Source organism: Salminus brasiliensis, chromosome 15, assembly GCF_030463535.1.
Source record: "Salminus brasiliensis chromosome 15, fSalBra1.hap2, whole genome shotgun sequence".
Taxonomy (NCBI): Eukaryota; Metazoa; Chordata; class Actinopteri; order Characiformes; family Bryconidae; genus Salminus; species Salminus brasiliensis.
Genome location: NC_132892.1, coordinates 27,067,763 through 27,139,851, shown reverse-complemented (window position 1 = coordinate 27,139,851; position 72,089 = coordinate 27,067,763). Strand labels below are relative to the sequence as shown.

General features: G+C 41.3%; 2 protein-coding genes across 3 annotated transcripts in view; one reads left to right on the top strand and one right to left on the bottom strand.

Annotated features, from left to right (window-relative positions):
- The window catches only part of klf5a (Kruppel like factor 5a), a 13,290-nt gene extending 12,711 nt beyond the window's left edge, over positions 1-579 (top strand). The window contains exon 4 of the mRNA XM_072657018.1: positions 1-579. This exon is cut by the window's left edge and continues 2,980 nt beyond it. The gene's annotated coding sequence lies outside the window, so the exon portion shown is untranslated.
- Positions 580-34,077: 33,498 nt separating this feature from the next.
- Positions 34,078-66,294, bottom strand: klf12a (Kruppel like factor 12a). Of its 2 annotated transcripts, none has more exons than XM_072657303.1 (6): positions 66,074-66,294; positions 49,417-49,486; positions 47,162-47,729; positions 41,817-41,955; positions 36,354-36,511; positions 34,078-35,435 (listed from the first exon to the last, which is right to left on the bottom strand). In XM_072657303.1, the coding sequence occupies exons 2-6, from the start codon at positions 49,480-49,482 to the stop codon at positions 35,254-35,256; spliced, it is 1,113 nt and encodes a 370-aa protein (XP_072513404.1). In that variant the 5' UTR covers positions 49,483-49,486; positions 66,074-66,294; the 3' UTR covers positions 34,078-35,253. The 2 variants fall into 2 exon arrangements, with proteins under 2 accessions (XP_072513404.1, XP_072513403.1); XM_072657302.1 differs by having other exon boundaries at positions 49,417-49,483.
- Between the last annotated feature and the right edge of the window lie 5,795 nt (positions 66,295-72,089).

Here is a 72,089-nt window from a genome sequence, read left to right as displayed (position 1 = left end):
CAACACCGTTGGAACACATTTCATCTTTAAGTGCCTTCTGGGGTTTTCTTCCTATTAACAGTGCTACGTACTAAAGATGCACTAAAGACGTCTTTAGTCGGAAAAAGAAGAACAAACTGAACTAAAATACAAAAAAATAAAAATAAACTAACTAAAAACAGCCCTACAATGTTTACTCTTAAGCAACAGGTACTGATTGGTTCGCTATTACTGTAATTTGACCAATCACAGTCTTTAAAATTGAGCTAAAGTATCATCTGGTTCTTCCTGTAAAATTAACTTATTTATTGCAAAAAAAAAAAAAAAAAGCTTCATGAAGTGAAATTTGACAAATGGGACTTTTACTGTATAACTGAACTGCCTTAATGTAAATACCAGTTATTGTAAATATTATTTGATTTATTTTTGTTGCTTTTTTTATGAAATGGAGGGGCACCAACATATTACTCTGCATCTTTGCAGCGTGTCTATATTTTTGTTGTTTCAAATATTTTTATTTTGTACTTATTTTGTAGATTCCCGAATGATATTTCTAAATCGGTTGTTTTCGTGACAAAAGTTGTTTTTTGCCAACTGAATGAAAACCTAATAAAATTGACTTTGACATTTTTTTCCAGCCACTTTTCTTCTCAGTTGCCTTTTTTTTTGTTGTCTCCTCACTGCCCTTAAGCTCATCCACACAATGGCGGAACCACGCCTAGACAGGAACAGCGCAAGGCTGCATTCTGTCTGTTAAAACGGTTGAATATGGTATGTAAGGGGAGGCGTTTCTCAAGTTTTAAACTCTACACCAATCATCCATATCATTAACACCATCTCCACTGACATTATATAAGAGCACTATAGGAGCACTTTGCAGTTCTATAATTCTAAACCTTCTGTTTCCCTGTGTACTTTCTCATGTTAGCCTATTTTCACCCTGCTCCTCAATAATACCCCACAGAACCACCACAGAGCATGCAGTATTTGGGTGGTGAGCAATTCTCAGTACTGCAGTGATGCTAAGATGGAGGTGGTGTGTTAGTGTTTGTTGCACTGGTACTAGTGGATCAGATACAGCAGTGCTGCTGGAGTTCTTAAACACCAGAGAAACAGATGGTCTAGAGTCTGTAATAATAGAACTACATGGCAAGTGGAGCTGATATAATGGGCAATGAGTGCAGAAACAAGAACAGGTGGTATTAATGTTATGGCTAATGGATGTGTGTGTACTGATTAGGCTTTACACTAGATGTTGCAACATCACTGTGAGAATTTAATTGTATGCAAACCACAGTGGTGGCATTTAGTGGTGCTTCATCACTCCACAGAACAGCTCCACAGCTCAGTGCTGGGGCCCCTCCAGCTGATGCGTAACACTGGACACGGTGACCATGTGCAGTTGCTCCAGTTGCTTAAAGTAGCTAAACTGCTGCCTAGATACTTTCATTCTGTGTATGAGTCCGATGTCAGCTCACAACCTCACTAAACGCCTCCCCAGCAGTCCTGCTCATTACTGAGCAACAGCGTTTGTTGCTCTGCCTGTTGCTTAGGCCCGAGGACAGAAAAACTGCTTTCTGCTTTTGAACATCAAAAAGGTTTGGCATAAATCGTTGTGCTTCATGAATCGTGTAACTCTGGCTCTCCATGCAGTCCACACTTATCTGATGGCTATCGGACGGCTGTCACAAATCAAAAGTCAGACCGTTCCCACGAACAAAGAAACTGGAATATCTCTTAATGTCACACCCACAGTCAAACGTGATTCGCCACAATGAAAGTGAATGCTCAGTTTGCAAAGGAAAAGTTATTTAAATAATGGCATTTATACGCTGGAACAACCTGTAGGGTGGCATTCTCATTCAAAGCGTTGCCTTCATGTTACCAGTTAACCCTTGTTTAAACCCTTCTTCAAATTTTGTTCTGAAGACATGAACAGCAAAACTGCCCCACTGCTCCAGTCCACAAACATAGACTGGAGAATGTTGACGTGGCTGTAGATGTTCTTCTAAGTGCCCAGTTCTTCACACTACCCAAATCAAACTGCCATCATGATTGTCTGGAGCTTTGAGGAAACTCAAAAGTCTGTAGACACCTGCTCACTCAACATTCTTTCTCAATAGAGGTTGTTTACTTCTCTGCAAGGTTCTCTACTCTTCTTTAGTCAGAAGGCTGTACCCAATACTTTAGAACATTACTGAGAGGGTCAACCACAAGAGCATTGGTGAGGTCAGGTACTGATCTTGGATGATCAGTTCTGGATCACAGATGCCACTCCAACTCATCCCAAATGTGCCAGGAGCTGGTTGGAGCTCCGTAATTCCAGTGAACGCTGTTCCACTGCTCCACAGCTCAGTGCTAAAGCGCACTGCAAAGCCATCTTATTCCTCTACATATTGCTGACACCAGGCATTGGATATGGTGACTCTGGGCTGGTGTGCATCTGTTCCAGAGCGTTAAATTAAACTGTTACAAAGTGACCTGACATGGTGAAGAAGTACTTCAGCAGAAGCTGCCAATTTCCATATAATCTATTTAAAGATTGTGCTTCAGACAACACCAGCGCATGAAAACCAATAACACAAAATGACTCAATGGTTAATGTGTGGACTAGACATTAGCAGCACTTCCACAAAGACATGAATAGCGTCTGGCTGCGTCTGATCTGATCTGAATAGAGTTTATTTGTTTACAGTACTCGTGCACACAGGCCTCTCCAAGCTTGGCATTAATGCATTTCAAAAGCAATGTTGACTTTATCAGTTATGCTCAGCGCAAATCTGACTGCCAGAACAGAGATTCTATTTGCGGAGCTTTGACCACTTAGGCTTAGTACATTTATGTTTTATAAAAGAGAAGGGTGCTTTGGTTCTAAAAGCTGATTGGCTGAGCCACATTTGATTTCCTGTCCTTTTATTTGCAGTCTTTACAGTGGTAAAATAGATGAAACGACATTCCGAGGTGCTGTTTTACCTTCCAACATGTTCCTCTCCACTATAAATATGTTAAAGGTGCCACAGTGTTCTTTGACGTATAAATAGTAAGTATGTGGCTTTAAAAGGAGTCAAAAATGCTTCGATCTGGCTTCACAAGCCTATTTACAACCCTGTTATGTTGCCTCAAGATACATTTTGCTGTTTGGTGGGCTTGTGAATAAGAAAGATTAGCTTTGCTTTTATTAAATGGTTTACGGCACAGCATAGAAAAGCCTGTCTAGCCTAGCCTAGCCTAGTTTAGCAGCAAACTTGTAACAAAGTTACTCTTGTCATTTTTGCTGAATCTTAACGGATAGTATTGCTGTCTTCTCCTCTGGATTCCCTCTAGGTCCTAAAGAGATTGTAGCCAGTTTGCTGGTTTAGCTTTTAGCCTAGCACTGGTCTGGGCACCTGTCTAACGACCAAGCTCTTATTATTCAACTATGCTAAGGTAAATTGAGTTTTCTATTTTAGGGCACCCAATGTGTTTTGAAATGAAAGTAAAACAATGTGTTCATAACTCTTTTATCTAGTAATCACATTATACAAGGTGAGTTTCTTTTGATTTAATAATTTCAAACCACTTTTTACATCTTAAACATTTAATTATGCACAATTTCTTTGACAAAAATGGGGGAATTCCTTTAACAGACATTTCGTTAGCTGTATTTTTACTGTTGTAGTTTCACAGTGACTGCTATTCTAATAGGCCTGTAGAAATAGATAAATAGTTTAAACAACATGAATAGCAGCTGCTCATGGGCCTGTGGAAAGGTATTAATCAACAAATCTGATTCGCTCTGAAGTGGGAATAAATCCAGAATAATGATTCTAAACTTGATCATTTCACACATTTGATTTGTAATAGCAACCATAACGTCTTCATTACTCACAGTTTTAACTGCTTAAAGGCAAAGTTCAGCCAAAAATCTACACTGACATGTTCATCCCTGCCCACAGACACACTTGATCACCCAGGACATGTTTGCTAACTGATGTGTGCTTCTTTAGTTTACGATGGTGGATGCTAGGCTACCATTGCTAACAAACACTGGACTTAGACTATCACCAATTTCATCTCTGTCACTACATGCAACACATGCAACATCTCTCGACCTGCTCAAAAGTCATAATGCAGATCTTTATTTGGTTCACACAGACACTGATACCTGTTTAATGACCATGTTAAAACCTAAATGGACTCGTAACTATCTGCCTCTATTAATATCACCACTATTAACTATCTGTTGTATCTGGTTTGGTAATTTTTATCAATAATGTTTAAATAGTTATAATCAGAGGAGGATGGGTCAGGTTCCCCTCGTGAGTCTTGGTTCCTCCCAAGGTTTCCTTCTCCAGCTCTGAGGGAGTTTTTCCTTGCCACTGTCGCCGTTGGCTTGCCCACTGGGAGTCTTTCATGTCTTCTTACGTTATTTTTTTTTTGTCTCTTTCTTTTACTAATTAATAATTATGTAAAGCTGCTTTGTGACGACAACAGTTGGAAAAAGTGCTATACAAATAAATCTGACTTGACTTGACACAGTACTCTAGCCTGTAAACACAAAAATACTACAAATCAGGACACTATGGGAATGATAATGTACTTCCTGTTTTAGCTTGAATGTTTAAATAAGGTCTATCTCTGTTGTTTTATTAAACTCCTCTTTAAACATGTAATACGTACATACATTCTTGAAATTGCACTTAACCGTCCTTCAAGATGCATGGAAGCCAAGCTAAATGGTGGAACAAACTTCCCCTGGGTGTCTTCCCCTGGGCTATCATCAAACGCCAACTGAAGACCCCTCTTTTCCAGAGTCCTTAAATCAACACTTATTAATCTTGCGCTTATCAAGGCTATAATTGTACTCATGTCTTACTTGATTTTGCATTTAGACAGAGTGTAGTGTATGATGATTGTATGTTGTAGTGTGTGATGATTGTGTATCTACGTATCCATACTGACTTTCGTATTTGCAGTGTATTTGGTCGCATCTAAGCTTAAAGTAAGCGATAAATCATGGTAATCCGATTCATTGCGCTGACATCTTGTAATTGGTTGCTGTTTTATAAAAGTAATGTCACTCGAGACCACCGTTAAAGGCGTGATCCACATCAGGCCTAACAACGCCTCTTAATGGTGGTAAAATCACAGTACTGCAGACCCCTCGTGGATTATAGCTTAATTCGCTCTCATCCCAAAGCTGTTCAAAGCTGTTCTTCCATCAGCCTCATTTATCCCGAACTGGACCTTGTCGTTATGTTCCACTGTCGGAATGCTAATTTTCCCACCATGTTCCATCTAGTTCCACCGAGGGGCTTGTTTTCATCTGTCTCGTGTGGATGGACCTTGTTTGCTGATTGCACTATTCGCTTTATGAGGCTTCGGTGCGCTCACTCTCTCTCTCTCTCAGGGTGCAACTGAATTACAAGCTGCCAAAACGTTGGGGACCCCTGTGAGCAGAGAAACAATACTCCTTTTGATATGAGATCAGGAAACGCCATGAAGGAAAATAAATGCTTTCATCGCTCTGAAAGAAGCGGGGAATTTCTCCCTCTCTGCTACATATGTTCTTGGTTTGATTCTCAGGACTAACCTCAGCCCCTGTCCCTAATAGACTTCAGATGTCAAAGGCAGGCAAACAATGGAGGCTCCATCGGAACCTATCAGGAGGTTCTTCCAAGGTTCCTCCTGGGCATTCCTCCTACAGGTCTTCTGCTCTCTTCCCTCCCTCTTCTTTTTATTCCCTTCTTCTTCCTCCCCCTTTCTGTACACGGGGGTTTTAGACCCCCAGGGAGAACATTATTGCTCTAATGTTGAGGGCCCCTACCTCTTCTCCCCACTCCCCTGGATTTAGAACGAGACTTGTTGCACTTTCTCATAACCTGGCCCAGTCGGATCAATACAGAGGAGCACCGCTTTGCCGCGGCAGAACAAAAGCCCGTCCCGGAGCGTTGTGTGAGGGGAAGGAGTTTATTTGTTTGAGGAATTTGTGTGTTATGGAATGGCTTGTGAACTGTAGAACGGGAAAATAAAGAGTGTAAAGAGCAAACTTACCTTACACACATTTAATTTACAGTGAGCCATACAGGCCTTGCTCTTATCCAGTCATCTCTATAGTCTTTCTGAATGACCAGTTGCCCCGTTTTCTCAGTTAAATGATTTAATAACAAAGACATAAACAGCATATTAACATTACTGTTAGTGTTAGATGTGCTCGCCCTAGCTAGCAAGTTTTGTTATTTTTCAACAAACTGAAATTTCTCAAATAACTTTTTGGGAACATTTTTGGGAACTTCTGATCTTGAACTTGAGACTTGATGTGCTACTTTACTGAAGAATTAAAGGGGTATTTTACCGATTTAAAATCTCTGCAGAATTTATTGGTTAATATGTTAACAAGGTCATTCAGAGTGATCTGATGTAAAATGGTTCATAGCTCATTTCAAGTCAAGTCAAGTCGAGAGGCTTTTATTGTCATTCCTTCTGAGTATGAGTACACAGTGGAGCGAATTTACGTTCCTCCAGGACAGTTTTATTTTCCATTGGGTGCTGATAGCAGCCAGGGGTCACAACATCTACTAATTTAGGCATTTTAATTACTTTTCAAAACAACCTAGGTACCCACACGTCTTCCGAGATCTTATGTGGAATGATAATAATTGTATGTCACTATATTTTTCTACAATTAACCATTTTACATTAAATCCCCCTAAATGACAGCTGAGTCGCTTCCAGTCTTCTAACGTCGTCTAAAGCCCTATTTCCTCCAAGAGTATTTAATCAGCACTGATTAATTTTGTGCTTATTAAGGCTATGATTGTACTCATGTCTGTGTTTGTTTTGTGTATCTAGGTCTCCATACTGACTTTTGTATTTGACAGCATCTAAGCTTGAGGTATCTTTTAGATACTGGCCTCTTCAATCTATATTTTCTGAGTAAACAGTGAAGCATGATTGGAAGTTACTCTGGAAAGGAATGTCTTCTAAATGCTGTAAATGTAAAATAGCAAGAAATACCAAAAAATACATTTTCATTGTGGAATAGTTTGCCTTACAACATAACACGTGTACCCGTCCACCATGAACGATTTATTTATTTATTTATTTATTCATTAATTTATTAATACTTTTATTTTTTGTCAAAACCTTCTTTCAAAACTATCAGACATGAGGCATAATATTCATAGTCATTTAATCTTTCAGACATCTGGTGCCATTCACCAAACATCCTGTAAGTTTCTCTAAAGAGAGAGAGAGAGAGTATTTCACATTAAACCACTCTCAATGACTGTATTAACATGCTCAGAAAAAACGCTGAATCATAAAAGGTTTTTTCATTCTGTGGTCACCAAAGCTGACCAACCAACACCAGTCTGGAAGCCTCTGGAGAGAAAGTGCCAACGGGTGAGTGTACAGCTTCTCCCTCTAGCATTAACCCACAATTACCACACTTCCTCCTTTACCTACCTCTTTCTGCTCAGGAATCATACAAACCCAAAACAGGAACACCAGCCTTTTTTAATTGACTGAACAAACAGTTCTGTAGCAACTGCATGGATCTATTAGCTTTTCCTCTCTGAGGTTCCTTGTTTGTTAGCCAGACTGCTCTGTTCCTGTAAAAGTCCAATTCTACTCTCCGTTTTGCATTAGATAGCAAGACACTCACGCTCCAGGGTTGCCTGCTTACCTGTCTACTTGAAGTTTGGCTTTGCTCACTGGAGAAAGGAGTGTGAAGACTGTGGAAAGTGAGAAGAAAGTCTGACCCAAACTTAGTTTGTGCTCATTAACTCATTAACTTTTCAGATATAATCACTAGAGGTGATACAGGGTGTTGGTATCAGGTCAATATAAGCAAATGAAACCTTAATCGAATGTTTAATATTTCTTGCCTTTACATTGAATATTCTAGAATATTCTAAAATTACTGCACTATTTACCAATTTAGTTTTACTTTGTTTCAAGTGATTGTATCTGCTGAACATGTCGTGTTTATTCCAGATAAGATAACTGTGCTTGTTTCAAGCATTATTTTTTAACAAAAGCTAAATTATATGTTATATGTTATATTTTTTTAATTAAACAAATGTATCTGCAAGAGAAGAAGACACTTTTAATAGATCAAATCACTTAAAAATACTTTACATTTATTTTAAAGTAATATATATTTTTAATAAATTTAAGTAAATTGGAAATTCACCTATATTATCACTACAAATATCTTATAATGAGAAACATTGGACAGATTCTACCACATTCAAGAGACTTTCGCTTCTTTTTTTTCAGTGTAGAATCATTTTCTTTTACAAAAATGATTCTTTATGAAACCAAAAAAAGTTCATATATAGCACGGCACAAGGAAATCCTTTTTGCATCTTTATTTTATAGATGTTTTCAGTAGTTTGAGTACTATGCTTAGATTTTCATTCTAAGTGAAGTTAAAACTTCTAATTTGAAAACTTTCAATATGTTAAAAAGAAATATTGGATCTGTACCAGTCAATACTTCCAATTTCATTTTTGGCATTTGTATCGGAAAAGAAGAGAAGGTGTCAGACTATATAAAAATATTATTCAATTATATAATTAATTAATGAGCTACATTTATCCTCAATTTGTATTCTGTAACAGCTTCAGGTCGACACTTCCCCAGAAATACTTAACATCCAATTACACTGTTCTTCTGTTATCACTGGCAGCAATAGCCACTTCTTCTTACTGACCTCATATACAGTACTACACCTCATTCCCTACCAGTCACTTTTAGCAAGGAAGCCACTGGGTTACACGATTAAGTTACTCTACTCATTCCTTCTCTCTAAACGTGTTTAAGGTGCCGTTAAGGTGTTGTCTGCTTCAGGTTTGGCCTTGTATCCTCTCTGAGTAATTTAGTGAAGGAGCTACTGGCTTATGGAGCAGATTAATAACAATTACTGTCACATCTGGGCTTCTGGCCCTGGGCCGATACTCCATGCTGCTTTCAGTGCGATTTTTCCAGGGTAGCTTTACAGACCACCCACGTACTAGCACAACATGGGCCGTTTGTGGAGGAGGGAGCTGCTCTCCGCACGCTGTGGAAACACAACAGGTCGTGAGTGAACACTCCATGGCCCGAGCTTATGGTTCCAATCACGGCCTTAGTGCCTTAATGGACAAATTTCAAACAGGGACTTTCCCCTCTTAAACATCAGCTGCATTTGCTTCTGTAGGGGGAGTTGGAGAGGAAGCTAAATGTATGTAGGAGAAAATGTATTAATGATGATCTGAGATCAGCTTTCGGACTCCTCTTTTACTCTTAAAAAATAAACATGCTCAAAAGGTTTTGGAGCAATACCATAGAAGAATGACTTTTTACAACCTTTCAATGGCTTTAAAGGAGTGTTATGTAGCATTTTTTCATTTATTGTGATGTTCTACTGACCTGTAAAAGGGAGAATAGCCTTTCTGTTGTTGTTACTTTGGGCTTGGCACACTGCTTACTGCACTATGTAACTGCAGGTAAAGCCAGTCACTTCCAGTGGCGGTTCTGTATCTCTCAGCTTGTCCAGAAATGCATGTGTAAAGCGTGTCCTTTATTAATGGCTCCCAGCGCAAAACATACTTCGCACATGGAGCCCAGGAGCAAGAAATGGCTCTATGTCAATATTCTGACATAATGCTGCTTTAAAGAAGAGTCCCAAAGCTCCATTTATTATAAATAACCCTTTAATGATGAACATCACTGACACTCATTCTCTACAAATTCCACCTTAAAGTGTCCAACTACTGTGTATGTTGTATGTGTCTACTGATTGTCCCTGTGAAATCCCAAGCCTGATTTTCACTGCATCTACACCTGTTTTGCCTTCCCATTAGATTTCAGTGCATGAACCTACACCTCAACCCAAACCTAAACTACCTTTACCTGCTACACCTTAAACGTAATATAACCTACTACACCACAACCTAAACCTAAACCTTACCTACTACACCTCAAACTAAACGTAGCCTACTTCACCTCAACACAATTCTGACCTGTTATCTGTAATGTAGGCTAAATTTAACCTAACCTTAACCTTATCCAAAACCTAAACTTAACATAACCCCTACCCTAAATTTACCTGTATTTTCAGGAGTTTTCATCCATTCATTCCTTTTGTAACTCCATAACGGAGAAAATCACTCACATCTTCGAATACAAGAAGACTAGGTTGTGTGTATTTAGCAAAACAGCACCACCACTGGATTGGAGGTCGTTCTGAATGGTAAAATATGCATTAAATGTCAGATAAGAGCTTGTGCAAATGTTACAAATTGCTTGGGGTGCACTTTAGTGGTACATATATGAATTGTGATCTTGTTGCTTCAGCATGATAACAGTTTTCCAACTTCTGAAACACCCTGACACATTTCTAACATTTAAAAAGTTGTTTTCCACCAAAAATGTCAAATACATGATCTCTAATTATCTACTAATTATCACTAATATATTTGTGGTATTGATAAGTTTGTGCTGAATTGGATTCACACCTGTAAATGGCACACTGTATGACAATTCTACAGTGAAAATGAGAAGTAAATGTCCTGAAATCCACTACTAGGCCTATCCCTTGAATTGGTTAATATGAAATAACTGGCATCTACTAATATGACATTAGCTGGCAACATATTCCATTGGAATAGGATGGCACTTGTTTGGCAGGGCTGACAACGTACCTAAAGCCCCCCAAAGGCAGTTAGGACTTTGGGAGGCTACACGTGTACGTGTTATATTCAGGGTGAATCATTTGTGATTCATTCAGAGCAGGACTCCGTGATTCAGCCTCTTCACCCTTTCACACCAGAGTGTTAGGAAAACAAAATGGCTGACAGGTCACAATGAGCTAGTCCTGCAAGCTTGCTCCATGACTGTGACAATGGGAGGCTTAATGTGTGCGTTAGATGGACTTAAAGAGAAAGTTCAGTTTTTTACTTTTGATTACTTAATCCATGAGTAATTAATGGATCAGTGTAAAAACATTCCCGGAGATTACTTTTAGGCTGCTAATGTATTGGAGGGGTATATGGGTAAAATGCAGCCTAAATCTTGCCCTAGTTCACTTCCATTAAAAGACCAATGTGTTGAATTATGTTGTAATGACCCTGGTTCCAGCCCAACAGGGAAGTAAAGCCTTCTTTTGAATTTGAGAATTATCTGCATTTGCAAAGTTACAAATTGCTTAGGTTAGCATATTTGGCTGAACAATGCCTGAAGGTAAGCTAAGAAGTGAAGCTACGAAAAAATCCAGATGGGACTGAGTAAAGTTCTGGATAAATTTAATAAAGACCTGTCGAGTCCAAGGCAAGACCAAGACCAAGATATTTCAGAATATGACAAAAAAGAAACTAATAAAATTAAAGAACTAAAAAATTAATTCTAGTTCATTTTACAGTCATTGACTAGTTCAGTCTACAACCATCAACCATTTGAAAGCAAATGACTGTAAGCCTATTCAGTAAGATACACTTCATGCTCAAAAGTATTGGGACACCTGCTTATTCATTGTTTGTCTTTTGTTGGAGTAACTGTCTCTACTGTCCAGGGAAGAAGGCGTTCAGAGACAAGAGGGTTATTGAGGTTGCATGTTGGATGATCATCACCCCAACCCATCCCCAACACCACAACTCTTCCCAGGAGCGCCATCATTCTGGAGTGGGCTAGAAGGGTATAAAACCCCCCAGCACTGAGCTGTGGAGCTTTATACCCCTCTAGCCCACGCTGGCATTAGGCATGGTGCCTATAGGTTCATGTTTATCTACTCCAGGGAGTCCTATTCTATTGGCAATACTCTACAGAGACCAGACAAGCTGTGTGTGTGCATTTGCACATATGTCTCAGCAATGAGTACAGTACCACAAACTGAGTTCTGTGGAGGAACCTCTTAAGGGTGCTTTGAGGAACCTTCATGAAAAGGTTTTTAGAAGAAAAGCTTCCTAAAGGCACCTTATAAGGAACAGGGACAGTGTTCCTCAAGGAACAGTGCAGAGGGTACAAGCTGAGAGTACAAGAACACTACCACTGCTGTTACATTATTCTTACAGTTACAGTTTCTGCAAACATGAACAACCAATATAAACCTCCGGTACTCCATCGCTCACAAATTCAGCTAAACAATGCCTCAGCAGACTGATTTTGAAGTTTGGTATGTACAAAGCAGGACATTCCTTACTTTGGTCATGTTCCACAATCTTATCAAAAAACTATAGTTCAAGAGTGACAAGTGTACATTACACCCTACACAGAGAACACCCCGCCACCCCCCCTCCCCACAGTGAGGCTTGCTCAATTTTTGCACACACTATAGATAACCACATCACAAGTCTGTGGTAATGTGTTGAGCGGTTTGTTGAAGTTGGTGGCGGTCACTTCACTCCTGCTCCTCCAATAACCCATTAATAACCATTAAACGATAGTTCTGTATTGATTTCAGCGGTACTTTGCTCAAAGTACAAACTAATGAGTTACCACCTTATCAGTGTTTCTGTAAATACAATTCTCAACCAGGGACCCTCTCAAGTGTTCACAATACCACCCATTTAAGGCTCCTTAACTTTAAGCTACTTAACCTTTGTTTCTTTAAAAGAGACTCAATTTTTGGAAAATTCTGAAGTTCAGGATCCAAATATTCAAATGATTATTTGCCAGAAATTTGCCAATATTTTCTTTGCTTTTTGCTTTTCCAGAAAGCTTAAATTATTGCAGTAAAATGTTACTATTTCTTAAAAGTAAAATAAGATAAGTCTGTAGTAAAACTTTGTTAAAAACCTTCAGTATCATTTGTTTGCTTGTTGTTGTTGTTAAAACTTTGTAGTAAACTAATTTAGGGTCATTCTCATGTATGTATCTGTCCAATTCAACGTGTGTAGAACTATATAGTTACACTGTCCTCCTCCCTCTGCAAATAGCCAACTTACTAGTCTGCACTTGTCCCTGGCCTAGCTTTATGATTTATGACTGTGATTTAGATACTAGCCTGTTTGGAGTGAAAGAGTCGTTTTTGCCTAATCACCTTGGGGTTTAGAGCTGATGGCCGCTTTTGATAAGACGCAACTGGACACAAGCTGTGGTGCTCACCTTTAAAGCAATAATTTCATTAAAACAATTCCTCTTAGCAATCCACCAGCCAGGGCAGGTTTGATGTCTGAAGTTAACAAAAAAGCAAAATAAATAGAATTGATAAAAAAAGCAGATGAAACATGAATTCAAACCAAGGGTTTCATAACAACCTCTGCCCTGTTGCACCTTTTCATTGTTGTCTACAATATACTGGTATTTCTATAGGATTAGTGGATTTCTCAAAATTGCACAAATATTTAATAGTAACCTTCAGTCAAGCATTTATCATAAGTGCTGAGCTTTTGTATGCTAGCCGGTGCAATAACACAGGCAGCTGCAGAGGATTATCTAAAGATTAGAACAATTGAATGAGGATATTACATCTGCTTGAAAGAGAGATATATACTCTTTTGAGCAAAATGACAGTTTGCATGGCATGATCTCTCACAATAGGCCCAAAATGTCAACAGAGTGTGAATGATCTTGTGGAGGTGTCGGTGTGGAGAATGGAGTGTTTGTGTGTGATCCGGGTGAAGCAGTTCATAATGACGACCCCTATCCAAAAGCAAAAAATAAAATTAGATCCATTGTCAGACCCTGGCTGAATGCTATTGACGCATAATATTCAGCTGTGTGCTAAATGGTGACTGGCCGCGGCCCAAACCGCAGTTAAAATGGTATCATTAATGCTAATGGGGAAATGGCTTCCTATGGCTTAGGCATTGTTCTGTTTTTGTGAGAAGAGCACCAGAGCTGTCTTTTAATACACATCTGTCACACACAAGACACACACATATACACATGCACGCAACTGGAGAGCTGGGAGGCATTGGGCTTGCACTGAATGTACTTACAGAATACAGCCTCGTGTTTTTTCTGCTGAATTCAGACATTTCATTGTTTATATTTTAGCCCTCAGGGATGCTGGTGAAGAGAGATTTATGAATTATTCGCAAATAAATGCAACTGAAAAGACTTAAGGCTTTTATGAAATACAGTCATTGCTTTTATACCTTTTCTTTTCAAATGGGGGAGCTTTTTTACTCCTAATGCATGTTGTCACTGTGTGAGAGCTAAATTAGTAACATGCTTTCACTTAGATTTCATTTAAGACATTTTATAGATCTATCTTGTCTATAAGTTTTCACTCAGAGATTGCTAAAAAGGTAGCTAGCATGTTTTTAGTCAGATGTATCGAAATGAATAGCAAATATTTGAATGTTTCCACTCACAGATTTAAAGAGCTAACTTTCTTCTACATACTTTCATTCAGAGATGCATGTTTTTTTTTTATCTTAATATCTCAATATCTAAATAGATGTCCGGGGTTAGACATTTTAAACATCCAGGGAACATAATATTACATAATATTAACAAAATGTTATAATGTAAGTTTGCTTAGCGTAGTATCAGCACAGTAACTTGGCTACCTTTAACTAACTTATCATCAAAATCTTTTCGCTAAGGGCGGGGTTTTATTCATAACCAGCAAGCTTATTGGCTCGTTTTGTTGAAGGGCAGGACTTTGTCTGTCAACCGGCGTCACGCTGGGGTTACTAGAATATACATATATTAACCAGTGTCCTAATTTATAATGATTAGGGAGATGATTTTGCTAGTCCAGTCAGAGATAGTGAGGGGAAATCACACAAAAAACATTTAAAACTTTATTTTCTGAAAATGATTCAGGGCTTTCAAGAAAACATCAGGGGCTTGAGCCCCATAACCAACCCCCTACTATAACCAACATCTACCTACTATCTTTTCTACGTTTGAACTCAGAGATGGTTAACCACTATCCTTTCTGCGTTTTTCCTCAGAGAGTAGTGTTTTCTTTCAGAGATAGCTACCCACTACCTTTTCTATGTTATCCCTCAGAGATAGCTAACCACTAGGTTTTCTAAATTTTTTCTCAGATAAAGCTGACTACTGTCTTTTCTATGTTTTAACTCAAAGATGGTTAACCACTATCTTTTCTACGTTATCCCTCATGTATAGCTAACCACTATCTTTTCTACGTTATCCCTCATGTATAGCTAACCACTATCTTTTCTATGTTATCCCTCAGAGACAGCTAACCACTATCATTTCTACATTTTCCCTTAAAGATGGCTAACCCCTATCTTTTCTACATGTTTTCTTTCAGAGATAGCTACCCACTACCTTTTTTTTCCTTTTTAACTCAGAGAACACTAACTATCTTTTCTACTTTATCCCTCAGATAGCTGACTACTGTCTTTTCTACATGTTTTCCCTTTAGAGACAGCTAACCACTATCTTTTCTACGTTATCCCTCAGAGATGGCTAACCACTATATTTTCTACATGTTTTCTTTACACATATCTAAACAGTAAGCTAACTATCTCTTTTAGCTCTTTTCACTCTGATCACTCTGATCAGGCTACTGCTACTACATGTTTTCTCATAAAGGCAACGTTCCACAGACTTGTAACACCTACGCCAAGATGCTCTAAACCTGTTCTGCTGCTAATACTCTTTGTGCTGGCTTTTCTTTTGTCACCTGTTTGTAGCTATCTAGCTAATTATCTCTGCTACGCGGTTTGCTCAGAGTGAGAGAGATGAATAGATGGCTCTTGAAATGAAAACATATAGGGGCTGTTTACACTTGGCATGAACATGCATTTCCACAGTTTGGATTATGACTGGATGACTCAGGCCACGTTCAGAGGTGGTCATGGGCAGATCCTCTGTCTTCAGCACAACGTGGTGTTACTGCTGTGCGTGTACAGTGTGTAGAGCATGGGTGAAGGAGATGCAGCCCCGTGGCCATCCGCTGCTGAGTGTGAGGGAGGGAGAGGTGTGGTTGCCCATCCCAAAAGACCGAGGTCTGCTGGAGAGGAAGTCCATAAGCTAGTTGCAGAGCGAGTGACTGATTAAGACTGAGTGCTAAGTTTGGAGACCAGTCTGGAGGGATAATGGTATTACAGGCCTAGCTGAAGTTGTAAACCTGCAGCTACAAGGACACGTGTTTTGTATATTCACATAAACTACATAAACACCAAACTTTACCCCAAAAACTAGTTAAATTCTAGCATCTCCACTTTTTGACAAAATATGAATGTTGTTGTTGGGTTTTTTTTTTACATTGTTTTAAAATGTAATGATGAACTTTCCAACTAAAATGCTCCAAAATTAAAGTTAAGAAAGTTAAAAAGGTTATGTTTTTTCTCCTCCTGTAAAGATGGCATGTTGGAGATACAAGATTTTTGCGTGACAGTGATGATTTGGTAAAACAACACCAATAACTTAGACTTCACAGGGTTACAGAACAATGAGGACATGACTGTAAGAGAGATAGAGAGATAGAGAGAGAGAGAGAGAGAGAGAGAGAGAGAGAGAGAGAGAGAGAGAGACAGAGAGAGTGCTGCAAAGTGTCCCCTGGAGGCTCTTCACACCTTTCACTCTGTCCTCAGGTGACAGCAAGACTTAGCGTGTGTTTGTGTGTGTGTGTGTGTGTGTGTGTGTGTGTGGGTGGGTGGGTGCATAGTCTGAAAGCAAGTTTGGTAACAAAAAAGCCTAAAGATAATTATATGCCGGTGCATAGTTGTAGAACAGAGTAGAAGAGTAAAGCAGGTATGCGTTTGTGTGTCTGGTGGTGCAGGTATGTCAGATGTTGTTGACAAACAGTTAAGAGCATAAGAGCAAATGCATGTGACTCTGCACAGAGAAAGTGAGCTGATATGTAGGGGTTATGCAGAAAAGCCTGAACTGGCTGGAATACAGTGTAGATGTAAATGCACTGGTACATTAATGCATTACAATGTGTGAAACAGGGGCACACAGAATTTAGAGGGGCACAGCTGTTTGGGCACCCCTCGGCTTGCCTAATAATATTAGTAATTAATATTATTACAATTGTAGTGAACAATATATTATTAATAATAATAATGTTAGTAATAGCTGATTATTATTACAGAGTGTTTATTTGAACTAAGTGAAAATAGCACTACCTACTAACCCTGCCAAGTAAATCATGTGACAATAGAACCCCAATAGAAACTCAGATTTCTACATACAACATTTGGTGCCAGAATCTACCAGAGCAGGCTATGGCTATGGTTGAAGCTATCTTACTTTTAGGTGGCTAATTAGCTAGCAGCTAGCTAGCTAGTATGTATAATGGTATAATGTTGATATATTAATTATAGCCTATTATTATTATGATTATTATTTTTTATATTATTATTATTTCTAAACTGTGATTATTTTTGCGTCATCAGAAAACGTTTAGAAAACCCAGTGTTCAAGGTGGTTAAAAGCTGGTCATCCTGAACAAAACATAAACTATATTGGTAACTCAACCTAAGTTGAGTAATGTAGCATTTGATTTTGGTCATCCTTGGTCACGCTGGTTGACCCATATGTTCTTTCTGGTCAATCTGAGCTATAAGCTTAGCTCTTGAACTGCATAGGGCATGTTTGTTTTTGATGGTTTAAAGGTCTATGGACCAGAGCGGCATGACCAGGCTTTTTGACCAGTGTGACCAGTATCATCAAGCTGGTTGAGCAGCATGACCAGCAAGACCAAGCTGGTCAACCAGCATGATCAGCATTATCAGACTGATTGACTAGCATGACCAACATCATCAAGTAGTATGACCAGAAAGACCACACGAGTCAACCAGCGTGACCAAGCATGGCCAAAATCAAATGCTTGATCAGCTTGAGCTGGCCATTCTGGATTTTTCAGCAGGGCTACATTGTACGTTTAGGAAGAACACTTCTGAAGATACTGAAGTTTTTTTGTACTGCTTCTGCCAGATAAACTGCTAGAAAGCACAACCCAGAATATAGTTTTTGAGCTTGAAGCTCTGCAGCTTGTGTCACACATTTGGTGAAATAGGCTAACTATTTGAAACCTGAGAAGTAGCGGTGCAGCTAAAAGCCATAGCAGCAGCCATCTTCATGTGTGAATTTTGTCTGTACTTTTGTTCATTACTGTTTTTTTAATAGTGTCAGAAACCACCAGCAAGTCTATTAGAGATTACTGAATCATGCTACATGGTGTGAGGCAAGTGTGTGATGGATTACTCGTAACTTACGTATCGGCTACAAATGTATCGGCTACACTTGGCTTAAGGAGAAAGTGGTCAATGTATAGCCTTCATTAACCAGATTTAGGTGTGTTTGAGCAGGAAATCACTGTACTGGACCCTTCAGGACAACAGCTGGCCAGGCATGGTGTGTGTGTGTGTGTGCAACCTAATTGAATTCCTTTCTCGAGGCCGCAAGGGACAAGTAGCCAGGCTGTAACACTAAACCAGCCAGGTTAGAAGGTGCATGTGCTGGAAGGCTAGAAACCATCTCTCCATGCCTGATGCAACTGGGACAGACTGCTCCGGTTCTGCAGCGCTCCCCCCAGCGGGCCCAGGACAGTGTGTGGACCCGGACTTGTGTAGGAGGATGTTGGAATGGCTGTTGTTTGAGTTTTCAAAGCCCCTCGACTCTGCTTTATTCTTTATGGTATGCATGTCTATATGTGCATGTGAGGGCGGACAACCGTTCCGGAACTTTTCAAGTAAAGTCCATTTGCTCGGCCCCCTCACTGTTGCCCCCTGAGACGTCCTAATGCGAGCTGACCACTCTTATTTTCCCAGGCTCTTGCGAGGCCCCTGTTTTTAATACACACACGCAAGCACACGATACACACGTGGACACACACACACACACACACTCCCACACACATACGCAAAGGTAGTCCAGAGGTCCAAAAGGACGGATCAGACCCCCCTATACATCTGTCTCTCTCTCTCTCTCTCTTATTCACATTCTGCTGGTCTCTCTCGCTCCTTTCTTTTTCTTATTTTGCATTCATCTCTTTTTATCTATTTTATCTACTTCTTTGCTTTTTTCTTCTTTCCTTCTTTTCTATCTTTCCTTCTTTTTTTCTTTATTTATTTCCTACTTTCTTTCAGTCGCTCTTCCTTCTCTATTTTCACTTGCACATTTCTTTGTTTATTTCTGTCTGTCTCCATCTTTTCTGGTTTTATAAAAACAATTCTTTCTTTTTTTTTCTCTCTTTCTTCTTTCTTTATTTCTTTATCTCTCCCTCTCTCTCTCGTTCACATTCTGCTGGTCTCTCTCTCTCTCCATTTATCTCTTTTTATCTCTTTTTTTTGTTTTTCTCTCTTTCTTTTTTAATCTGTTTTCCTTTCTCATTTTTCTTTCTTTCTTTCTTTTCTTTCTTCTTTTCTTTCTTTACTTCCATTTTTTCTTTTCTTTTTTTTGTTTATCTCTAGTCATATTATTCCTTCTGTCTCTCTTTATTTCTTTATCTGGCTTCCTCTCTCTCCTTCCACTCTCGTTGTTACGTTCTCGTTGTCTCTCTCTCTCTCTCTCTCTCTCTCTCTCTCTCTCTCACACACACACACACACATTCCCTGGCCTTCTTTTACATTCTTTCTCTGTTTTTTTGTTCTATCTCTCTTACTCTTTCTCTGTTTCTCTCTCCATCTCTCTTTTTTACTCTTTCACCCCCCCCTTCTCACACAGCTGTGAATCTTTTAGTTTTTTCTTCTTTTTGTCATGTTGATGATGGAACACAGCATTGATAACTCCCTTTTCTAATGATGCTTTGGAGACCCTGGACACAATAGCGTTACAAAAACACTCCAACAGCATTATTCTATTGACCTCTTACCCTCCACCTCCGTCTTACACACACACACACACACACACACTGGTGTGAGTGGGCTGATGTTCTACAAAGGCTACAGATGTTCCTCAATTACTTCCATCAGCATGTATGTATCATACTGCCCCTGCAGGAATTTTCTTAGTTTCTGTAACTGTTTGGTTGGTTCATCTGGAAAGTTAACATTCGTTAGACAAAGGCCTTCAGACCTTCACATACAGAATGATGAAAACCTACAGAAACACTTCACATCACATTTACAGCTCACTACTGTACGGCCTTGATTACAACAACTACAGCTCACTATGTATTAGCACTCCATTTACATGACTGTGAAGAACCTTTTTAAAATTTGTAGAATTTCCACTTAATGTAAAGGGAGTATATCAACACCAGGTGTTTTCTAAAAACATAAATCCAAGAGCAATTTAGTGACCTTTATTGTAGGCCATTGTAAAAAAATGGTGAGCTTTGAGCCGTAAAGCAAAGCTCTTGATTTACCAATTGACTTATGTCCCCACTCCTGCCTGTGGTGAGGAAGTCCTGAAAATTACCAGAAGAACAAGACTGCAGATGCAATTGGGTGAAATTATATATATTTTTTACAATGGATGGCTGGCCTCATTTTTCATGACAAGATCCTAGAAAGTCTTGAATTAGAGCTGCTGATCAGGTGGTGTTGGTGCAGTGGGGTTCTGGCTTCTGTTGTTGCCTCCGTTCTGACAATCCAGGAAGATTCCAAGACATTTGGAAGATCCAGGGGCCGCTGGACAGATGATATCTCCCAGCTGGTGTGGGAGTACCTGGGGATTTAAGGGGATGTAAGTAAGAAGAACTTCAAAGGTGTAAAGTTCTTCACACCCAGATTTTTTCTTTACAAAAATGGCTGTTCTATGACATTGTTTAAAGAACCCATTGTAGCACTTATATTGCCACTATGATCCCGACTTGGACTAAGCAGATCGTAGTGGACTAAGGTGATAAGGTATTACTTTACTTGGATGGTCCATTGTAGGTGCCTCATAGATGCTCAACTGACATTGAACTAGCATTCAACTGAATACCTATTAAATGCAACTGAACTCTAAGCTAAATGTAAATTATAATTTATTAAATGTAACCCTACAACTTTTTAGGGTTAGGTTTAGGGTTAGATATAAGGTGTAAGTTAAGTTTAGAGTTCAGTGGAATGTCAGTTAAATGTCAGGTGAGCATCTACGAGGCATCTATAACGAACCATGACAAGTAAAGGCATACAAATGAGTGCAAATCCATCTAAATTGTACTTGAGTAACTGGGTAAAGCTTAGTTTAAAGGACATAAAGTGCGCTTTGAATGTCTTCAAACAGACATTTTCATGCTAAACTTTAAAATAACCTTGTTAACCAGGGTATAAATAAGGTGTACTGCATACCTGGGCTCTTGACAGGAATGCAGGTTGTAGCCCAGTTGTGCATTTAATGTAGTCTGCTTTTACAATATAGTAACTATGTGTTAATTGTAGTCAACGCCCCCAGTTGTTATGAGTTCTGTGGTAATGGATTTTCATATTTCACTGTGCAAATATTTTGCCAGCAACAAAATGTGGTAACAAGCGGTCGAACTGGTTTTTATTCATGTCAAACAAATGTTTTGATTCATTTCTGCTGAACATGTATCCCCCCCAGTTTATCTTATTGTTAGTTCTCCCAGCCCACTCGTTACTTCTCTCCCCCTATCACATGTAATGCTCTTGACACTGGGAGGGTAAGGACTGACACATGCCCAACCAGTCACCACCTCTTTTCGAACTACTGCCAATGAAACGTCACTGGGCAACCAATGGGCTCAGAGGGAAGCGCGGGGTACCCAGCTTTAATCATTAGCTAGCAGATTCCTGTGTCGGACAGCATCACACTAAAGTGATGTGGGGAGAGACAGAGAGCCATCTACCCACCCAGCTAGCCAATTGTGCTGTTTTGGGCTCCGGCTACTGATGGCAGGCGGCATGACTGGGAACCAGCGAGTTTTGGGACATAGGCAGTGACTTACTCCACTGAACCATTGATGTAGTTATTTTACTGTAGTGTGTACTGTATAGTTTTGCAGAAAAAAGAAAAATCATCAAAAAAAAAAAATACAACCAAAAAAATCCAGGCCTAATCCATTTGTTACTTTTTAAAATGTGAAAGCAAATTAGAACACTGACTTCAGTTGTTGGCATAACTTAAGATCACCAAGACATTAGCAGCAGATCCTTTAAGTCCTGTAAGGTGGGGCCTCCATGGATTGCATCAATTAGGTGCCCATGACCCTGTCGTCGGTTCACCAGTTTTTTTTCCTGGACCACTGCATACAGTACTGTTGTTCTGGTGATGTTCTGACCCAGTCGTCTAGCTATCATAATTTGACCCTTTGTCAAAGTGTTGCAGATCCTCACGCTTGTCCATTTTGGTTTAGAGGCACCCACTGTTATGCAAATGACTTGAGAGAAGCACCAATGCGACTGAGAAAAACATTTACATTTACATTTACATTTAAGGCATTTAGCAGACGCTCTTATCCAGAGCGACTTACAAAGTGCTTTGCTATTTACCCAAGACAGCACAATGGGTAACAGCAAAACCTCCCTGTGGCAGATTGTGGTTCAGTTCTCTGGTCAGGCAAGTTCACCACACCACAGTCTATGGGTAGGACTCCTTACACTACATTTGCACTCCACCCTACAGGTAGCAGCACCATCTATCTATTCATCTATCTATCTATCTATCTATCTATCTATCTATCTATCTATCCATTCATCCATCCATCCATCCATCCATCCACGTCTATCAATCCATCCATCCATCTATCCATCCATCCATCCATCCATCCATCCATCTATCTATCTATCCATCCATCCATCTGTCATCCATCCATCCATCCATCCATCCATCCATCCATCCATCTGCCCATCCATCCATCCATCCATCCATCCATCCATCCATCTATATTTCTAGCTATTCATCTCTAGCTATTCATTTCTAGCTATTCATCAGCTATTCATATTCATATAGCTATTTCTAGCTATTCAAACTGTAGGAGTGAAGGCCATTTACCCACCCAGAGAGCACTGCTAATTGTGCTCTCTCCGACTCTGACTGCTGGTGGCAAAGCAGCATGCATAGAGTCAGTGCGCTGAGCCACTTGGAGCCCAGCACCTTTCATTATAAAAGTGTAGAATCAGCCACTAACTTAAAAGAAAGCTTGGCGTGGCACCCAGGGTGACCTACCTAGACTTCAGAGATAGCGAGTGCCACCCCAACCACTCCTCCCACTTTACCAACGAAATGCAGTTCATTAGGGAATCTAATAATCCATGTAATCAATTTTTTTTTTTATTAATTTAACTTAAAAAAAGTTCTTCTTGTGGTAAAACTCAGCTAAGGCTGCTTCAATTCAAGTCAAGTAAACTTACTGATTAGAAAGTAAAACAAAAGTTCTGGTAAACAAAAGCAAAGTTCCTTATCTCAAAAACACCTTTCCTGTGGATTGCAATTCTGACCCGACGCATCCATTAAAAAAGCGCATTGCGCTGGGAGGGACTGAAATCTCAGACACCATTCTTCTCAAATTCTTCTGACTATGTCAGCTTATTACTGACCGGTTGCTGGTTCACCTTCCAGACGAAAATGCTTAATTGGCTATGTGACACGTCTGTCTGGAACGTCTGGAATGACACCTGAGTCTGCGTGGTTCTGTGATGGAAAAAAAGAAAAAGTTTTTCTCTGGAAGTTCACTCTCGTTCCTTGCAGCTATTTCACTCAGAAATGCAAACACTGTCTGTAAGAGACAATATGCAAATTGCATTATGCTAACCTATCCAACTCCCACTAGCGTTCAGTTGCGGTTAGCATTGTTGGCTGAAATGTTCCTTGAAAGAGAATGTCTGCTTTCACCTGTTAGCACTTTCAGTAACCACAGCAATGAGCGAATCAAAAATCCACACTGCTTGTGTACACTTTTAAATGAAAGGGTGCTTTTTATGCAATAGCATAAGAGAAAGGAAATTTTTGTTCCTTATGGAACAAAAATGGGTGCTTCTGTGGCATCGCTCAAAGAACCCTATGTAGCACCATTATTTTCTATTTTTCAAATTTTCTATTTTTAACTATTTCTGTGTTACTACTTTGCTGGTTTGTGTCTCCTGTAGACCCATTTTTAACATCTGCATTTAACTGTTTGCTCTTTAGAATACCCCTGCTGTACCACTGATACCCCGAGTCATTTGCATTATACAGCATGTTGCTATTGGTACTTCCATGTAGCTGCCCACCTTACACATATCCTTGCTGTCACGCAACAAACTTGTTGTGAGCTTTTTGTCATAATATGGCAATGGCCCTGTTCTGTCCAAAACAGAAACGACTCGTGAGTGCAAACCTGGACCTGCTGATACAGATTATAAACTGTGTGTATTTGTAGATTCAGAATGTAACTAACTGCATTAACAAACACAGGCCTATATCTGTGAAATTACATGTAAACTCTATCACTGGTTTTTACTGACAGTACTGACTCTCGACTTTTGAGCAGAGCTGCCTGTGTGTGTGGGAAGACTGCGGCTGAATGGAATAACGTGCTGCTCTGGAAAATTCACAGCACTTGGTGGAGCAGGATGAGTCAGCTGTGACAGTGCCTGCACACACACGATGGCACGGGTGTGTAAGATCCCTGCCGTGTTTACCTAGGGGATACCATCACCGTCACGGGACTCTGCAAAAGACTTCCCTCCCAGTCTGTGTGAGTGTTTGCATTTATGTATTGTTTGTCTGTGTTTGTGTGTGTGTGTGTGTGTGTGTGTGTGTGTGTGTGTGTGTAAGAGAGAGAGAGAGAGAGAGTGAGGAGTGAGAGAACGAGAAAGAGGTGTAAGAGAAAGATAGATAGACAGACAGACAGACAGACAGATAGATAGATAGATAGATAAACAGATATATAGATAGTTAGATAGACAGATAGATAGACAGATGGATAGATAGATAGATAGACAGACAGACAGACAGACAGACAGACAGATAGATAGACAGACAGACAGACAGACAGACAGACAGATAGATAGATAGATAGATAGATAGATAGATAGATAGCTCTTCTTCACAGAGCTTCAGTTCCTCCTTAAATTAGTTTATTCTTCATTTATTCCTATTATTCCTGTTATTTTCATTTCTTCTTAAAAATGGTACCGTACTATCAGGGGGAAAAATTAGTACTGATAAATTCAGCCACAGGTTCAGCTTCTCCACCTGATGATCTGTGTCCAACAGCTCCTCCTCCTCAGGTGATTTATTTCTTGTGGTTGTGAAGAAACTTTCTGGCACATGTTCTGCACTGGATTTCCTTTATTTTCTTTTTATCCTGACGGGATGCCTCTGGGAATGCAGGCAGGATGGGTTCTTTTAGGTATATTAAATTAGCTAGCTAATACACTCCCTCTATCAGTGTATTAAAAAAGAAGCACCAATGGCTACCAGGGGGGCCCAACTGTCTTTCTTGTTTTCTGTGCTCTCTGTAAACACACCTGATTCAGTTCCAGCACTAACGATCAAGAGTCAAGATTTTTCAATACCACGTCAGTAAAACTGACAGGAATGTGTTGCAGCACATCTCAGGAAAACCTGTGGAACATGAAACATACCACACAAACACACACAATACAGGAAACTATACAATTACCCAACCCACTCGTTAGTTCTCTCTCCCATCACATTTAATGCTCTCGACACGGGAAGGGTGAGGACTGATACATGCTTCCTCCAACACATCTTTTTTTTTAGCTGCCGATGCAACATCACCGGTCAACCAACGCACTCTGAACGCTGGGTACCCAGCTCTGAAGCATCGACTAGTGATGTAGAGAGAGAGGGAGAGCCATCTACCCACCTGCACAGAGCAAGGCCAATTGTGCGTTATTTGGGCATAATGTGTCACAACCCGGGACCCCCAGAAACACACCCCTTTCACCTTTAGGAATTATCATACATGGAATTCAAAGGCCCTCCCACCTTTAGGATACATGACAAGAAAGTGGTTTTCCTACTTTGGCTAGAGTGCCAGCTTCCTGCCAGCTTGTAAACAACCAGATCAGACAGAGGTTGCACTGCCACACATCTGATATTATTAGAATCACACATGAAAGCCTTTCAAACTGAATCTGAAACTGAATTGTTTTCTGCTGTTCACACTGTCATTGCAAACACTGAACTAGGCCTCAACTGCACTGTGAACCCATAACCTTTTAGGAATCTCATAGAGGGGTGGGTTTCAAGTTTTAGGAGTCAATGATGTGTCTCTTGATCCAGTCTGACTCACTGTTCATCTGAATCTGGACTCTTTCCAAACATTGAGATCGGTATTATGCTGTTTCCAGATCCCTGCGTGAATAAGAAAGGCAATTATGAACTCTGTCACTCATCCCTTCATTAACCTGGCTTGCTAACTTCCTAAAAGGTTATGTGTGGGCCTAGTTCAGTGTTTTAAGGACAGTGTGAACAGCAGAAAATAATTCAGTTTCAGTTGCGCTTAAGCCACTTTTACATGTGGTTCTAAAATTCTCTACATACCAGATATGTGGCAGTTTAACCTGGCTGATCTGCCTGTTCAGGCCGAGGTCTTACTGAAAAATATGAATCTAATATGTCTACGATTTTAGAACCAGACCTGAAAGCCTCCCAAACGGGAACTGAAACTGAATTTTTTCTGCTGTTCACACTGTCCTTACAAACACTGAACTAGGCCTACCGTTCGACACATAACCTTTTAGGAATCTCTTAGAGGGGTGAGTTTCCAGGATTATGAGTCAATGCCATGCCTGTTGATTGAGCCTGACTCACTCTCCATGTGAATCTTGATTCACACTGGACACTTTCCAAACTTGGACATCCGTATCAAGGTATTTCCGGATCGCTGCACGAACAAGAATGGCAATTATTTACTCCAACTCTGCCTCCTCCCTTCATTCACCTGGCTTATTAACTAATGCAATCTCTGGGCCAGCTGCTGGGCTGGGTGATGAAAGTGTTAGGTTGGTGTGTGAGCACAGTTATGGCTGAGATGATGGCATAATTTTATCACCAGCTTGTGTGATGTATGAAGACCATTTGTCTCTGGGTTACTGATAGTGATTATGTAGCTCTGGATGGACTCTCACACTTGAGCTGGCCTTTACAATTCGCACCACTCACCTTGTGTGTGTGTGTGTGTGTGTGTGTGTGTGTGTGTGTGTGTGTGTGTGTGTGTGTTCTTGCCTTTTTACAAGCCTTTGATGCAGAGGACAGAACATTATGTATGACATAACGAAGACTTCAAAAACATTCTTTGGAGGCTCCATGTTCTTTCAAACAAAAACCTACCTAGCCAAACATTTACCTCTCTCTCTCTCTCGTGCGCACGCTCTCTCGCTCTCTCTTGCTCTCTCTTGCTCTCTCTCTCTCTCTCTCTCTCTCTCTCTCTCTCTCTCTCTCTCTCTCGCTCTTTCTCTCTTTTCAAGTCCATTCTTGCAACAACACCACTTGCTAACCCAACAAGTCAGTGTGACTCACTTCAGAGTTATAAAAAGCACACCTCCGCAATTATCAACACAGCCTTTGAACCACTGGGCGTAATGTGGCAGTAATGGCCCCAGTATAATTGTGACTAAAGCACAGCGGAGACTTTCTGGAGTCTGCCTGTAACCTAGGCCAAGTGAAGCTCGTCTACTTTGCACAACTGGAGCATCTCCAAATACTCCTGGTTCTGGCACACCAGTTGTGACATCAGAGATCGAAGATCTCCTACAGGTTCCTCTGCGCTTCTTTGCAAAGATATTCAGTTTCAGAAAACTTACTGTACAGGAAATGTCCATGTATATGGACAGAGGTATTGGGACACCTGCTCATTTGTTGTTTCTTCTGAAATAAAGGGTATTAAAAAGTTTTTAAAGAGATTTTGTTGGAGTTACTGTCTCTACTGTCCAGGGAAAAGGCTTTCTGTGAGGATTCGACTGCATTCAGCCACAAGAGCATTAGTGAGGTCAGGATGTTGGATGATCACCACCATACCTCATCCCCAACTCCCTAATTACCCAACTCATCCCAAAAGTATTGGATGGAGCACCATCCATCATTCCAGAGAACACAGTCCCACTGCTCCACAGCTCTATACTGGGGGGCTTTATACCCCTCTAGCTGACGCCTGACATTAGGGACATTAGGTGCCAATAGGTTTATATTCAGCTGCTCCAGAGAGTCCTATTCTATTGGCAAAATGTCCCTACAATGACTGCACAAGCTGTGTGTCCACAAACATTTGGACATATAGTGTACCTCAGAGTAGGTGCACTATACTGATACTGGTATACAGACTGACAAATAGGCTGAATCCCTTCACTAGAATGCTGCCATTGTCTCTGAACCGAGCTGTATCACACTCCTCACTCCACACTCTAAGCAAAAAGGGTTCTATATACAGTAGAACTGAAAGGGGAACCCCTTGAGCTGCCATGGTTCTAAATACAGTAAACCACTTACTAAAGAACCCTTGAGGAACCCTTGAGGAACATTCTTTTACAGAATGGAGCTAAACGCTGAATTATGAGTTCAACTTAGAGATGCACCAACATTTTGGCCACTGCAACACCTTGTGTAAGAGTGTAAACTGGCCACTCCCCTCTTCTCCTCTCTCCCCGCTCTCTCTCTCTCTCTCTCTCTCTCTCTCTCTCTCTCTCTCCCCTCTCCCTATCTTTTTCCCCTATCTTTTCCCCAGCCTCTCTCACTCTCTTGCCCTCTTTCTTCTGTCTTTTTCTCTCTCCCTCCTCCTTTTCATTTTAAAGTCTCTTTCCCTTCTCTCCCTCTTCTCTCTCTACTCTCTATTTCCTTTCCCTTCTCTCTCTCTCTCTCTCTCTCTCTCTCTCTCTCTCTCTCTCTCTCTCTCTCTCTCTCTACTCTCTATTTCCTTTCCCTTCTCTCTCTCTCTCTCTCTCTCTCTCTCTCTCTCTCTCTCTCTCTCTCTCTCTCTTCTCTCTATTTCCTTTCCCTTCTCTCTCTCTCTCTCTCTCTCTCTCTCTCTCCCCCTCCCTATCTCTCACAGTATCTTCCCCATCTCTCGCTCCTCTCTCTTGATTTCTGACTTCTATCCCCTCTCTCTCTCTCTCTCTCTCTCTCTCTCTCTTCTCTCTATTTCCTTTCCCTTCTCTCTCTCTCTCTCTCTCTCTCTCTCTCTCTCTCTCTTCTCTCTATTTCCTTTCCCTTCTCTCTCTCTCTCTCTACTCTCTATTTCCTTTCCTTTCCCTTCTCTCTCTCTCTCTCTCTCTCTCTCTCTCTCTCTCTCTCTCTCTCTTCTCTCTATTTCCTTTGCCTTCTCTCTCTCTCTCTCTCTCTCTCTCTCTCTCTCTCTCTCTCTCTCTCTCTCTCTCTCTCTCTCTCTCTCTCTCTCTCTCACAGTATCTTCCCCATCTCTCGCTCCTCTCTCTTGATTTCTGACTTCTATCCCCCTCTCTCTCTTTTTCTCTGACTCTCTCCTTCTCTTCTCTGACTCGTTCTTACTTTTCTCACTTGCTCTCTCTCTCTCTCTCTTGTTCTCTTTCCCCTGCCTCTCTCACCCTTACTCTCTCTCTTCTTTTTCTCTGTCCGCTCTCCTCTATTTCTGTCTCTTTTTGTCCCTCATGCTGTCTGTTTCTCTGTCCACTATTTTTTCTCTCCTTTCTCCCCCCCCTGTTCCTCTTGCCCTCTCCTGTGATATCTCTCTCTTTCTGTATCCCTCTTTCTCTCACTCTCACCTGTCTTTTCCTCAAACCTCTCTACTTCTCTCTTTTTTCCCATCTCTCTCCCTCTCTCTCCCTCTCGTTATCCTTTTCCTCTCTGTCTCTCTCTCACTCTCTCTTACGCCTTCTCACTCTCTTTCCTTGTCCTCTCTCTCTCTCTCCTTCATTTTCCTTTCTCTATCACTCTCTCAGTCAGCAGTGTGTTTTCTCTCTGTGTGGGGGGTGTGGGGGGCTCTGGGGTTGTGTTATGACAGAGATTCTTTTGTTTGGATTATGAGAGAGCGGCGAGAGGAGAAGCAGTGCTCTGCGCTGTTTGTTCTGACGGAGGAACAATATTTTCATAAGGTGTTCCTCATCTCCTTCTGTTCACTGGATCAGAGAGGCGACCGATTGAGACATGCAAGATCTATTTCCAACCCACACAAACACACTCACTCACTCACTCACTCACTCGCCATGTCTCACTCTTCTCTACACAAAGCAAGTGTGCGGTTTGCTTCCAAATCCGGATAAAGTGAAAGCACTAGGTAATACACGGTGTAATTAGCTGCAATAAACAATAAACCACTGTAGAGGAGAACTGCCAATAGAATAGAATAGAATGCCTGGTGTGGGCTAGAGGCGTATAAAGCCCCCCTTCAGCACTGAGCTGTGGAGCAGTGGAACTGTGTTCTCAGGAATGATGGTGCTCTATGCCCAAAACATTTGGGATGAGTTGGGGATTTGGGGATGAGGCATTCTTCAGCATTGAGTTCTTCCAGCAGTGGGCTTGTATTCTCTGGAATAAGGGTACTTTTGGGATGAGCTGGGGAATTAAGGAGTTGAGGATGAGGTAAGGTGGTGATCATCCAACATCCTGACCTCACCAATGCTCTTGTGGCTAAATGCAATCAAATCCTCACAGCAATGCTCCAACATCTAGTAAAAGGCCATTCCTGGACAATTACAGTTACAGTTACTTCAACAAAAGCAGGATCAGGTCTTTTTAATCCTCTTGATTTCGGAAGAAACAATGAATGAATGTCCCAATACTTTTGCCCATATATGTTACTGTAATGTTTAGTGCCCAGCGTTTTCTTCTACATGTGCATTCAAGTGCACATATTGCTGACACAGGTGCACACACATACACACACACGACTCTCTGGGGCAGCTGCTCATAGGCCTAAGGTCACCATTCCCAGTGCAAAGCATCAGGTGGGGAGGGGAAGATGAACGCCGTGGTTCAGCTTATATACCTTAACCTTTACCGTTGCTCTGATACACTTGTGGAATCTCAGCTCCATTTATGATCTGAAAAGGCCTGTGGCTAAAAACCGCTTCAACCTCACCAAAACTGCTAAACGTCTTGCCTGGCATGCTCTTCATGGTCAGGCTGAGGGTCAGGTCAAAGGTCAGCACCTTAGGCCACCATGCGTTAGTGGTGTGCTCAGTAATTCACACCCAAACAGTGATAAAAATTGCCTAGTTCATTAAGGGTAGAGGGTGGACAGCTGTCCTGATCCAGGATCAGCTCTCCTGTACATCTATTAACATACAGACAGGCCTCACCAGCTGTCCAGCCCGTTAATGGATGGTGACTTAGATGGATGGCTTGGTAATTACTGCCATCTAGTGGAGAGAACATGCTTACTGCAGTTTCATTCTGTTCAAAAGGTCCGTTTCTGTGTCCTGCATGCGCATTTTTAAAGTATACAATTAAAATGTATTCATTTATTTACAATTTAATTAATCATTTAAATTAATTATTTATTTATCATTTATTTAAATCCCCCTCAGTTATTTATTATTTTGTCACTTAACACTTAACCAAGAACTGTGAAATGCTGCTTTAATGGGCTAGTTCACTGCTTCTGAGGTCGTGCTAGATGATATATGGTCTACAGTAGTGCTGCATGTTAGAACCAGTGCTGATATTGAAGGACTGGTATTGCTTTTCAGCTGTAGAGATTTATTAGACTTATGCAGCCACATATTTGATGAGTTTTGAAGAGTTTTATGGGTGTGATAAAATGCCACGAAATAGTGTTGTTTCTGCTGCCACACAATTCTAGTTTTTAAATTCTTTGACCAATTTATAGCAAATTAATAGCAAATTGAAATATTTACAATGACATACTCAACTCATGTACAAATAAATATAACATTTCCTGTGGACTATAACACCTCATATGAAACCTCATATGTGTAGTTATATGTAACGCATCTAAACCATACCAAGTTAATCAATTAGTACGGAAAATAAAAAAGTAATAAACAAAAAAAAGAGTTTAGCTAAAATTATATTTGTCCCTGAGAATTTGGAGTTTGACTTGGGCAGTATTATTCTTTTTATGCATTTCTTCATTAGGGTAAATTCAATTTTTAGTGCAGCCCACAAATGGGAGGATTTGGCAAAGCAGCATTTATGTATATAATATTTTGTCACAATGATGATATTATTACTTAGGAACACAATATTGTTGTCTTTCAAAATTTGACCCCTAATTGGATGTTTTTGTATGTGAAAAAAATCTACAACTCTGAAACCAACTATGCAATGATTTCCACAAGCAGGACCTGACAGATGCAAGTTATATAATTTGCAAGGTGCTTTAGGTTGTTTGAAATAATAATAAAAAATGATTTCATGTATGTTAAGGTTTACAGATTTGTGTAAAGTTTCCTTTAATATAATTTAAGAGAAGACAATGGGATAAAACTGTTGGTAAATAAAATAAACATTTACTGCATTGAAATTCCTTTCCCCTCCCTGATTCCCCTTTGTTTTTTATCTTTAGTACTGAATATGTAGTGTGTGTGTGTGTGTGTGTGTGTGTGTGTGTTGTGTATGAAACAAAGCTTTTTTTCCATATACAAACTTTTTATTCATGCCTTCATTTGATCCATTAAACATATATTTATGTATAAATTCACAGTCAATCCATATAAAAAAGGAAATGTGTACAATAACATCATTTACAAATACATAATTGTAAAAACAGATTACAGGTTAAAGGAATGTCCCTTTGATGGTTTGATTATCAGTCATCAGGCCTCCTATACAATACTATAAATGGTGATGTCACATACTTCCAAAAAAGGGTGCAAAATACTGAACAAGTACATGACATAAATGCACAAAAAAAGATACACAACATGATAATTTTCTCTATATAAAAATGTACAGACATCTGCTACACTACACTCTTTAAAATAAAGATGGTTTTGGATGGCTCTCTGAACACTTTTGGTTCCATGAAGAACCATGTTTGTAATAGAGACGCGTTGGGAAGTTCTTTCTAAAGATCCTTCACTTTATGTTAAAGTCCTTTACCAATTTAAAGGCTCTTCACACTGTTCTTTATGGAGCCAAAAAAGGTTCTTCAATGGCATCGCTCAAAGAACCATTTGTATGACCTTTATCGTTAAGAGTGTATGTTTGTGCACAAATGATGCAATTGAGTTTCAATGTAAAGGATCTCTCACTCACTCTCTCACTACCTGACTTGGAGAACACAGTACATAGATTCATCTGTATGGCCTTAAAGGGACTGCAATCCTCTCACATGTAATCGAGGTGACCTCTCCCCCAGAAGGCCCATCATAAAGTGGTATTGTGTATTGCAGCCATGCAGAAGAAGAGGAAATAATTGGAAACCAAAACATGCCCTTGTGACAATCAAAACTTGAACGTGTTTAGAGAAAGGTTGGACGTGATATTGTTTGCTCTTTCACATTTACTGTTACCCTGTTGATGATCCAGTTGGTCCGTTCTAGTTTAGAACTGAATGGAACGTGCAAGCAATCCACAGTTGACCCAAACTGACCCTCAAATGCCAATGAAAGAAAGGAAACCACAAGTAGTTTAGCGAGGGATTGTGATGAAAGAAGAGGATGAAATGCCTTGTTTTAGATTTGACTCTGTTTCACAGTCCACTTCTGACACTGAAGAATGGTTCTCCTCATAAACACTAACACGCTTTCAATAAATTTACACACAATTTCTTGAACTGAGACAAAAAGACTGCAATAAACTTGCAAGTAAATGCTGATATGTAAATGCTGTGTGCTGGTATTCAATAACATTTCATACTTATACCCACTACCCCGCCAATACACTCAGTGGACACTCCTTTAGAGACTGCAGCCCATTGTGTTAGGCATCCTCTAGGCCTTTAACAAGGTCAGAAAAAACAAAAAACATAAACACTGTTGTGCCTAACTTTCATTATAGACACACCACTACCATCGCCAACCTAGAGATGTTCACAAAACGCTTTATGTGAGCCTCGAGTCTCTGAGTGAGAGTCTGAATTCAGTCCTAAATCTCTGAATTAGAGTCTAAATTAAGGTTTAAATCTCTGTGAGAGTCTGAGTTGAGTCTTGATTCTCTACATGCGAGTCTAAGTTGTGTCTTGAGCCTCTGAGTGAGTCAGAGTTGAGTCTTAAGTCTGCAATTGAGTCTGAGTTGAGTTTTGCACGTACGAGTTGAGGTCTATGTCTGTAAATGAGAGATGAAATGAAATGAAATGTCTGAGAGCAAGTCCAAATTTGTGGCTTGAGACTGAGCAAGTCAGTCTGAGTCTGAGTGCGAGTCCCATTAAATCTTGAGTGTCTAAGTTCAGTCTTGACTCTCTGAGTGAGAGTCTGAGTTGAGTTTAAATCTCTGTGTGAGAGTCTGAGTTGAGTCTTGATTCTCTAAATGCAAGTCCAAGTTGAGTCTTGAGCCTCTGAGTGAGTCAGAGTTGAGTCTTGAGTCTGAGTTGAGTTTTGACTCTACACGTACGAGTTAAGGTCTCCGCCTGTAAATGAGAGTGTCTGAGAGCAAGTCCAAATTTGTGGCTTGAGACTGAAAGCAAGTCAGTCTGAGTCTGAGTGCGAGTCCCATTAAATCTTGAGTGTCTGCGTTCAGTCTTGACTCTCTGAGTGAGACTCTGAGTCTCTGAGTGAGTCAGAGTCAAATCTTGAGTCTCTGAGTGCAAGTCTGATTTGAGACTTGAGTATGCAAATGAGTTCAGTTTTGAGTCTCTAAGTGCAAGAACGATTTGAGGCTTAAGTCTGTAAATAAGAGTCAGAAGTGAGTTTTAAGTCTCTGACCTAAAACCCAAGTCCAATTTAAGGCTTAAGACTCTTTGTGCGTGTCTGAACTGAGTTCTGAGTCTCTGAGTGAGTCAGAGTTAAATCTTGAGTCTCTGAGTGCAAGTCTAAGTTGAGTCTTGACTCTCTGTTTTACTCGAGTCTGAATCAGTCTTTGACTCAAGTCCACCACCAAATAATCTCAGCTGGAAGGCCAGTGTTTAGCATGGTTTTAGTGATCTTCCCACTTAGATCTGTTACTAATCCGGTTTGATTAAGTGTGTTTGTGTGAAAAGAAGAACCCTAAGGTAGAAGGTTGCTGACAACTGATGGACTACAGTCTGTAATTGTACACCTGTATAATGGACCTGTGAGGCAGGTGGACCTCATAAAGTGGCCAGTGAGTGCATGTACAAGGCAGGTGTTTCTAATAAAGTGGACGGTGAACATATATACCCCTTCTTTCACCTTCATAATTAAAGACCTGGGCTCATATCGATTGAATTAAGTGTCTTATAGTGGAAGTGGATCAGGATCAGCTCTCTACATCTGTATAAATGTATTCTTTAGGATATAAAAGGCAAAAAACTAATCCCAGATCAGCACTTCCGCTCTGAGACGTTTCAAGAATAGAGACCATATTTTCCCGCCCTTTCTCCACCAAGCTGGGAGGGGTCCAGCCCCTCCCTGGCTCCCCATTGGCTGACAGAGCCCCGCCCCGTCTGCTTATTGGTCTGGCCCAATTTGTCCGTCACCTTCACACTAGTGCATGGCGGCGGCGGTGTAGAGCGAGGTGGTCAGAGCGCGAGAAGCTGCGCTCGCAGTCTCCGCACTTGAAGGGCTTAACGCCTGTGTGCTTGCGGTAGTGGCGCGTGAGCTCATCCGAGCGCGCAAACTTCCACGTGCAGCCATCCCACGTGCACTTGTACGGCTTCTCACCTGACAGAGAAAAAGAGAGAGAGGCCATAAGCATACACACTACCCTCAACCCATTCATGAAGTGGGGTCATTGGGGTCAGTGGGGTCAGTCTCCAACCCTATCAGCACTTGAAGCATGCTAGGGGCCAATAACTGTGTGGAAGTGGGGTCTCCTGAAAGAGGAGAATCAGAGCCAATCAGAGACTTTTCAGCTTCATATGTCACCAAGGCCACTAACGGGAGCCTCCCACCACTATGTGATAGGGGTTTTCTGTGATGTCCATGTCTCCTCTGATACATGCGAAGTCCCAGCTTCACCGCACCAGCTACAGATGTCTAACATTGCATAGGAGTGATGAGGGGAAAGAGCGCCATCTACTCACTCGGAGGGAGCATGGCCAATAGTGTTTTTTCTCCCAATTTGGTTCTGCCAATTAACCCACCTGTTCCAAACTCCCCCTAGTCCTAGCAATGCTCACAACACTAGGAGGGTAAGGACTTCTGATACATGCTAAGTCCCATCTCTACTGCACCAGCTACAGATGCCTAACATCACCAGTTGTGCTCCCTCAGATTCTGGCTGCTGATGGCAAAGCAGCATAGCTCGGGATTCGAAACCCCCAGGCCGTAGTGGTAGGGCATTCGACTGCTAAGCCAGGTGTAACCACTTGAAGCACACAATCCAGGTTTGGAACAGCAAACGTTTAATTTATCAAAATGCTTTTTGTTGGACAAATAACTTGTTTCCACATGTTTTAGCAAAATGCTAAACAGAGACTGTGTGTGAAATGTGTGTAAAATCAAAGGTAGTCAGAGTTTACACATTCTGCTAATGTGGAAAATGACAGCCTTTCCTAAAGCACTGGTAAGCTCAATTACATTTGGCTCTGGGTAAATGGTTCTGAATAGGATTTAGGTGAAGTCTCTGTTCCAACTCACCGGTGTGGGTCCTCCTGTGGGCCTTCAGGTGGGAGCTTTTGGTGTAAACTTTACTGCAGCCCTCAAACTCACAGCGATGGATGCGTCTCCTCTTGGAATCAGGGGACTCTGGTCGCCTCTGCCTTCGCAGGCTGTCGATGCTGAACGGCAAAATGGAGCTGCAACGGCAAAAAACACAAAATCATAACAAAATCATTAATCAAATAGAAGACGATTATTATTGGATGCAAAACAAGTTTATCAAAGAAATTTCGGCATCAGTCGATATTTAAGATTTCCCAATCGGTCTCAAAAGAGGGAAATTGTAATTGAACCAATTTCTGACTACAGAAATCAAATCCACCCCAGGCTCAGTACACACATTCAACAAACCTCTGCAAATATACCATTTTTAAGATACCTATTCTTATGTTATTATTTTCTATTTAACTTTAACACCTGACAATTAAGGTCTATTATTAATGGCTATAATAGTAATAATAATAATAATAATAATAATAATAATAATAATAATAATAATAATAATAATTATTATTATTAGTAGTAGTAGAAGTAGTAGTATTAGTTTTAAATCTTTGTACAGAATCCATATTAATTTCAATACTAATAGCAGTACTAGCAAAATGGCCACTAGATGGCTCCATCTTTTCTTTTTAAATGAACTCCGTTCATCTTATTTTAATAATGAAATAAATGCACAGTTTAATTTGCTTTTAATTATTGGCACTTTTATTACTAACATGAAGACTGGAGTACCTGGCAGACCAGCTATTATTATTATTATTAGTAGTAGTAGTAGTATTAATAATAGTAACAATAACAACAACAACAACAACAATAATAATAAAGAATGCGTTAGTAGTAGTACTAGTTATCGCTGCCACAAAACGGTGTTGTATCAGTCCAAGTGTTATATAATATATGGCCACTAGATGGCGTCAGAGGCGCCTTTTAAATTTAGTTGTCAGTTATTTTGTTATCATATGTACAATTTATCACATTTCACTCCAAAATATTTTACACACTGAAATGCCCTTAAGAATATATTGCCCATACAGCAAATACATTTCAAAATACATGTAAATGGGGAAATATTATATAAAAAATGTTGCATATCTTAAGTATTACGTATGAAGTTTTAGTAACTAGACACCTGTCAAAAACAAATGTTATAGGTACACTGTAAAGATGCAGCCGGATCATTTAACTAATGATCCAAAATTGTATATTTATAAAATATCATATATTTATAAAAAATACTTTTATTAATATATGATTATCTAAAATATATTTAATACATAATGCCAGTAGTAACTAATGCAAGTAGTGTTTCTCCAGTCCTCACACACCCAGTTCACCTCAGGAAGTTACTTTAGTTACTTCAATCTTAGGCGTATTGAGAACTGAGGAGGCTCTGACGTCCTACAACCACCATCATAGATGATGATGGTCAACATGGCACTGGTAACATCAGTATTCTCTCCACACCTAGATTGGTTTCAGGTGAAAGAGCCTTATGAGAAGGAACGAATTTGTGGAGAAACATTTGTAGATTGTAAACGTCTACATAAACACAACTTCAAAAGCATTAAAACAGCCCAACATCTTCTGGACATCTTCTGAAAAAGACACCGCAGCCTCACACACGCTTACATACTCACACACTAAACCCATAGAACCTTGGCCTGAGCAAGAGCAAGAGGCTTTTAGCTGGAGATGTTTGGAAGTGGGTTCTCACCCCCCGCAGAGCCACTTCCTGTTTCTCTTGGGCCGCAGGGGTGCGTCATTTATGTGAGAGTGTGTGTGTGTGTCTGTGAGAGAGAAACGGGGAAAGGGGAGGGGGGTCACCTGCGGCTCTTGGCAACCGTAGCTCTTTTGGGGGCCCAGAGGAGATGGAGGGGAAAAAAAAGAACTGTTGAACTCCCACAACTTCTCTCGTCTCTCAAAACACAGACATGGAATGAGCACAAGAGCTGACTCCATAATCAGCCATCAGGAACCGGCCTTCCACACTGTTAAAGAAGCTCAATGTGTCAGTAGCCTTAAATGACCTATCTATGCTCCGCCCACATTGACTTGCTTTGTAGTCACAGTTGCTAGATCAGAGAAGCTTTACAGAAGAAGCTCCTTCAACTTCATGAGTGATATTTCATCAGAATCTATTCAGTTGTAGTGTTAATAGTTTCAGATGATATTTATTTATGTTGCCTGTGTGTGAAAGGTCACAGTGTTTCCGACTGGTGGGGAGGGTTTTTTATTATGCTAGTATGGTGGGAAGCTTGCTTCCAAGCCTGCCTAGTTTCAGTCAGCTACAACAGCACAGTCCAGCCTGGTGATCTACATACCTTTGGGAAGTAGGGGCGCTGGGTGAGTATACAAGAATAATATTTAAACGTTTATTATTTATAATATTATAATAATATTTAAATGTTTATTATTATGGTTGCGAATTGCAAAGCAATTGGACGCATGGGTTCCGTGTAGCAACAGATTTCTGCTCATATTTTCCCATAAGAATGAATGAGAACCACATGGGGTACCACAGCAACCACTTGATTTCTAGGATATCACATCGACAACCGGAAATACCATAGCAATCACCTTGCAACACTGTAGCACCAACCTAGCAACACCATATAGACCACTTTGGATACTGTAGCGACGCAATAGCAATCACTTAGCAGCCACCTAGAAAGCACTTAGCATCACCCTAGCAACCACATTGGATACCAAAGCAACCACTTGGCAATGACCTGAGACACCAAATGAACAATCAAGGATATCAAAGCAACTGCCTAGCAACCACTGAAAACATAAATAATTGCCTAAAATACCATAGCAATCACCTTGCAACACCATAGCAACCAACTAGAAAACACTTAGCAACATTATAGCAACCACCTGGGATACCAGAGCAACCACTACATTCTAAATGTATGTATAGTGTAAGTTAATGTTTATGCATTCTGTCTATATTTGTATTTCTACCACCCTGAGGGACTATGCACTCACCTTAACCCCTGTGTTAATCTGATGTGACAATGAATCTGGTTTGACTGGATTGGATTCTAAAACTTCTATTTCATGGTAGAATTGTGAAAAATTAGTGCTGCTTTAAGACATATTATCCAGTATTGACTATGGATCAGTCCGTAGCTAGTATGACATTACCATGTAAGTTATTGCAGGGATGTAGTTCTGAGAGTGGAGTTACATTTATTGAAGTATAAATGCAGCAAAAATTACAGACCCCACTAATTCTCTAGGGGTCCAGTACAGCACCATCAGGAGATGGTAGAAACACAGGTTTGACTAAGGTGTCATAAGCAGGCTGGTTCTTAAAGGCCAACCATTTTTTATGATGCTTTAACGATGGCTGTACCACAGAAAAGGGGGGAGAGGTGGAAGCTGCAGCTGAGTGAGGGCTAAAAGCAGCGACGCTGGTCATTTTGTTCCGTCTTTTGTTTGTATTTTTCCCCCTGGAGCCGCTCTAAAGGGGCTTTCCGTTGGTGAGGACGTGCAAAGCAGTGGCACTGACCGCGTGTCAGCCTTCAGAAAAACCCAAGTGAAGAGCACAATGAAATGCAGTCTATTCAGCTGGTCTGGGCTCAGGGAGAAGCAGCCTTTTATTCCGTGACATGAACTGGATTGACTTGTGCACCTGTGTCCCAGAACATAAGCGAGCCCAGACGCACTCCCTCCGAGACCTGGGTGAACAATGATTTCACAGAACAGCGAGGCGCACTGCCCTGTCCGCTCTGTCTACAGACGCAGCAAGGTTTTGAACTCTGCGACTCTTATCCCCCTGATGATGCATATGTACACTGCCCATCAAAAGTTGGGGAACACCTAGCTTTTCAGTATGTGTTCTGTTTAAATGAGCCTGTGTGTTTTCAGAGCTGAAAGGTATTCATTTAAGTGTTCAAGTTAACTTGAAATACTATTTCTCAAAGATAAGCATGTTATTTTTAGCATTTTGTTTATTAGTACATGGCCATTTCTACATATCCATATTAAACAAACCTGTCTAAATTAAAAGGATTATATTAGTAAGGATCTGGGTGCATGAAAATGTTTTTTACTCATTTTACTAATCAATCAAAACACGTTAACACAGATCACTGACTTTTGCAAAACATTGGCTGGTACATTTTGGAAAGGAACAGGGAGACATCAAGTAAGCAGAAGAAGCAAGATGTCCACAAACTTTTGAACAGTTGAGTACATAAACCTGACTTTTCCTCAGCCACACCACCAAAACACATTATAACACATTGTTGCCTTTAGGCCTTTCCACACGCTGCCACTGCTGCTAGCCAGCCACCTCTTTCTCCCTGCGGTCAACCCATCAGCTGGCGCTGCCCACAGGACTCCAGGCTCAACACACACACACACTGACACACACACACTAGCTCCTGTCTCATCCCAGCCCGACCACCAGCTTCCCCCGCTGGGCATGTTGAATATGGAAGAGGCCCTGTCACCCACCCCAGCTCCAGGGAGAATTCCTTTATTAATGAGCTTCCCTTTTCACACACACACACACACACATACACACACACACACACACACACATACACACTCTCATACACCTGCTCATCCACCATTCCTTCACACAGTGCCAGAAAGCCCATTTATAATGATGATGAATTTGTGCTGACAGGGAGAGTGTCTCCATGAAATTCTATCAAACCCAGAGACAAAAGCAAAGCGGAGGAACCCCAGAGAGCCAACATAACGACGACACACTCCACACTCCACACTCCACACACACACACTTACTCACACACAGTGGGGGTACATTTTGTCATCTCGGAAGCTATCAGCAGTCTTGTATCACACACACACACACACACATTGTATCCTTCCAATGTTAAGTCTGAAGTGTACAAGCAACTGTAATACTGTGACAGATTAAAAAGACATCTGGACTCTCAGATAACTTCTAAGGGTCGTACACCTTCATTAGCTTGTTGGGACTGAGGCTTGTACGCAGCTGTCTTTAAGTTTACATAAATGGTGGAGGGCAAGTTAAGGTCTGAAAGACCAAGTAAAGGTTCTGGGGAACTGCTTGTATAGACAAATCAAACCCCCTGTTTACTGAAATTGACCCTCAGGAAGATTTAGCAGACTCTGGAGGGGTGGTGCACTGCACAAATATGACCTTCATGGAAGAGTCATCCAAAAGAAAGCTTTTCGTGCATTCTCACAACAACATTCAGTGTCAGGAGGTTTCAGAGGAACATCTTAAAAAGCCTGAGCAATAAACAAAGGTATGTCTGGAAATAAAAAGGGGGCAGAGTTTGATGAAAAGAAGACCTCTCCAACTGTTAAACACGAGGGTGGAATTTAAAATCCATAAAATAGCAAATATTCATGTATCAAGTGATTCCAAAAGTCATTCTGACATTTGTGTGTATGTGTGTGTGTGTGTGTGTATGTGAGCATGTGTTTATAACTCACTCCTGCACTGCGCGAGCGATGGTCAGGGCAGTGGAACCGGTCTCGTTCACACTGTCCAGTGTGACGTTGGGCAGGTCATCATCCTCACTGTCACTCAGTGATCGCCGTGGTGACGGCCCATCTGGGACTCGATGTATGACTGAGGAAGAGCACAGAGTGGGAGGGGTTATTCACAAATAAAAGTGCCTGCAAAGTCTTAACATAAATCCACTGAGTGAATCACATACACACACACACACACACACACACACACACACACACCAATCTGCCATAGTTCTCCCTTGGGCCACCACAACAGATCTGACCAATCGAAGCATGGACTCCACAAGACCTCTGAAGGTGTCCTGTGGTATCTGGAACCACAACGTAAGGTTGGAGGTGGAGCCTCCATGGATCACATCAGACCCACTTTTGGCAGGTACTGACCTCTGCATATTGGGGACACATTACACATGATCTGCCTGATGTTTTGGAGATGTTCTGTCTAGCCGTCACAATCTGGCCCTTGTCAAAGTAGCTCAGATTCTTATGCTTGTCCATTTTTCTTGCTTTTAGAACACATCACCTTCAATAACCCACTGTTTACTTGCTGCCTGATATATCCACCCCTTGGCAGATGCTCAGATATTTATTTTTCTTTTCACTTCACCTGTCAGTGGTACTAATGTTGTGGCTGATCGGCAAGTAAGCTACTTAGTGCAAGTGAACTAAAAGTCGAAGATGTGTTATAGGTGTCATAGGTGCATTGAGTGTAGCTGACAGACCTTCTCAATCAAACATTTACTGCCATAGCGCATAATAAGTGACCCACTTTTAAAGGAAGTGAAAAACTCCCATAGAAACCAGAGAACTGCATAAGCAAAAAGGATGTGATCGATGCCGGGGACTTTGACGGATGTCAGTGATTGCAGTTTGTTGTTTTGTCTTCAGACCTCTCTGATAACTCTGTGTGACTCAGCTGGATTAATGCTAAACTAAAGGCAACCTTGACTGATAAGCCGCCGGGATCAAAAGCGCAGGATTTCCCCACACGCAGAAAAGCACATAAATCACTCTCAAATGCCTACCAAAGGTTTGTGGGTTTGTGTGATGTTGAATAGTTACATGCTCAGATGTTTGTGTGTGTCTGTGTGTGTGTGTGTTTAATGACTATAGGAGTGTCATGGCTCGAGTTGCCTTGTTGTTCAACTGGCCAACCCTGTTGCCATGGAAACCTCCCCAGACACAGCAGAGGGCACGGACCCTCCAGATAGGGGCTGGCCTATTGTGTGACTATTAATAAGGAAAAACAAATGTATGCATGTCTGTGAACGATATACAGCAAGTGAACAGTTGGTTCTTGAAGGCGATGTGTGTTAAAGCAGGAAAACAGGCAAGCATAAAAATCTGAGCCATTCTGACAAGGGCCAAATGGTGATGGGTAGCCAACTGGGTCAGAACATACCAAAAAAACAGGCAGGTCCTAACACTAGAGGCAGTGTGCTATCATGAACAGCATCATGGCTGTTATTTGGTCGCTGATACATGGCCAAGGACAGTAGATCATCACAGCTGTGATATTATTCGCGATAACACACAACTTCACGTGTTCGGTTGCAAACAGCTTTTTCAAAATAAAGAAATGAATCAAATTCTAAGAAGATCTGAATATGCTTTAATGCTGCCAATTCCTTCTGCCAAAAAGTAGTTTCACAACAAATAAGTTAATGCTTTTCCAAAACTAACCGCCAACTATTCCAAAACACCAGGGCTGACTAAGTGGAGGTGTGCAGTCCGAGATACAGAGAGAGCCGTAGAACTGTCCAAGTATCAAGTTCAGCCAGAGACATTCTAAATAAGGAGACCGGCCAGGGGTTGAAATAAGAATGTGAGTTCTCGCAACGCTCCACATGGCCTCTATTTACAGATACAGTCCTGCCCTTCAACAAAAAAAATCAATCAGCTTGCTGGATATGCCACAAGCAGGGCAGGGTTGACATGTTATTAGGAAAACCCCTTTTTTGTGCATTATTGAGCCGAACGCTGAATTAAAATCTGTTTTAATTCAGAAACAGTTTCAGTTTCTAGTATTTTGGTCGCTCCTCATTAATACAGATGACAGCTGGGTCTTGCAAAAAACGGCAGCAATGAAATCATTACCAAAGAGTAAACATGACTTCCCTGTAAGACCTTTGTTTCAGCCTTTTCAGCCTTTACAGTTTCAGTGTCCAAAAAAACATGCTGTTATCACAAATGTCAAATCAGTTAGAGCATGTCTTAACCAGTCATATCATATATTTCTTTATAGGAAAGGAAGCTAAAGTTCCCTTTATTAACCTATATCTCCTGCTGGATTATAAATATGAGGTGACACATGAACAATTCTTTTGTCGTCCACCAACATTAAAGAGTCAAAACCTGCCAGGAAGAGGACTCATAACATTACTACCTTCCATACAGTGAGTAGAATTGTAAGAAGGGCTTTAAGAAGAACCCAAAGATCAGCAAAGTTCAGCTAAGTTTCAACAGCTACTGTCAGATGCAACCCCCAGACCAGTTCAGTTCTTGTCTCTTCTGGCCAAACTGCAAATGTTTTTTTTGGTCACCCATACCATTGTTTGGCAAAATAAGAAAGACACCTGACACCTGCTGTGAAACATGGTGGTGGATGTCTATTAAATCTAAATACCAGGATGTTTAAGAACGTAGGTGGACCTTTCAGCAAGATGTCACACAATTCACAATTCTCACAGACATGCAAATCACAGGAATGCAAAATTCAAGATTCGAGGCCTTCATATTTAAACCATGTGGTGTGTATTGAAAAGGGCAGTCCACAAACCAAGACATCAGAATATACTGAAGGAGGAAATGTTCTGTATGGACAACTGGGCCACCATCCCTCAACAAGTGTTCTCCAACATTATTAAGCATTACAGGAAGCAGCTTAGTGCTGTTCTTCCAGTCCTTTTTGTTTGCACAGATGCTGACCATCAACACAAGGATATTGCAACATCAGTGTACAATCAGCGTGTCAGCCTTAATGTGTGTGCATGTGTATGAGCTGCATTTGTGTGACACACATGTGTGTACCAATTACAACACTGACACTCATTCAAAAGACAAGGTTATGTGAAATCAGCCCCTTCATTCTGCTTCTGTCCTCCCACTCTCTAAAGAACTAGGGAAGGAAGAAAAAGAGAGAAAGGAGAAAAGCCTGCGCTGCCACAGAGCCCATTAAGAACAGCACTCGTGCCTAGAGGCACACAGGCTTTCCTGGGCAGCTGAGTGTGTGTGTGTGTGTTGTGTTGTGTTGTGTTGAAGGGCTATTAGTCTCTTCAGCTACTCTTTTAAAGGAAAGTGCCTTGAAAGCAAACACAGTGCAACAGCAAAACATCATAAGAAATATTCTTGAAGGCAATTTTGCTGATAATTATGGTCATGGCTGGAGGGAGCCAACATCATTAAAAACCCCATATCCCAGACTTTCCATTTTTATGACATTTGTGGTTTTATATACCAAACACAGTCATCCCAGCTGTCCACTATCATCGATATGCGCTGAATGCAGGTTGTGATATTGGGTGACCAAAATTCAACGTCAACGTCCACCACCAACCTAAATCTGACATTGAATACTGACAACACCTGAAGCTAATTTGTTGGTTTTACGCTGTGATGTTAAGTCACAAAAATCCAACATCTTCCAAACATCTAATGCCAACGTTATATTGACGTAAAAATCAACATTTAGTCGTGAGGTTTGGTGACCACAATCCAACGTCTGCTTAACTTCTAATGACGTAATGGCGTCAATGACCCATGCTAGAGGGGTATAAAGCCCCCCAGCATTGAGCTGTAGAGCAGTGAAACTGTGTTCTTTGGAATGATAGTTGAGCTTCATCCACTACTTTAGGGATGAGCTGTGAACTTGGGGATGAGATGAAGTAATCAACCAACATCCTGACCTCATTAACGCTCTTGTCACTAAATGCAATCAAATCCTCACAGACAGTTACTCCATAAATTATTTTTTAATAATCTTGATTTTGGAAGAAAGTATTAATGAGCATGTGTCCCAATTCTATTGTCCATATAATGTATGATATATGTAAATGGCCACTGCTTTGATTGGCTAAACTGTGGTGTGACAGATTTTACAGCAATCTTAGCTGAAACACTTCTTATAACTTCAACCTAAATGGGCGGAGCAAACTCGTGCTGTAGAGAGAATAGCAGGGGGGCTGTAGAGGGAGTCCCAGAGCAAGAAATTCCAGTTTTCTCATAATGCGGCTTTAATATTTGTACAGTGTCAAAATACTAGTATAATCTGTGGTTTTTCATGGTATAGGCGCTTTAATGTTCTATAAAAAGCTTTCCAGTCCCTCCTTCACTGCAGCTGGGCTTTACCCATAAATTTCAGGTGGCCTGATTTAAACGGGCACCGGTTTTGTCATGGCATCTACTTCCTGTGCGGATAAAGGCTGCTGCCTGTTGGACTGAATAAAAAGCATGAAGCACAATGGGCTTCTAGTCATACAGACTGCGTCTGTTCAACATGCTGCCGGGTTCTGGGTTCTGTCACTGACCCTGCAGGACTCTGAAGGGCTTTTATAGATGGGAACGAGAGAGAGAGAGAGAGAGAGAGAGAGAGAGAGAGAGAGAGAGAGAGAGAGAGAGAAAGGGAATGAAGGGTGAAAAGGGGACAAGTGTTAAAGACAGTGCCAGAGTGGGAAAGGTATAGACGCTCAGGAAGGGGAAGAGTTGAGAAAGTGTAAACTATACAGAGAACCATCATTTATTCTGCCTTGATGTCTTTTATAAGCTTGCATTCTCTCTCTACTCTCTCTCACTTACTACACACTCACTCACTCTTGCTTTCCCATCTATGAAAGTCGCTCTCTCTTTGTCTCATAGGATTCTTTTTTTTTTTACAAATATTTTTGTCTACAAACATTTTCTCAGACATTTCCTCCTTGTAGCATTTCGTTAAAACAAGTGTTATGTTGTTCTGAACATGTCTAGTGCGCCCCTAGTGGTTGAAAATTAATTTCTGCTATGTCTGTAACTTCGCCTTCAATTGGTGATGAAACCAGGAGGATTTATCATTTAGTGGTGGGCTGCGACCTTCCAAATACTGATGCTTTCTTTGGTTGCCATGGTAACATACGTAGCAGACAAGCCCCTGATTGATTGATCTGATTCGATACACATAACTGTTTCCTTACAACATAAATGGGAGGGGCTTAACAGCTGTCTTGTTTGAAAGAAGGATGGGAATATAATATTTCATCACATGACCTCATTATGGAAGTATTCGTATCTGTCTGTCTCTCTCTCTCTCTCTCTCTCTCTCTCTCTCTCACCTTTTCTGTGTAGCCTGCTCTCCTCCAGCATGGGCACCATCAGACCTCCAGGACCCAGCGATCCGACTCCAGCGTACACCAGCGGGACGGGCTGTACCACCACGGGCACCCTGCGGGGGTGGACGTGGATGGGGCTGGGGCAGGGGGGCAGAGGATGCCCAGCCAGGGGTAGGAAGGGCTGCCCCCTCAGGGCCACGGAGGGCGGAGACGACACCCGGGACGGTGACAGCTTCAGCCGCGGGACGGGGGTTATGACTGACGGAGGGGAGCAGGACAGCAGGGAGGAGGATGATAATGATGAAGATGATGACGATGATGAAGGAGACCTGGCGGATGAGAGAGTAGGGGAGCGAGGGCAGAAGCGTATTGACGATGACGACGATGAAGGGGACGACGACGATGACGATGATGACGAAGGGGAGGAGCGGGATCTGTTGGTGGAAAGGTCTACAGGCTCTGTCTGTGTCTGAAAGGGGTCGGAGGGAAAGCGTCTGTCAGGTGAATGAGTCCGGACCCGCCTGTCCATCACCAGCACGCCCATGTCTGGATAAGCACGGATCTCGGGAGACTGTTGAGGAGATGAAGGAAAATTATTTTTTCATTTTTTTTTAACCCTTTACACATCACACACTTTCTGTAGAGTCATTTACTGGGATCTGACTGGATGATTTGTAACTATTTGTGCGACAGTTAGGCCTACTACCTGAACTGCTGGTCAGTTCACACCTGGTCAGTGTTGATGTCTGGGGCGAGTTAGCAGGTTTAAATACCAATCTTTCTCGCTAGGTAGCATATTGGAATAAGCACCGCTCAGCTAAGCTCCCACAGTCTGCAGAAACAGTGTTAAAAGCTAAAGGCTTAAGCTAAAGGCCCTCTCACAAGTTATGCTTTAGGAGGCTTTTATGTATTGATGACTCATAAACCTAATCTCTTATTCTTTTAAATAATAGATAATCAGGGATTCATCCTAGTCACACATTTGAACCATAAATTCATGGTTATAAATATTGCAATTACATATGGACTAAAACTATGTTAGTAAGGACCCCCTCAGTCACATTACAGAATGTCTGAGGCTACATCTGCCCTAATTTTCCGCTGTGTTTACTGCGGTTGGTTGGTTTGGAGGCCACTCAGCTGAAATGGAACTTGTTTTGAAACTTCTCCTCCCTCACTCTCTTTCCCTCCCGCTCTCTCTCTCTCTCCCTCTCTCTCCCTCTCTCTGCCCTTCTCCTCCTTAGCCCCCTGTCCAGCTCCAGCCCTTGGGAGGGGGTTGTTTTTTGGGGGCTCCAGCTTATTACAGCTAATTTTCCGAATCCGAGTAGCTTCTGGTCAAGACGATTTTAATGGGGGGAACAAAAGTTTCCAAGAAGTAGAAGAAGGGCTCTGGCGCTAAGCCCACTCAAACAGAGCGCACTCCACTAGGCCTACATGACGCACTTCAAAGCAACCCACGCGCGTCCTGCACTCACACTGTCCCGCCGCCACTCACACGCACAACACTCAATACGAGAGAGAGAGAGAGAGAGAGAGAGAGAGAGAGAGAGAGAGCAGGTGTGCACACTGGCCTCATTCTGCAGTGCGCTCTGTGTATATATACACACATCAGAAAGCCATAACATTAAAACCAGCTGTCTAATACTGAGTAGGTTTCCCTACGTGCCACCAAAATAGCTCAGACTCATCGAGCCATGGAATCCACAAGATCCTTTAAGTCTAGTGGGTTGTAAGGTGGGGCCTCTATGGATCACTCTATGGATCAATGACCAGTTAATGACCTGCCTGATGTTTTGGAGATGATGTGACCCAGTCATCTAGCCAATACAATTTGGCCTTTATCAAAAGTGGCTCAGATTTTTCTGCTTGCCCATTTGTCCTGCTTTCAAAACCTCACCTTCAAGAACTGACTGTTCACTAGTCGGCTTATATGTAGATCCCACCCCTCTGCAGATGTCACTGTAGATGAGGATGAAGTCTATTGATATTCATTTCATCTGTCAGTAATTTTAAAGCTTAGTGTTTAGTGGCGGGTTAGTGTGTATATATAAAATAAATAAATCCAATGACATAATAAAAACTAGTAAAAATTAAATACAAAATAAATTAATAAAATAAATAAACAAAACAAAATAAACCAAATAAATGATCTGAAGCCAAAATAACAGACAAGTACAGGTCTATCAGGAATGATTGTGATGTAGCTTTGCTTAATCTAGCCCATTAAAGCATTTTCTCCTGCTGCTGCTTCTGCTTACCCGTCTTTGTGCCTGCAGGGGTTCTGCTTTGACTCGCAGGACAGGCATCCCGTCCAGCATCAGCATCCTGCTCCAGAACACACAGGGAGAAAAAGACACATTAGCCCGTATTAAAAGTAAGCAAATATCAGTTTGTGTTGCTGTGTATTTTTTTCATATGGAAATAATGTATGTATTTCTATCAAGTAAATTCACTGCATCACTTTTGTGACTGTAAATACATTTATTAAAGAGAAATGAGAAGAAAGGGTTGAAAGAGGCAGAGAGGCAGACAGTGATCCAGTCTAATAGTGTGTGACAAGATGGACCCACCAGGGTGGGTAAAGTGAAATGAACCGTTCAAATTGTATTACGAATCTTTTTTACAGTCATGTAGCACAAAACTCCAGCACAGATGCAGTGCCTAAGTGAAGTGTTGAGCTATTTAGGAGCTCCACCCCCATACACACACCTTACTGTGAATACATCCATCCAGCGGACAGCTGGTTGATGGTGTGTCAATGCTGACAGGTGGCACATGTGAAATATTTATGTTTTGTGTGACAGATATATGAATGTGCCTTGTCTTGTTGTGGAGTTTGTTTCACACTGATTTTATCTCTTTAAATATAGAGAGATTTTTGTAAAGTACTATTTGATAAAAGCTTATAAGAGAGAAGAATGTTTCCATATTGATGTAAGAATTGTAGTGTAATGTAAGATTCAGCTTACATTTACATTTACATTTAAGACATTTAACAGCCATACTTGAAGCTGGAAGGGCTCTTGGTACGGAACAGCTTTTGGCCACTGCCATCAGGTATGGAGAGACTGGTCCATTCTTGGCTTGGTAGGTCAGCCTCAGGGTTTTGAATCTGATGTGGGCAGCTACAGGAAGCCACATGTTACATGGCAGAAAAATGAGCAAGTCTAAGAATCTGAGCCACTTTGACCAGGGCCAAATTGTGATGGCTAGATGACTTGGTCAGAACATCTTCAAAACATAAGGCAGGTCCTGGGGGGTTTATACAGTGTGCAGTGGTCAGTACCTACCAAAAGGTATGAAAGCCCATCTCAACCTACAAGACTTAAAGGATCTCCTGCTAATGACTTGGTGCCAGATATTACAGGAGAGATATATTCAGAGGTGGGGAGTTCATGCCTTAAATGGTTAGATGGAGGTTAGTGGTGGCACAAGGGAGATCTACTCAATATTAGGCAGGTAGTGTTAATGCCATGGCTGTATATGTTTCATATATGTGTGTATCAATAATTCGATATATAAATATATAAAAATGATTCACCCCTTTGAATGCTTTCCTCTTTTATTGCTTTTATAAATGAGCTCATATGCAATTTAATTAAAATGAAAAGTAACAAAAAAAACTGAATGTCAATTCATTAGAAATATATAATGTAAAATAAGTGATTGCATAAATATTCAATATTCAACTCAGTATTCAGTAGATATACCTTCACAGCACAGCTGTCTCACATAGTAACACACCAGGTTTGCACATCTGGACACTGCAATTCTACTCCATTACTCTTTGCAAAACTGTACAAGCTCTGTCAGGCTGCGCAGGGATCATTTTAGACATTTAGACATGATTCCTATTTCTATTTCATAATGCACCCACCGAATGTAATGTATTTTTTTTTTTTGCAATACATTACATTCAGCAAATTGACAGTAATTAGGCCTTATAAATGTTCAGATGTTAAAAAGTGGCCATATTCAGACCATTAGAACACCAAAAACACACATAGTTTGACCAGGGATGCCAAAACCTTGTATGTGTGTGAGGTGTGTGGGTGCGTGTGTCCAGAAGACTTATACAGCTTGGCTCATAAAGCACTGAAAATGTCATCACTCTCACTAAAGCATGAAAAAACACAGTAATTCTAACAGCCATGCCGTACTATGCACTCCTTTGCTGCAAGACGCAGATGCTAGGCCAGGAAATCTGTAATGTAGTCATGACACACGCCTAATCTTATCAGAGTATTCATTGCACAACTTCAATTTACTGGCAAGGCAATGGCCTTTGTGCAATGGATCGACGTACCACTCACCGCATCATTGGCATGGATGTTAAGCAAAATGGGAAAAAATGCGCCAAGGAAATAATATTATGCTGCCTCCCCCTGACAAAAAATGTTGCACGGTGTTGCACTACAGTGAACACGTCCCAGGTTGGCGGGGTTAAGCAGGCCAGCAGGCTTTTACAGCTCAGCATATACAGTAGCGTGTTGATAAATGGCTCTGGTTGATTGCGTGCGGAAATCACCCTGATTCTCTCCGCAGCAGCCGCTGATTCAGGAGAGACACAAAACAGAAACATGCTGACTGCCCCGGCCTCCGCTGACCTGCTTTCCGTACCATTATGAGTGTGTGTGTGTGCGCGACAGTAGTCAAGCAGGCAGGATGTCAGAAGAAATAGGTGAGGTCCTGAATGGCTGCACACCAATTACAAGTCCACAACCCAGGCTACTTTAAGTGTGTGTGAGAAACTAGTGTTTGAAACCCAGAACTAGTGTGAGTCCCAGAACACCAAACTCTACTTAACCCCTTAGGACTGCAGGCCTATTATTCCATGGTCAGTAGAACACAGCAGTGCTGGCTTATGGGAGCAAGGGTTAGGTTCAGGGTCAGTTCGGTGGAAACAAAAAAATGGCCACCCTCAGAAACGTGAAGTGACTTACAGGCACAAGCATTTAGTAAAGCTCAGTGACAGGTCCAATTAAAATCTCTTTTTCAGGTTGCCAGGGGGTCATAAGGAAAGGAAGTGTGCCTGGTAGGATGGAAAGTGGTGGAGGTGTAGTTCCCAAAAAGGTAAGCCCTGTTTACACCTAGTCTTTTAATGTGCTATTTGGGCTATAATCAGATTTTAACCACAAGCATTCACACTTGATGGTCGGACTGAAGTCTAATGGAGGTGGAGGTGGTGGTGAGGTCTCTTCTTCATATGCAGTACTGCAGACTGAGAGGGACTTGGTCGTGGCTTATCCGAATCAATAATGTGAATGTACCTAATATGCATTTAAACCAGATTCAGATCTGATCACTCAAACCACTTCAGGAGGAAATCTGAGACATATTTTAGTGAGATGTTTCTCTAAGATACATTCAACAACCAAAACACCTCCTAATACTGTGAAGGTCCCTCCCATCAGATTTTAATCGGACTAACTGGAAATTCATGTGGTGTAAATGCATGTGGTTAAATTCTTATCAGGTTACAATCTAGATACTAATCACATGAAATGACTAAGAGTCTTAGACATTCTAGCTAAAATGTATCCCAGACTACCTTCTGCAGTGGTTTAAACCATTAGCTTTGAACCAACATTTAAAGTGAATAAACCTTATCCAGGTATAATCCTAATACTCCCATTGGTCATCTATACGATTGGAGATGCTTTCTTTATATATATATATATACACACACATCTTCATCTACAGTGGCATCTGTCAAGGAGTGGTGGTGAGGGGTCTCTTCCTCATATGCAGAACAGCATAATGAGTTATCATTATTTGAAACCTGTGGAGGTACATTGGGATAATAATTACCTGGTTCAGATGGGCTAAATTGGTCTTAAATGGCCAAAATGATTGAGAAGTTGGTTATCCAGGACATCAAGGACAGTTATATGGGTTATCTGGCCTAGCATGACCAAACTGGGGAAACTAGAAAACCAGCATGACCATCATAACATTGCTGGTTAACCAGCATGACCACACTGGTCCATCAGACTTAAAACATACCCTGGGCTGATGTAGAGCTAAACTGGGCAATCAGGTTAACCAGCTTGACCATCTTAAGCTGGCTGGGCTGTTTTTTTTTTATTTTTAAAATTTACCAGCAACTAAATGGAACTTATTTTTATCCATTGATTTAAACATAGATCTCAGTAATAACCAAATCATTTGAAAATGTGGTGCCACCATTGTACTTTAGTTATTTGTAAGTTATTAATGTAAAGATTTCAAACTACTTTAAGTTATTCTGTCCAGTTCTAAGATTATGAAAGGGAGGAACTGAAGTGTGGGCCCACATACAGAGGTAAATCCAACAATTCTGTACACAGCATACTTCCTGATCCACCCTGAGTGTTTATTTGCGCAAGGAGTCCCACTTTAAGGCAGTTTACAGTTCCTCAGACCAACCGTCAACATCTGATGTTCTAGTAGACAAGAACGAGAGCCTTATGTTGGACAGCTGTGTCCCTGTAACACATCATACAATCTCTATGAGGCTTGAATTCGCCCTGAACATCAATAAATCACTACACTGAGGCTTTGTTGCCATGTACAGTCACTGCAAGGGTTTAGAAACTGAGTGCTCAGCATCAGTTACAGGATCGGCATGCTAACAGCAGGACCGTAATGGCTACTAATGACTAACTAGGTCTGCCGTAATGGGAAGTGAATGACTGTCTTCGGGATCAATGAAAGGTTGTGGTTGGAATCTGTATTGGAGTTGAATGGCCTCTGTGGGCAAGGGGAGATTTGCTTTGGCGCTTGTTTTGGTGAGGGAGAAGTTCTGGCGTTAGAAGAATGGGCCAAGATCAACCTCATTCAGAATGAGACTTGAAATGTCAGTGAAGAGAGTTCAAGGTGGATTCACTTCAGTGTAAACGTGGTAGGGGATGAGTGGCTATTTTGGCCAATCCTGACAACAAAAAAAAAAACCCAGACATGGCCAAGCGCATGTAAAGGAATACTTCTCCTCAGAATGCTAATTCTGCTAACAGTGAATACATACTAGGAGCCAAACCAGTATTATTTAAAGTCAGACCACAGAGTTGTGCAACTGATGCCATGATGTCATGTTAGGTAAAGTGTACCTTAAGGTATTTCAGAGTGAGCGTGAGGATCTAACGTCAGTTCTTCTAATAAGTATGGATTAGTGGTGTCAATCTGTTGAAAGGTTTAATCGCGTTAATCACAACAATATTCTATAATTAATGAAGTTTAATCACAAGCACATCCTTACATTTTTGGTTGGGATAACAAATAAATATATTTGCCTAATAAATATGCATAATAAACTGGCTCGAGGAATCAGATTTTTTTCCTTATCATTTCTTAGTGTAGTTTTGATGAAATGTAATCTTCCCTCTGAGCTCAACAGTAGCGACGCTGCGTTTATATTTCTAAATAAAAGCGCTAATATGTCACCAGGCTCTGTAAAAAGAGTGACCTGTGGGAGGAAGTTGGAGCCAAACTTGGTCATTTGTGTTAAGAAAGGTTAAAGTTTGCAGGTTAATCGTGTGTGTTAACGCATTAACACTGACAGTACTAGTATGGATATCAATGTTAGATATGAAAGATGTTCTGGATCAGGATCAGTAGAAGTACAGAGACTGAGTGAAAATATTACTTAATTATTAATACACATATCACTGCTGTCCAATGAAAAACATGTATCTCCATTTTTGTCTATGTGTAGTTTTCTCCATGGTTTAAATCCTGTAGCTGCTCTATACATTGTGTGGATAATTCTAGATGAATTGACCAATAGAAATGCTCTGAATGTTTTTTTATTATTATTATTATTAGTAATAAACACTGACCAATAAAGGACCAATAAACGTAATATTTTTAATTTAAAAAACAAAATATATTTGAGTCAAAACAATTTCCAAACGAATGTTTAAATAAAGTCTCCCTTTTGGCTGCATGTGAGGTGGAGCTCATTTAAACTAGTTTTTTCCAGCAAATGATTATTTTTATTATAAATAAAAATAAATCTGCTGATTATTTTCTCTATATTCAATATTTAAATTGGTGGGATTCTTTTGTATTTTTATTGAGGTTGCCCCCCTCCACCCCATACTGGTATTAGCACATGTACTATTAGCACATGTACACAGTATGATAACAATCAATTTTCATACCATGATATACATAAACCCGCTAAACCACTAATAGGTATCATCAGATAATTGGTTTAAAATTCTGATTAGCATCAGACAGATGTTTACATTTGGCTGCTGTTTGTTGATGTACTTCCCAGCTAACAGAGAACACTACAGTACATTCAGCAATGATTTTAAAAGGTTCAAAAAGGTTAATAATGAAGAAATGTGTTACAGAAACAACATTAGGAATAACAATAACAAGGAATATTGTGAATTATTACATATGACAAATGATATTCCAAGCCTTTTTTGTTTTACTTTTTGATGAGAAGGGCTCATGTAGCTCATGACAATCCTGAATCTCAAATTTATTAGAATATTTCATTTTGAGTTTGAATAAATTACTAATCAACTTACTAATCAAATCATAAATTTCATCATAAAAATGGATCTATAGAACACCAAAAAGGATTCCACTACTGTTACAAGTCAAAGAACCCTTATTTGATTCTGTTTACACCTTCAAAGGGTCTTAGTAAAGACAATGGCCCTTTACAGAATCCTGATACTGAATGGGTCGTCTCTATGACGATAAAACTCTTGCATATTGTTTCTTAAAGAACCTTTACTCTGGTACTAGATACTAGATAAAGCCCTTTTTTGTGAAGATTCTTCTCAAGAGCCCCCAGTTCTAGAAGAAGTCTGAACGTGAATCGCCTTCTAAAAGCCCATCGCCAATTCCAGGATTTCACCTAATCCTTGTCTGAGGGGCTCACCAGAAAAGAATTAGGCATAACACCACATCTTTTGGCTTCAGCAGATGAGTGCTGAAAACTAGGCAGAGACAAGAAAGTGGTGACTCAACGTTTTTGGACAGTGTTTTGTAAAAGAGACAGTCGGTTTCATCAGAGTGCATGACCTCAGTCAGGTCAGCACGACTTCCTTCCACCCTGCTGCGCTGCCAATAAACAGATTCAAGCCTTACCCCCAATGCCTCCTGCGCAAACGCTGCCAACTCCACCTCTCCTAAATGTTCTCCCTTCTCTCGCTGACAGATAACAGTGTTAATGGACACCATTTCCTGTTCTCCTTACTTTATCACCATTCTGGCTGCGCTTAGTTTGAAGGAACTTTGCTCGAAAATGCTAATGGGGCTAACAGCGATGAGAAAAGGGCGTGAGTAATTCTAAGTAATGCTAACTGATGTTTGCTAATTGTTAATAACTACTAGCAGTGTTAGCATTCTTTTATTAGCCAATATCATTCTTATAATGATGATGTGACCAACATACACATATTTAGTTAGACCTAATTTTGCATTGATTTCCCATTGGGATTTGCTTTTACAGGACTTTGACATACTCAGGTCTTTTACAGCTTTAAAAACACCTGCTTAAGTCCCGCCTTCTCACAGCCACAATTGGTCTACATGTACCTGCATCTACATCAGCCATTGGACAAGCTGCTTCCCACCACAGCTGATTGCAATCTAAACCAGTTTAAGTTTACCTGACTTTTTTATTTATTAATGCACTCTTATTTTTTATTTACATTTAGGAAATTATATTTTAAGAAACAAGTTCAAATGGAAGGAGATGATTTAGCAAAATTAATTATATAATAAGGTTAAATATTAATTTTGCTGTATTAATGGTAATTAAAACAATTGCATACTTTTACAGATATTTAATTCCCTCCTAACACACACACACACACACTGATTAACTTAAATGTTGGACAGCAAACAGATCTTGGCTGCTCAGAAACATTTGGGATGAGGGGAAAATTGTGTAAATTAGATTTTTGGAGCTATTGCTTTAAGGATTAGGTAATAGAAGCTTGTGCTAAATGGTTATAAATCTTCGTCCCGAAGCACGGAATCATCTGGAATTGATATTCACAAAGTACTGATCTAAAATCAGGACCGTCCTAACCTGCACTCATCCTATTGTCTGTGTGTTAAAGATCTACTCTATAGACCTAAGAGGTCTCTGGACTGACCCCCTGCCGTCTGAGGCGGCTGTCAGTGATAGATAACAGAGATGTCTTGGTCTTCCCGCTCTGGATCTGTTTGCAGGAACACAGGCCTGTCCCACTGGATTCTCCTGCTTTGCGTAATCTGTCCTCGCCAAAAAAACCCAGCAGTGACTTCAGACTTTCCATTTCAGCGGCGCTAGTTTTCCTTGGCAGGATGACTCGAGTCGGATGGGGGCTGCTGCTGGGCAGAGCCAGGACATTGCTGAACCTCAGAGAGTGTGCGTGTGTGTGTGTTTGTATGAGCACTCGGGAGAGGTGAACTGTTCCACTGTCTGTTTTCTACGAGAGAGAACACACCACGTCCAAGACCACGAACAAAAACAACCCAAGGGGCGATGCTAAACGTCCCAGTTTTCTCAAACCAATATCTGGTTTAGAGGAATGTCTGAACAGTGTCATCTCAGCAACCAACCAGAAGGACAATTAAAATGATGGTTCTTGTTAGCTGAAGCTACCTGTCTTGAAACCCAGCAACCAAACAAGTACAGCCTGTCCCCTAAATGTTCCCTCAGAAGCCACACATGCTGTCTAGGCTGCAAGGCCTGAGTGCTGTTACTCAGATGTAAATGGTTGTCACAAATAAGCTGATGACACGAGTGGACACTGACATGGTAATTAGCTAGACAATATCAGCTGAGACAGAAGCTAGCTAATGTACACTTTACATAGTGCAAGTAAATACACATCCTGGTCCTAATTGGTTGACAAGCAAATAGAAATATCTCTTTGTTCTGATTGGTTGTCAAGCAAGTAGATGTACCTCCTTTTCCTGATTGGTTGACCAGCAAGCAGACATGCATCCTTGTCCTGATTGGTTGACAGGCAAATAGATACACCTCTTTGTCCTGATTAGTTTTCGAACAAGTATATATGTCTTCTTGTTCTTATTGGTGGAGAAGCAAGTAGATGTGTCTCCTTGTCCTGATTGGTTGACAGGCAAACAGATACGCCTCTTTGTCCTGATTGGTTGACATGCAAACCGATATGCCTCTTTGTCCCGATTGGTTGACAGGTAAATAGATAAGCCTCCTTGTCCTGGTTGGTTGACAAGCAAGCAGATATGCCACCTTGTTCTGGTGGTTGACAACCAAATAGCTATGCATCCTTGTCCTGATTGGTTGACAGGTAAATAGATACACCTCTTTGTCCTAATTGGTTGACAGACAAAGAGCTATGCCTGTGTCTTGATTGGCTCACTTTATTTGGCTCACTTTATCAGCCAATCATTTAACAGCAATGCAATGCATAAAATCATGCAGATGCAGGCCAGAAAATCACAGCAACCACTAGAATAGGAAAAAAAATAATATCATGTATCATGTATCATGATTCCTGGTTTCAGACTAGCTGTTTTGAGTGTTTCCAGAACTGGTAAAGAACAAACAGCCAGTGAGCGGCAGTTCATGAGAAAGGTCAACAGAAAGTGGCCACACTAGTAGGCTACAGTAGGCTACAGTAACTCAGATAACCACTCTACAATTGTGGTGAACAGAAAAGCACCACAGAATGCACAACAACACCACCTCCAACCTTAAGACAGATGGGCTACATTGGGTTCCACAAAGCTGAGGCTGCAGTGAGAGGCTCACCAAAACTGGCCAATCGAGGACTGATGAAGCTTGAATTCGTCACCAACAGCATGAATGCATGGACCCAACCTGCCTAGTGTCAACAGTCCAGGCTGGTGGAGGTAGTATCATGGTGCAGGGATTGTTTTCTTGGTAATACCAAAGACTGAGTATTGTTGCTGACCATACACCTCTTCAAGACCACAATTTCTCTTGCAGCTTTACTGAGTTTGCTTCTGAAATCAAGCTTCTGCAGTTCCTCTGTCATTCACCCTACACTCCCTTACCACAAGCTAGCCAAAACACACTCCTTCACACATCTGGAATTGATTTGGGACATGGCAGAAACTGCATTAGACACCTTGACCCCCTACAACCGGCAGGTTGAGCTTGGTGGAGTATGAGGCATGGAGGAGGCCTTTAAAAGATGCTGGCTGTCTTTCAGGCGTAGTGGAAAACAGAGTCGATCCAATAAGACAAATGTCTTTTCTCTTTAACAATAGACTAATCAGAGCTGACAGGATGTGTTCCAGACTGACACATGCAAGCGCACTCAGAGGAGTGAAAAAAAAGAGAGTCACAAGGCTGTCTTTCCTGTCACACCGTTGGCCGAAACCTCGAACGAGGTGCAAAGACACTTTTTCTTCTTCTGTCTTTTTCTCTTTCTCTCTTATTTTGCTTTTCTCTCATTCTCTCTCTCTCTCTCTTCCATTTTGTCATCAGGTTCAGGCCTAGCTGCATTCATGCCCTGTTCTAAGAACAGCTTTTGTGCTTTATCTTACAAATGGCAAGGTCACTGAATCGGGGGCTGTCAGAAACTGATCTCAGATCAGCATGGGACAAAAAATAAATAAATAAAAAAGCCCAGGTTGACGAGCCCATTCTCCCTCTTGGCCTCTCGGTCCCAGGCTGGATCTGCTGGTGCTGCCGTGTGCTCTAGCATGAGGAGCGCGTGCCAGAAAGATCTGAAGCCGCCTCTTTAGTGTTCCCTTGGACGGGCTCAGACAGATGTGTGCAATTTGACTTGAACTATTGAACCGCATGCTCTCAAACTGTTTATTGTCAGAGGCCCGGGGATTGCGCAATAGCTGAAGGCCATCGCTGTTTGGCGATATTGCGCAAACGGTGCCGAGAAGAGCGTGAGGAGCCCATGAAAAACTCGACGGAGCTAAGGTGCTCGTAAAGCGCTGAGATTTGCCGAGACGTGCCGCGAGCATTTATCGAGCACCTGAGAATTATTAGCTTCGATATGATGGTTCGAGCCAAGTGGGTGACCTCATGCCAAACCATGACCTCAACCAATGAAGTGGGGACAAAACAAACAAGAGCGTTAACTACTGTGGCTGCAACCGGAATGGCTCCCTTGTGCAACAGGACAGCCAGGACGAGGAGTCTAATTAATTACTGTAAATAGCAATTTTCCATTAAGCTCTAGCACTAGACTTGATCTATTTGCAAAGGAATGAACTTGCCTCCTTACTTCATTCCTGGCTACTTATCATAATTACTTGCAGCGGAGTTGGTCAACTACTAAGCCTTTGCATTTTCTCGCTTGCATCTTGTGCAAGACTTTAAGAAAAAAAAGGGTTTATTTAGCACTGAAAAAGGGATTCTTTGACTTCTAACAATAGTGAAACCATTTGTGAAGCTATTAAAGGTTAATAAAACCATTTTAAAAAGCTATTTATAGAACTACAGAACCTTCAAGAGATTTTTCTTCATTTACATATTCAAATGGTTCTTCGAGGGTCATTTTTCTATAGAGAGCCACTGCCTTTACTAAAGAGGACAGAAATTTTCTTTGTGCATGACCATAAACGACCAAAAGGTGCTAGTGCCTGGTGTGCTAGCACAGCTGGAAGAGATCTGCACGCATTCCCACCAGGCCCTACAGGCTCGGGGGGCAGTGGCTGGCCCTCCCCAGCTGTCCTCGGCATTGTGGGAAAGCCTGGGCTTCCTCTAAAGCAGTGCCAGAAAACACTCAAGCAGTGTAGCGAGTGCCAGTGACCAAGCATGCTAACTAGCGTGACCACTAGCTAAACCGCTAGGAGAGACTGTACATCATTGCTGAAAAGCAAAACTTGACCAAAAGGGCAAGATAGAGAAAACACGAGCAAGAAGGCAAGAAGAGAGTTTCTTATGGAGAGTGATGCACTGGATTTAATTTACATATTCAAATGTTTATAATTTCCTCATTGATAAAATATGTTGCATAAACACATTTATTGCCCCAATGAAACTGAAAGCAAAAGCATGTTGATGGAATATGGTGTATATATATACACCATATTCCACACACACACACAAATCAGCCATAACATTAATACCACCTCCTTATTTCTACACTGATTGTCCATTTTCATCAGCTTCACTTCCCACATAGCACTCTGTAGTTCTATTATTACAGACCATGCAGTCCATCTGTTTCTCTGTGTACTTTCTCATGTTAGCATTCCTTCGCCCTGTTCTTCAGTGGTCAGGACCCCACAGGACCACCACAGAGCAGGTAGTATTTGAGTGGTGGGTCATTCCCAGCACTGCACTCAACACTGACTCCCCTCACTGTCTACTCTTCTAGACACTCATATTTAGTTGGTCCACCTTGTAGACATAAAAAAAAAAGCCAGAGACAGAAGCTCATCTGTTGCATGTGTTGGTCATCCTCTAGTCCTTCATCAGTGTTCATGGGACGCTGCCCACAGGACGCTGTTGGCTGGATAGTTCTGGTTGGTGGACTCTGCTCAGTCCACGCCAGCGTTACTGCAGTGCTGAGAATGACCCACCACCCAAATACCAAATACCACCTTTTCTGCAGTGATCCTGTGGGGTCCTGGCCAGTGAAGAACAGGGTGATGGGAGGCTAACAGAGTATGCAGAGAAACAGAGGGATACATTATGGAATTATAGAACTACAAAGTTCTATAACCTATATGCTAAGTGGAGCTGATAGCATGGACAGTGAGTGTAAAAAAAGCAAGTGGTATTAATGTAATGGCTCATCAGTCTATATAGTATGCACAAGTTTGAACTAAGTTGCTTCAATGTATCATGGGAAGGAAGCAAACGAGAGATGACTGCAAAAGAGTCTGCAACACATTCTCGCCTTGGGTGACACCTCGCTTTTCAGCAGAAGTTACTGTGCGGCCTTTTGTCTTGTCCTTCTTAGCTAAGCATTTTTGAGCTCATAACGACTCAGGCAGCTGTGTTTGCCTCCCAACACCACACACACACACTCTCTTACGGGACTGGGCAAGGACTGTTATTCTCCCTCCTGCCCTCTGCTCTGCTGGAAAAGCTGCAGCTGCAACTGCAGAAAAAGGAGAGTAGACTGGAGGGAAGTGGAGAAAAAAGCATTCCAGAGTTTCTTTGTTTGTTTGTTTGTTTGTTAGAGATGTTCTACTTTAATTTTTTCTTCATTATCCTTATTAGCACGACTGAGCACTCTGTTCTTTGCTTTGGCAACAGTGGTTAATTACAGTCCGTGCCAATAAAGCCTCTTCGAGAACAACAGAAGAAGAAACCTCAAACTCACACTTGCATACTCCTGCCTCATGCTAACACAGCAGAGCACAGCTTGTGATCAGTGACAGACTCTTAAACCAGTAACCCACTCCATGCCTGCTCTTCTTCAAGGCAAGGGGGTCAGGCCCCACCAGGGGGTCCCTTGGAGTCATGGGGTCAGAGTTCGGCCACAGGAAGTGCATCCGCTTGCTGCGTTCTGGCGTTACGGGCTCCGTCTCTTTCCAGAGAGCAGCTTAATGGGCCTGGCAGTCACCGGGGAGAGCCCCTATTTCCCGTACACTACACAAACCACCCTGCTTTGTGTAGGTCGGTGAATCACAGGCTTCTGGGTGTGTGTGTGAGTGTGTATGTGTGATTCACTTGGGTTTTTGTGCCAAACAGAGTGTCAGCCTCAAAACAAAATGCTTTAGAAATTGACCGTCACAAATCCGAGCCTAGATCTCTTCACTCTATTTCAAGGACGGTTACAGCACAACCATGGAAGAAAGTGAAGGAGAAAGGTGGCATCTGACAAGAGCACAGCAAGCTGTGAAGGATAGCGCAGATAGCAATCTTTCCTTGTATAGCACTGGTTTAAGGTTCTAATGCTGAGGAGCCTGCTCCAGGACACCTTGATGAAGGCCTGATTATGAGCAGCTGAATCAGTATACAGTTGAATCTAGTGGTTTTCAGTGGTTATACTGGAAACCATTGTTTCACAATGTAGGATTTCTCAGTTAGTCAGATAAGTTCACAGAAGTGAACCCTATTTCCAACAGGAGGAGAGCTCAGAGGCTTCTTATTCTTGGATTGGCTATTGAGCTTAGGAGTTAGAACACCTGTTTTGTAAACTACCCCCAGGAGAAATTCATAGGTAAGCTAGTTAACTTAAGCCAAAAGTGAAGAGATATCCTAAAGGAACTAGAGAAAAGGGTACTGCAGGATCAGCGTCGGGTTCCACAGGCCTCGTTCAACACTGATTCATCTCATCTGCTCACAATCAAGCCTACTTTCATGTGTCTTAGAGTGGGAAGGCATATGTACAGTCCAGTCCAGTAAACAGGGTTATCTGTTTACCACAAAAGTTACAATAATGGAACCATTTTGGTGCTATACAGAAGCATTTTTAAAAGGTTCTTTACACAACCACTTAGAACAGGTACTTGATTGCAAAAATAATCAAAGAACCATTTATGCATTGAAATGGGTCTTTATGTTGCCATGGTTTATGGCATGGTCTATGGCCTTTATTAAGTGATCTAAAGAACCCTCTTTTTAAGGGTGAATTCGAATAAGGAACCACATGTATACAAGGTACACTTAAAAAAAAGGTTCTTTAAAATTCCTTAGTAATGGCAATAGTTCTATATAATAACCATAATCACTCAAAGAGCCATTTGAATAATGGTTAATGAATGGTTCTTTTTTTTTACAAATGGTTCTTTAAGGGTTCCCTTACTAATGTCAATGGTTCTATATACAATAATTCCAAAAAACACTTTGTATGCTAAAATGGGTTATTTGCATTGGTGGGAAACAAAAAGGGTTCCACTGGTGTAATGAAAACCCCTTTTCAGTACTATATATGAAGCCTTTTGTGAATCAGAAGTGCATGATGGAAAAGCTAAAATTAGCTTCACTAGAGTTTCACTATCAAAGAACCCTTTTTTCAGTATTATAGACAGACGGACAGACAGACAGACAGGCCTTTAATAATCCTGACTGATTATGACATGGGTACTCCAGGACCAGGATTGGGAACCACTGGATTACAAAATGTACACAAAAAGAATACAGAGCACCATGTTCCCAGTGCTGGGTCCTGCTGTCTAAGTTGATATACCCAGCTAGCTCCCTTCGTCATGCCTGTTGACTAGAGCCATGTTTGCGCTTCGCCCACGCTCCCTGACCTCTGACTTCTCCCTGTGCTGTAGACGTGCAACCCAGCTAAGACAACAAACTGACCAGGGATGAACCTGCCAGCCGTGCATGGGCCGCGGGGTCAGCAGAGGGCCAAAACATGGCCGACGTTTGCTTACGTTCCAGATGTTTCAGCTGTGGAAGGTCCTTGGAGAAGGAGCAGGCCCAATGACCCCGGGCCTCTGGGCCTCTGGGCCTCTGTGACCGGAGGCTGTAACTCAAATATCTAGAAGAGAGACTATAGTCAGGCTAATAGGCATACAGGATGGATGTTCAGGTGTGTGTGTGTGTGTGGGGGGGGGGTGAAGCTTAAAACTTTGCTGCAAAGTGAAATGGGTGATTTCAGATAATCGTAGTTCCTAATAAAGGCTGTAGAACGTATGTAGAAATACTTTGAGCTGCCACTGAAAGACTCAGTTGAAAGGAAGTTCCTTTACAGCATTGCTTCAAATCAAAGACATTCAGAGCAAAGAAAACGTGAATTGTGGATCTAGGTCAGAGGTTCTCAGTCTTGGTTCTGGAGTATCTAGCTCTGCATATTATGATGTATTTGCCACTTGAAAACACGTAAACCACAAATTATCAGCTAATTAACAAACCCTCCTGAGCTCATTCAGAGGTTCCTCAAGACCAGGTGGATTTGTGGAAGTTGGAACAGACGGTTTCAGACGATGTGTAGTTTCCAGCCACACTCTTAAAAGGCTTTCTCAATGGTTCTGGGCCTTAAACTTCCATTAAAAGATTCTTAGAGGAGCTGATAGAAAATTCTTCTTTAGCAATTCTCAGTCATGCTACTGGAGTATCCAGCTTGAATTTGATTCCAGTCATCAGCCAATTAACCAGACTGTCCTGAGCTTAATCTATAGTGCTCCAGGACCAGAGATGGCAATGACTGGTCTAGGTGGACTTGAAGTTCAAAGTTTCAGAGCTTGATTTTCTCCATTCTGACTCAGAATGTCCTTAATTACATAGAAGAAAGGTAAAGTAAGTAGATTCATCCCTCCAAGACCAGTCCCAGCCACTAAACCCACAGCTCTTCCAGCTAACCGCTATTGACTCAGTTGACTGGAGGAGGTCAGTCTTCACCAGGCTGCAGATATTGTTGATCCAAAAAGCTGTGCTTGGTATTTGGAGGGGATCCAACACAAGTATTGCACAGTGAGTGAGAGTAGCACCCTGGGAGGTTCATGCAGCGTGCTTTTTTTTATGTATACATAGCTGTCCATGTGTTGCTTATATATGCTGGTCTTCTGCATTCTGAGCATAGTATTGGCACCACTGATAGGAATGTGTAAGTGTAAACATACAGTAAATAGTGTCACTTGTAATGTATTGCGAGAACCACTACAGAGAGAAGAAAGCACTCGCATACCAGGAGATGAACTTGACAGTGAAAGTTCCTAATCCAAATTTGGCCACTTAATATTCAGTGCCATTTATTATGGATAATTAATAACACACAAATAATTGCCATAACTGTCAACAGCGACCCACGTTGTTAAGAATGCAGTCTCTAATAAGCAGATAAAAAAGATTACTACGCAGTTTATTCTCACCGTAACTCAAACCTCAAGCCCTTCTCATTTGAATATCTCATTTGAATTCCTTCATTGAAGTTGAGGGTCACAGACAGCGGTTGATTTGTAGCTACAGCACTCAGATTGACAGATAGCTGGCTGTGTGTTGACAGCCAACTCAGTAAAATGACAGCTGAGCCACGGTGTGTAAAAGGGTAGAAAGAGAGAGAAGAGGCAGGCAATGCAATGCAGATTTAAGGAACTGACCTTGTTTGAAGTCTCGGACCGTGAGGGCAAGAACTGTTATCCTTTAAAGCGTCCTTTTGGCTCTCTCTCTCTCTCTCTCTCTCTCTCTCTCTCTTTTTTTCTTTTGCTCTGCCAATGTTTTCCTTGTCTCTTGCCTGCTACACACACTCTCTCTCTCTCTCTCTCTCTCTCTCTCTCTCTCTCTCTCTCTCTCTCTCTCTCTCTCTCGTTCCCCTCCTCTTCTGTGGGCTACTCAGGAGGAAATGAATGGGGGAGCTCTCTCACTAAGCTGTTGTAGTCTGAAAGCACGCATCACATGACCAATCTGAATGAGGGGAAGGGGGGTGGACCCTTAGGCTGCCAGGGGCGAGGACAATATACACCCACCCTGGCGGAGGTCTCTCTCTCCCTTTTGCGCTCACTCTTTCTTCTGCACTCTCTCTCCTGTGTGTGTGTGTGTGTGTTTGTTTGTTTGTTTTTATACATTTCCTGGACAAAAATGCTCAGATTCTGGACAAAACTGACAATATGAAGACCAACAAGATGGACCTTGCAAAAATGTCTTTTACAAAACCCCCATGTTTTCTTTTTTAAACTGAAGGAAAAGTTTTTTTTTGGTTACTGATGGTAAGCATTTAGAGCATCCTATCCTATTACCAATAAATATGTGTAATTAATTACATATGAATATTTAAAAGAACTAGAAAAACACTATATATATATGTATATACATGCTATTATATCAAGTTCTAATTACAATTCTACAACTTTCTCTAACATCAGATTTCACACACACACACACACACACACACACAAATATATGTATATTTCACATATTTTTCTGCATTTTCACTGAACTGCACTATAAAGGTGTCCTATGCTGTTACATAATATACTTCTGAAATAAAAAGGATTTAATCTATTTTTTTTACATTACTTGTTGAACTTTGCTGTCATCTTTCCCACATTTTTGAAACCTATCAATTTAAGATAAAAGAATAGACACTTGCTATATTTTTTATAGTAAGAGACATTTATAATATACATAACACTTTCTTTTCTTTTTAATTTATAAAAATGGTATGCTTGAGACTGTCACAGCATAATGGCAAATTAAAATAATAAATAATAATAATTAAAAAACTCTGAGTCGGAAGAAAACAGTTTGAAACGAGCAGGGATTGAACTGGCTAGGTTTTAGCCTTAGCATTAAAAGTGCCAAAAATGAGCAAACCCTAGCTTTGATGGCAGTGTCTGATGCTTATTAGTGGTTTTGATTAAGAGCACGATCAAAGGACCTGCTTTGAAGATCACAGCAGCTATTCTCTCTCTCTCTCTCTCTCTCTCTCTCTCTCTCTCACCAGTCACAGCTTCCTAAATATGAATTGGCTGACTTTAGCTTTGTGTTTTGATGACAGAGCAGAAGTAGAAAAAAGGTGAGAAAATCAGGCTGAAAAATGAAAGAAATGATAGGAAAGTCGTGAACGAGGTGCAGGTGTCAGAAAGGCCAACCAGCCCCCACTTTTTACCTCCTTCATCCAAGAGTATGTTCCAGCTGGAAGTGGATAGGTGGAAAAAACCTTATTGGATCAGACCCGGAGCGTATCCTCACAATGTACCTGGTCCAGGACTGCTACTGCAGTAGAGATTATCACCCGACGCAGGGCCAACAATATCAGACACCATTCGCAGTGTGTGTGAGAGTCTATGGCAAATTGGCAATTAACACCTTCAGGGCACATAGGTGTGTATGTGACCATTGGTTACAGAGAGAGAGAGAGAGAGAGAGAGAGAGAGAGAGAGAGAGAGAGAGAGAGTTTGCAGCTAAAAGACATGACACTAAATAAAATAAATATCATTAATGCATTACAGATCGTTCAGAAATTCACAGTACTGTCTACTATAATTGATCCATTTTATGTCCAAATGTTTATGGATACTGGTCTAATGAATACTTGTCTAGTCCCTTTAGAGAAGTACAGCCAAAAGAATGGGACTCTCTAGAGCAGATAAACATGAACCTAAAAGGGTATAAAGAAAAGAGAGTAAGTGAGAGAGCTGTGGAGAGAAGGAGAGAAGAGAAAGTGTGAGAGATGCAGAAAGAGGGAGAGAAGAGAGAGAAAGTGAGAGAGATGCAGAGAGAGAGAGAGAGAAGAGAGAAAGTGTGAGAGATGCAGAGAGAGAGAGAAGAGAGAGAAAGTGTGAGAGATGCAGAGAGAGACAGAGAAGAGAGAAAGTGTGAGAGATGCAGAAAGAGATAAGAGAGAAAGTGTGAGAGATGCAGAGAGAGAGAAGAGAGAAAGTGTGAGAGATGCAGAGAGAGAGAGAGAGAAAGTGTGAGAGATGAATAGAGAGAGAGAGAAGAGAGAAAGTGTGAGAGATGCAGAAAGAGGGAGAGAGAAAGTGTGAGAGATGCAGAGAGAGAGAGAGAGAGTGTAAGAGATGCAGAGAGAGAGAGAGAAAGTGTGAGAGATGCAGAGAGAGAGAGAGAAAGTGTGAGAGATGAATAGAAAGAGAAGAGAGAGAAAGTGTGAGAGATGCAGAGAGAGAGAAGAGAGAAAGTGTGAGAGATGAATAGAGAGAGAAGAGAGAGAAAGTGTGAGAGATGCAGAGAGAGAAGAGAGAAAGTGTGAGAGATGAATAGAGAGAGAAGAGAGAGAAAGTGTGAGAGATGCAGAGAGAGAGAGAAGAGAGAAAGTGTGAGAGATGAATAGAGAGAGAAGAGAGAGAAAGTGTGAGAGATGCAGAGAGAGGAGAGAGAAAGTGTGAGAGATGCAGAGAGAGAGAGAAAGTGTGAGAGATGCAGAGGGAGAAGAGAGAGAAAGTGTGAGAGATGAATAGAGAGAGAAGAGAGAGAAAGTGTGAGAGATGAATAGAGAGAGAAGAGAGAGAAAGTGTGAGAGATGCAGAGAGAGGAGAGAGAAAGTGTGAGAGATGCAGAGAGAGAGAGAAAGTGTGAGAGATGAATAGAGAGAGAGAGAAGAGAGAAAGTGTGAGAGATGCAGAAAGAGGGAGAGAAGAGAGAGAAAGTGTGAGAGATGCAGAAAGAGGGAGAGAGAAAGTGTGAGAGATGCAGAAAGAGGGAGAGAGAAAGTGTGAGAGATGCAGAAAGAGGGAGAGAGAAAGTGTGAGAGATGCAGAGAGAGAGAAAGTGTGAGAGATGCAGAGAGAGAGAGAAAGTGTGAGAGATGCAGAGAGAGAGAAAGTGTGAGAGATGCAGAGAGAGAGAGAAAGTGTGAGAGATGCAGAGAGAGAAGAGAGAAAGTGTGAGAGATGCAGAGAGAGAGTGAAGAGAGAAAGTGTGAGAGATGCAGAAAGAGGGAGAGAAGAGAGAGAAAGTGTGAGAGATGCAGAAAGAGGGAGAGAGAAAGTGTGAGAGATGCAGAAAGAGGGAGAAAGTGTGAGAGATGCAGAGAGAGAGAAAGTGTGAGAGATGCAGAGAGAGAGAGAAAGTGTGAGAGATGCAGAGAGAGAGAAAGTGTGAGAGATGCAGAGAGAGAGAAAGTGTGAGAGATTCAGAGAGAGAAGAGAGAAAGTGTGAGAGATGAATAGAGAGAGAGTGAAGAGAGAAAGTTTGAGAGATGCAGAGAGAGAAGAGAGAAAGTATGAGAGATGCAGAGAGAGAGAGAGAGAAAGTGTGAGAGATGCAGAGAGAGAAGAGAGAAAGTGTGAGAGATGCAGAAAGAGGGAGAGAGAAAGTGTGAGAGATGCAGAGAGAGAGAGAGAGAGAGAGAGAGAGAAAGTGTGAGAGATGCAGAGAGAGAGAGAGAAAGTGTGAGAGATGCAGAGAGAGAGAAGAGAGAAAGTGTGAGAGATGCAGAGAGAGAGAAGAGAGAAAGTGTGAGAGATGCAGAGGGAGAAGAGAGAAAGTGTGAGAGATGCAGAGGGAGAAGAGAGAAAGTGTGAGAGATGCAGAAAAAGGGAGAGAGAAAGTGTGAGAGATGCAGAGAGAGAAGAGAGAAAATGTGAGAGATGAATAGAGAGAGAGAGTGTGAGAGATGCAGAGAGAGAGAGAGAGAAAGTGTGAGAGATGAATAGAGAGAGAGAGAAAGGAGAGAGAGGAGAGAGAAAGTGTCAGAGATGAATAGAGAGAGAGAGAAGAGAGAGAAAGTGTGCAACAGAGGAAGCGAGAGAAGAAATAAAGAAGAGAGAAAAGGCGAGTAAGATGCAGAGAGAGGGAGAGAAGATGCAGAGAAAGAGGATGAAAACAGAGAAAGCACGCAAGAGATGAAGCGAGAGAAAGCGCGAAAGAGAGAAGAGATGCGGAGCGAGAGAAGAAGAAAAGAGATGCAGTGAGAGAGAAAACACGAGAGGGAAAGTGACCGAGAGAGAAATGCAGCGAGAGGGAGACAAAGGTGTGGAGGGAGAAGTTGTCATTTGTGCAGCGCTTGGTGTGGTGGTCTTCTTTTGCCTGAGGGTGATGAACTGTCAGCATGTTCACCTAATGCAGACCCCCTCACTGCTGCCCACTCATTGCTGAATGTGTGTGTGTGGGAGCAACTCAGTGAGTGAGGGACAGCCACAGGCAGAGCTAATTGAGGAGGTCTGGGGATATGTGTGTGTGTGTGTGTGTGTGTGTGTGTGTGTGTCCTTGGAGGCCACTCTTCAGTTGCTATAGCGACCTGCTTTCCCACCTTGTGTCCATCTTGTGCATTCATGGAGGTGTAAGTGTAGGTGGAGGGCTTTCTCTTGCTCTCGTGCACTCTCTCTCTCTCCCTCTCCCCCACAGTTTCTCTCCCTCTCCCTCTCCTCCTTAATCAGTATTGGTGAGTGGTCACAGACTTCCATTAACACATATGGTGAATATACTGTGCTTCTTATGAAGCCATTCATGAGTAATTGTGTTTTTATGTAAAAAAAGAATAAATGTAATTTATTTATTTATAAGCATAAAAATATTTATATTCATTATGTATGTAAATACAAAAATCTTTAGCTATTTCCTGTTTGTTTTCAGATCCATAATGAAATTTATATTTTTATTATGTCATTCATTATGAATAAGATTAATCCTAATAAATAGTTAGTTCTTCAGAACAAAACCATCATTCATTCATTTATCTTCTTACCCGCTTCTTCCTGGTCAGAGTCATGGTAGGGGCACCAGCCGACCTGGAATCACTGCGCCCAATAAATACCAGGAATACCAGGCAGGGCACCAGTCCATTGCAGGGCTTTGGCGTCGGCAGAAATCCACACCAGATATACGCCAGAACCCCCCCACCCCCCGAATGTAGGCTTAGGCTACCCGTAAGGTTCCAACACCTGCACTCAACTAGAGTGAGCGATCAAGAGAGAGATTGATTAAATTTTTTGCACGTTACCAAAACACCAACCCCAAAAAATGCTGATGCAAACCATATGCAAGACCAGCAAATAGGCCTGAAAAACAACAGAAGGCAGCTAATTAATAGGCCACGCTAAATTATTATATACAATATTAAATATACAGCACATATAAACCTCATGCAAATAAGGTCAGCAAAGCTAACAACAGACTCCCTGATTTAGCATCACCATCATAACACTTTACCATAAAGGAACAACAGTATGCAACTGCCAAATCAAGTGCAGAAATGAGAGTGATGACGGATCCAAAAGACCAGATTTCACACCAGGGCAAATAAAAACATGGATTATAAGAAAAATAACTGTTGGTTAACCTAGTGAACCCAAACCTAAGAACTTCTGAAGGCCAAACTCTGTATTATCAAATATTACTGTACCGTTTTTATGCTGACCCTCTGAAGATCCAGAAGAGACTAATGAACTAGTATTCCTACATATTTGAACTTTATTCTCCTGTTTATTTGCTTGCTATCATGCAAATCATAAAGAATAATGCACTCAAGGTGCATAAAGGATTATAGCTGCTGGCATCAGTGTCGCAGAGTACCACACACACATAGTCATTCATTCAAACTTAGGGGCAATTTACCATAGCCAGTTCATGTAGACTCTTAACAATAAAAGTGCTACAAATGTTTTTTTGAATGATGCCCCTTTTGGTTCCATGAGGAGCCATTTTTCTATTACC

Coding starts and splice junctions, on each gene's coding strand:
- klf12a (XM_072657303.1), bottom strand. CDS start 49,482: ATGCTGATGCTGGACGGGATGCCTGTCCTGCGAGTCAAAGCAGAACCC. Junction 41,956..47,161: donor GAGCAGGCTACACAGAAAAG/GTGAGAGAGAGA, acceptor GCTCTTCCTCAG/TCATACATCGAGTCCCAGAT. Junction 36,512..41,816: donor ATCGCTCGCGCAGTGCAGGA/GTGAGTTATAAA, acceptor TTGCCGTTGCAG/CTCCATTTTGCCGTTCAGCA.